The 72,089-nt window shown below is 36.6% G+C and overlaps 1 protein-coding gene, 1 long non-coding RNA gene and 1 pseudogene across 3 annotated transcripts; 1 reads left to right on the top strand and 2 right to left on the bottom strand.

The window, feature by feature from the left end:
- Positions 1–1,231, bottom strand: part of LOC113319502 — a 3,744-nt pseudogene extending 2,513 nt beyond the window's left edge.
- A 51,820-nt stretch (positions 1,232–53,051) lies between these two features.
- On the top strand, positions 53,052–59,175 carry LOC113319250 (anaphase-promoting complex subunit 2-like). 2 transcript variants are annotated; one of them, XM_026567517.1, is made up of 17 exons: positions 53,052–53,408; positions 53,511–53,600; positions 53,687–53,918; positions 54,183–54,424; positions 54,613–54,684; positions 54,919–55,163; positions 55,268–55,684; positions 55,784–55,985; positions 56,093–56,207; positions 56,334–56,416; positions 56,816–56,935; positions 57,048–57,139; positions 57,217–57,298; positions 57,694–57,870; positions 58,424–58,492; positions 58,580–58,757; positions 58,927–59,175. In XM_026567517.1, the coding sequence occupies exons 1-16, from the start codon at positions 53,175–53,177 to the stop codon at positions 58,700–58,702; spliced, it is 2,595 nt and encodes an 864-aa protein (XP_026423302.1). In that variant the 5' UTR covers positions 53,052–53,174; the 3' UTR covers positions 58,703–58,757; positions 58,927–59,175. The 2 variants fall into 2 exon arrangements, with proteins under 2 accessions (XP_026423302.1, XP_026423301.1); XM_026567516.1 differs by having other exon boundaries at positions 55,268–55,985.
- A 3,968-nt stretch (positions 59,176–63,143) lies between these two features.
- LOC113319360 lies at positions 63,144–64,559 on the bottom strand. The gene is made up of 2 exons (XR_003345403.1): positions 63,729–64,559; positions 63,144–63,498 (listed from the first exon to the last, which is right to left on the bottom strand). It is a non-coding gene; the product is annotated as an uncharacterized LOC113319360 (long non-coding RNA).
- Positions 64,560–72,089: the final 7,530 nt, after the last annotated feature.

The following is a 72,089-nucleotide window of genomic DNA, read 5'->3' as shown; positions in this document are numbered from 1 at the left end:
CAACACAAGCTGTCAAATACAGTAACTACCCAAACTACCTATATTCCTTGTAGGATGGACGTATCAAATACCAATGGTGTTTTCGATACTCAGGGTCGTGTATGGTTAAGCCAATGCGTATCACATATCAAGTAAAAGCCTTCCAAGTAGAACTACATTGTGTCTGGTATAAATCACCCTCCTGAAAACACATGTTTTCTAATGCAAGAAGATATTAGCAATGTTGTATGTACATGAATACTGTAATGAAAGGATTATCATGAATGACAAAGTGAATGTTGTTTCTCCCTGTTTCTATGAATTCTTCCCTCTCTTACTGTTCAAAAAATTCTTCTAATTTCACCACGGGTACTACTTGATAAGTTTGGGTTTATCAGTATTATACTTATTTGACACTCAATTAGAGGAAAGCGCAAAAGACATTGAAGGATTATAACCTAATCACAACTATTTATATCCTACTTGCTCATTATCTTTTCTCTTACACTGTTTATTTCGCCTCATGAATAATAACTGGTAGTTACTCAGTTTTTAATGATTATGCTTCATAGAAATCGAAAAGTGTGTTCGTTTCAACTTTGTGTCAATATCAATTGTTGGTCAATGTAAATTTCAGATTCTCAAGAACCTTGTCAAATTTTCAGTCTGTCAACATCCACTACATAGAACTATGGAGCTAAGCTAAAAATAGGATCAATTGAATTCCTGCAGAGAAGCTCAACCAGTGTGGAAATGGTAGCTATTAAATGATTCTAAACCTAATTTGATCCACCTAAATTGAACAAAAATTTCAACAATTTCACAAAAACTCAAGCAATCATTTCATAATATATCAAAAAAAAAACAGGCATTGAATTGAATTTTACCTGAGCAATGACACCAGAAATCCCACCAAGGAAAGCTTTTTCAGGTAATGAAAGAGGAGAAGAATCATTTCCTCCAAAAGAATTTCTGAGATGTTCATAACCAACAATCCGTATCGGAGTATAAAAAAGATGACGGAAAACAGAAGCAGATAACCCTCTGTACATACCCATTAAACCTTCATTTTTAACAATCTCTGATGCAACTTTGAATGCAGTTGAAGCCTTGTCTTTGTTATATCTAATGGAAATGTTGAGGTTTCTGCAATCACAGCAGATATTGAAGTTAACAACAGCTTCTTCTTATTCTTCTCTTCCTCATCTCCTTTCATGGCGGATTTGCAGAGATATGAAACACCACACTCACGTTTTTCTATAAAGTCATCCGTCTAGTTGTGGGCCCCTTCAATCGGAAATATGTTCCTAGCCGGATCTTACCCGGGCACTCTTTTAAGTGTGCACCGGTTGTGTCTCGAGGGAAACTTTTTATTGGGAGCATTTTTTATTGTATTACAAAATATCTTCAACATCACAACTAACCATTAAAAAATATGAATGTTGTTTGATCAACTTAATTAAGATAATTATGACAAATTTTTAGCTTTTGGAGTATTATCACATCCGATAAAATGGTTATTTATGATGTTGCTGAATTAAAAATATTCTCACAAATAATTTTCGAGATAAATAAGAAATTGAAATAAATTAGATTTTTTCAAACTTTACATTGGGTTTGAGACCCTTGAATTTGTCATCAACTGTATCCACGAGCTCTTCAGAGAAAATATCCTCATTGAGAAGTTCATAAACATGAGATTTCATGAGAACAAGGTCAGCTGAAACCTTTTTCAACTCAGTCTTCAACATGTCTAGACTTTTTAGTGTTTCAACAAGTTCTAGTTTCGTTTCCTCAAATTGTTTAAGAAAATCATAAACAACATCAGCAGAGATCATCTTTTCCCGTTAAATATCTTGATGATCATATCCAAAATAGCAATTCACATCAACACCTTCATCATCAACCAGAGTTCTCTTCTTTCCTCTTGTTTCAATATCATCGCGATTAAGAGCTTTCTCCATGCTTTCAATAATTCGCGACATAGGAGACATGCTTGGGTGCGAAACCTTGGATGAGAATTTCTCAATCACAAGTTATGGTATATAAAGGAGTTTGTAAAAGGTATTCTCTGGGATGCATGTCGGTTTGTGACCTGATATAGATATTATGGTTTTGTACGGTCAAGACGAAACGGTACGTGTACCTTTTGATGGTGCAGGACCCATTGTTCCTAACAGGTTTCGAACACAAAATTTTGAGGGTAGAAAACAGTTTTTTAGAGAGCACACAACAATTTTCAATATTGCAACTTTCAGTCCTTATCTATGACAAATATTCTTCTTTGAATATTACTGCATTCTTAGCTCAATAAACATGAGTTTAGAGCACAAGAGAATTATTATTCATGAAAAGACTTTAATCAGAAGAAAAAAAAATTACCTTTTTGAAGCTTAGCTCAACAAAAATTCCTAACATTCTGTTCTGATCGGAATTATCATAGACAGGTTGCATTATGAAAAAGGTTGTTGAAAATGCGGGGGCCTAACAACCACACCCAACAATTCGTTTGGCAATCTGAGAAGACTTACTCCAATACACTTTTTAGAGAATCAACTAGACAATCAGACTCAATCTAGAATAAAGTATATCAAAGAGTTTAATATCTCTAACTCTTAATTCAATCCGCAATCAGCAAATAGAAATCTGCGAGCCCGATTGAATATAAGAGGAGTTACTTGAACGGTACCAAAGACCAATGTTCAAGTGTCAATCAATGTAAATCAACAACCAAATGTTGGATATTCTAATTTATTGATCTTAACCCACAACCTGTGATATTTCAATCATATAACAAAGTATAATGCGGAAAAGAAATAACACAAACACCAGAATTTTGTTAACGAGGAAACCGCAAATGCAGAAAAAACCCGGGACCTAGTCCAGATTGAACACCACATTGTATTAAGCCGCTACATACACTAGACTACTACCAATTAACTTCAGACTGGACTGTAGTTGAACCCTAATCAACCTCACACTGATTCAAGGTACATTTGCGCTCCTTACGTCTCTGATCACAGCAGGACACTACGCACTTGATTCCCTTAGATGATCTCACCCACAACTAAGAGTTGCTACGACCCAAAGTCGAAAACTTGATAGACAAATCTGTCTCACACAGAAAACTCTATAAGATTGAATAAATCTGTCTCCCACAGAAATACCCAAGAGTTTTTTTTCCGTATTTTGATTAATCAAGGTGGACGGGAACCAATTGATAAACCAGACTTATATTCCCGAAGAACAGCCTAGTATTATCATTCACCTCACAATAAACTTAATCGAATAGCGAAACAAGTTATTGCGGAATCACAAATGATGAGAAGAAGTTTGTTTGTGATTACTTTTATATCTTGCCTATCGGAGATGTAAAATCTCAAGCCAATTATTTCAATTGCACTCAACACGATAGAAACAGTAAGATCAGATCACGCAACTACAAAGATAATAGTTGGGTCTGGCTTCACAATACCAATGAAGTATTCAAGTCGTTAACCTACAGGGTCTCGAGAAGAAACCTAAGGTTAAAGGAGAATCGACTCTAGTCATGCAACTAGTAACACACATGAGGTGTGGGGATTAGTCTTCCCAGTTGCTAGATAACTCCTTTATATAGTTTTCAAATCAGGGTTGCAATCTAAGCTACCTTGGTAACAAAGCATTCAATAATCACCGGTAGATGAAAAACGTCATTCAACCAAGCTAATATCTTTCAACCGTTAGATCGAACTTAGCTTGTCACACACAAATGAAATGTACCCTCATTTAGGTTTATGTAGCCGTACCTAAACGTGTACACCATGTTGGTTCCCAAATAGTTAGCCGAGGTTATCCATATGATTACTCTCATATTAACCTTATTCATCTTAACCATAACTAGTTCAAAATCAAATGAAACTAGTTAAAGAGTTGTTCAATTGTTTAGAAAACACAATTGAAACCAAATCGTTTTGATTCACTTGAATCAATCATGGACATTATAGGCACGGTTTGCAAAGATTGCATTCCTTATGATTTAAATTTTAAGTCCATGAACTGACTGATTTGACAAAGTAACCAGCTTAAGTATGTGTACGGGTATGCGTACTTAAGCAACCAGATTTGAGTTTGTTAAGTTTAACTCAGCAGAAATTTTCGGTGACTAGTTAAGAGTTTGCCAAAACCAAACTCAGCAGAAATTCTAGGTTCGAGAACTTCCGCTAGTATGCGTACGGGTACGCATACTTAACGTGTCTCCTTTACCAATTTCGTATACACACATATGCACACTCTTGGCGGTTTATGGATTTATACATTAATGTGCGAACACACTATATATGCTTATATCCAAAGATGGTTACATTATCAACTATTTATTTCAAGAGATGAACGTCGAGATATCTAAGCTCAACTACACTATCTATGTCCTAGTCCAAGACATCTATAAATAGGATAGAAATCAAGACTTGTAGTTTTAATCATTAACATTGACAAACATGCTTGAGATAGCAACGCATGCGAGTTCGACCGAGCAATGCTCTAACAATCTCTCCTTTTGTCAATTTTAGTGACAAAACTATCAATACATGTGGATACAAAATAAATAAAAATTGTAGCTTCACATCCACATGCTTGATCTCCTTGGCATCTTCAACGCGACCCGAAATCTTCGTCACTTCCAAGTACTCCATGATCTTAAAGGTTGTAAGTTCAGCATCACAGTTGTTGAAGATCCGTATCTATAACAATGATAAAACAAAATGTCCCCAATCATTGTTATACAATGTTATAGTATTATTACACAGCATCAAAGTTCAATTGTATCACAACTCCGGCAACAATACTATGGTGATATTTGTCACTCCCCTTTGTCAATACTTTATCTCAACATGAAAACCACTCCCCCTTACATAATGATTCGTAAACCATATGTATTTATAGTATCACACTACACATTAATTCTCCCCCCTTTTGTCAATATAAATGGGCAAAGGTACGAAAACCAGTGGGATCCTCATGAAATTTCCACGGAGATACTTCATGATTAAAAGAGAATACCATACCAACTTATTTAGATGACATCATAAAGCCGAAGCTAAATGCATTCATCAAGGAGTTAATAAAGATACAATATAACCCTTAATATTCCACATCCGCACTCCCCACAAAGATTTGGCAATTAAGCACAAGTTCAAAAGAACTCTCCCCCATAAAATGTTATCCCCGAAGGAACAACAAAGGCGACCTTACTTTCACAAGAAAAAAATGATTTTTTTGGACAACCAAACACATGAAAACATGAATTTGTATCCAAAATATTCAATTGAATTAACCACAAGAGAACCCATGATTAATCCAATCAAAAAAGTACAACTAAATTAATCATAAGAGAACCCATAATTAATTTAATCGGTTTGCACAACTAAACTAACCACAAGAAAGTGATCAACTCAATTGGTCATACTCGACATAAGATAACTTACGGAGCAACAACTAAATTGACCACACGAGTATGATCAATTCAATATATGCACAAAAATGTGGATCGGAGATCGACCAAATACTGCGGAATAGACAAGGATTCATCCTATTTTCCATCACTATTTGCACAATGACATATAATAGAATTAATCCTTGCAAACAGAAGTTTTATTCTTTCTTCCATCAAAACATGACATAAAAGGCTTTAACTTTTGTAATGTCAAAAGTTCATTCTATCTTTTATCTAAACATTCATATCGACATAATAGAGATAACTTTTGAACAAGTATGGGACAATCACAGGTTCATGGACGTAAACAACATATCCCATAAAAAATTGCAATATATCAAATCATAAATATTAAAATTTCAAACAATCATCTTCTAAAAAACTTTAGGATTTAAATAAATAACTAAAAACAATGAAGATGAAAATCGTTGGACATGGCTATGTGTACTCACAATAATGGCTATTCCAAACCCTAGTTATTCTTCTAAAAAACATAAAAATAAGATTTACTAGACAAAATGAAGAAACATTCCAAAACCAATTATCAAGGTAAGAGAATCTACTCATCATCTTCATCATCGGGGACCATGAAAGTGGAGTGAACCTTGTCCATCTCCTCCTTAAGATCCGGAAACTTGGTAGCAATCACCAATAATTGTTCTTGTACACAACTTACTTTGATATTCAACTTACAAACACCCTTGTAAATTTGGCGAAGAAGCTTCAAAGAAGAATCACTCGAGCCATCAGTTGTGCCACATCTTTGTCTTTTGCACGTGTTCTCTTTCATCCGATTTAAAGTGCATGGCCTAACCAGCTTGGGAATTCCAATTGGGTTTACAATACGCTCAATGGATAAATTACGAAAAATTCTCTCAATCAAGCAAGGGTATCCTAACTTCTTGTTGGAAGATGTCTGTAGATGGGGAAAAACGATTTGATGGTTTTTACGGAATTGAGGAGATGACCGTGCGGAGACTCCTTGAACCGAGAAATGCTCAACCACACAAAGATGCACTGCAAGAAGGGAGTGCTTTAAGTTCGAGAGATCAATCTGTAGGACTCCGGCCTAAACCAAGACAATGGTCGTTCCAGAGTCAATTCGGTCACAAGAGAGGATGATTTGATATGTAGGAGGGAAGCTGAAAAATGTGTGAGATCAATAATGATCGAGATTGTAAGTGTGTTATGTATTCTGCATAAGAAAGTTCTGAATGATTGAACTTTACTCAGTTGAGAGTGATTGCTCATACGATGAGTTCGTGTTGACGAAATATTATCTGTGTGAAATTGTTGAGAAATTCTTGTCTGTTTCAATCAGGATTCAGAGACTTTTTATATTGCTGAATTGAAAACACCATGATCCCATGAAGTGTGACAGTTGCTGGAGTCAAAGAGTGGGGAAATGGATAATCGTGTTGAAACCAGTTGCTCATCGTGCAGAGACTTGGTTAACTTTCCACCCACTACTTTGCTAACTCTTCCAACTGATTGCACGACTTTCTCACATTCTCATCGTGTGTATGAACACACGTGTCGTAGACCACCAGATCAAAACCCTAGTTAATATCCCCCCATGTGACGTGATTGACATCTCGTGATTGTGGAGTCTGCAAGAAAGACATGTATTTTGTTAGTCAGTTGCTGACTTTATGGGACGATGAGTCCTTCTATTGCTGAGTTGAACATAATTTGAAAATGTTCTGAAACTCATGAATTGAACGTGTCTTCTGAGACAAAAAATATCATTGTCGAATAAATGTTGATAACCTGAGCAAACTGTGCTTCTGAATCGTTGAGTATTCATTGTTGAGCAAATGTTGCTCTGATGATTTGAATATTGATAGTCGAACCAATATTCATGATTTGAACAAATATTGCTTGTATGAGCAAATGTTGCTTGTGTGACCAAATGCTGCTCGTATGAGCAAAATGTTGCTCGAATTATCGAATATTGACAGTTGAACCAATATTCTTAACGTGAACAGATATTGTTCATTTGAGCGAATGTTGCGCATTTGAGGAATCATTGTTGACAGGACCAAGATAATTATTAATTAAAATACTGGCAGTTGAGCCTAGTATAATTAATTAGGGTGTTGATAATGGGATCAACATAAAAATTATTGGCGTTTGAATTTACTCAGAATTACGTTTTGCAGAGCTCTGGATTCGAAACCCTAATTTTGATCAACTGCTGAATTGATGATAAATTGATGATTTGTTGAAAATCATTCATGAAATGGAGAAGGGACCGGCTATATGGGATGATGAACCGACCATATAGAGTCCAGATGCTCCAGTGAGCAAAATTCCAAAGTCTCCTGAAGACCAGTTGCTGAAAGGATTGATTAAATGCTGGTTTAATCATTTTTCAAATAGTTCTTGTGTGAGCGTCAGGTAGTAGAACCTGATTATGGAAAGATGAGGACCGACCAAGGGATCATGAGACCGACCCTTGGTGGTCATGGGACCAGCTGATGGTCGTTTAAACAGACTCCCAACTGTCTGAGAAGAGTTTGGACCCAGCATGAGCAATTGAGCAAATTAGGTCAAAATTATTAAAACACGTGGTGCCGGCTATTTTCAAGCCTCAGGTCCGGCCTTTGTCGGTCAAGGAGACATGCCCGTGGCACTATAATGTTCGAGTCTCAGTCCTGAGAGTTTCGATATTTTCCGGTGTGCGTTTGAGCAACATTTTGAGAAAATATGAAGAAATCAGGGATTTTGATGAAACCGTGAAACTTCATGAGATGGAGGAATAAAATTATAAAATAATGAAGAAATCATGGGGTATGAGACCGGCTAGGACAAGGCATGGCCGTCCGACCAAGGAGCCAGTCCCAAGGTACTTTTTCCTAATTTATAATATTTTCATGATTTTAGGGAAATATCATAAAATCAAGAAGTTTGTTGAAACCAAGGAATTTGTTGAAATCAAGGAGTTTCCACGAGATGGGAAACATAAAAAATAATAATGATAAAATAAGGGGCGTGTGGGACCGGCTAGGGCGTGACCGGCCGGCTATGGCACGGTCCCACGGATTTACCTAATTTTATATTATTTTTCATGAACTTGAGTGAAATTTCATGAATCCAAGGAGTTTGATGAAACTAGAGAATTTCTTTGAAGTGAAGGAGTTTCCATGGGATGAGAAAATAAATAATATTAAAATAATAAGATATGGGTGTGTGGGACCGGCCCCTGGTCCTGTGCGTTTTCTCCCTAATTTATAATATTTTATGAATTGAGGAAAATATCATGAAATCGGGGAATTTTCATGTGATGAGGGAAATAATAAAATAATAAAAAGTCATGAGGTGTGGGATCGGTCACGGCTAAGGCATAGCCGGTCGGCTAGTGGACCTGGTCCCGTGACACCTTTCCTAAATTTTATTATTTCTTTGATACGAGGAAACACCATGAGCTGGGGAGTTTCCTTGAGACGAAGGAGATTTGCTCAAATCAAGGGATTTTCATGAGATCAAGGAAAATAATAAAAATATGATAAAATATAAAATTGGACGTGGGACTGGCCACGGCACGACCGGCCGTCCGGTGGCCCAGTCCCCAGCGCCTTGATTAGTACTTTATTATTTATTATTTCTTCCTACTTTGTATATGTTTATTGTTCCTTCATGTTTTGGAATGCTCGTTTGCGCATTTAGGTGCTCGTTCGTGCATTATTTCTGAGTAAACTTACACCATTTTGGTCGGGGCTTACTCGATAGCTGCTCAGATGCCCATATGTTGAACATTTATCATTAACTCGTGGAATTCTGCTGGGAAGAACCACGAATTGAAGTGACGAAATATTACGAAGAATCGTAGAATATTGCTGAATATTCAGTTAACGATTAGAGATAATTAATTGATGGCTCTATACTAGCAGGCATGCTGTCTAGAAGCATTAATTATCTGAGAATTGAGAAATATGAGCTTATTGAAACGTCATATCTCTTTTATATAGTCAGGGAAAACCTTGTTGCATCCTGAAGACGTTATTGCTCTATACTAGCAGGCAAGATGTCTAGGAACCGTCCAATCATAATGATTATATACACACGTCTTTTATATTGTCAGGGAAAACCTTGTTACATCCTGAAGACGTTATCGCTCTATACTAGCAGGCAAGCTGCCTAGGAGCCGTCCAATCGTTCGATTCTATATAAAAGTGATTACTGAAATTGGTCAGTATTCATGAGATATGCCGTTGTCTCAGTTGAGAGACTGCACATCTGCATATGCTCTGAGAGACAGTATTCTCAGTCAGAGGTTCTTGCGGCATGAACTTTCATGCTTCAATGAGAGACATGAGCCTCAATACTCATCTGATTGCTGGATCAGGAGTACGTACAATTATGGTTTTATGATTTTATCCTCTATCGAAAATCCACCATCTACATTAAGTCCCCTTCTTAGTGAGGGACAGTCATGTTCCTCAGTCAGCACTGGATGGTGATTTTCTAGTTACGGACGAAATAAACAATTGAACTTAGTCGTAAGATAGAATGTTACCGGATTTTCGATTGCACGAGCGAACCATCGCTTGAACGAAGATCCAAGTATCATTATAGAGCATCAAGCGCAAATTGGTGTAGCACTGCTGATTTGGTGATCAAACCTTGGTTGATTTAGGATTCATGGGTCCGGGCCCAAGAAAAGAAATCCTTGTTTTAGGAACAGACGCTCGTTCGTTTATTAGTTCAAGGAAAAAACAAAATAGACCTCAGTCTGATGATATAAAATTTTGTCTATGAGCTTTCACGAAAACCAAAATTTTATTTTATTTTTAAATATGTGAGATTTCATGAAATGAATAAACTCTCGTTTCAAAGGTGGATGCTCGTACGAGAGAAAAGTTTTTTTTTTTGGGCGTGCGTCTGTAAGTAATAAAATTTTGTTTATGAGCTTTCATGAAATTTTTTATCTTCGAGATTTCAGAAATCTTCGAAAATAGATTCTCGCTTCGGAGCAGATACTCGTGCGAGGGAGCAAAAAATATATAGATATACTTTTCAAATTTACGTGAGTTTCACGTTAAATATTTATATATTTTGTAAAATCATGTTTTGATTTTGAATAACTGTTGAAAGTAGACCATTATACATGGTGAAACAATGTCTGTATGTGAGTTTTCACAATTGTAGAATGGATGTCTGTCTAGTTTTTAAAAAACCAGTGGATGTTAAAATTCACGTGGGTTGTTCACGGTTTTATGAAAATCAAGTCATGATTTTGAATAATGAATTTTGCTCGTCTTTGCAGGTTTGAGGGAACGAGCAAGTTTTCGAAATTCTGATGTTATAATCACTACAGCTAGTGAAATTGTAAATAGGTAAGAGTTGGATTGTTACCATTTTGTTACGCGTTTGTTATTGGTATATCCATGACTCCATGTCTTTCGCCTCAGATAGTGGTGACTTCTGGTTATAACCACTCTTCTGGCCCTTCAGGGGAAAGCTCCAGAAATATCAAGTCAAAGATGAAGACTTCTGCAGATGTTCATGCCGAGGTGAATCAACCTTTCAGAGACGCTGGAAAGATGATGCATTGTATGTCTCTCGATCATCTGGGAGTCTTCCGTGGTGGAATCAACGCTTTCTTAGCCTTAGCGGATGCAGAAGAGAAGGAGGGACGAGATGAGTTATTACTGAAAAGGAAAGCTGAAGATGAAAGGCTTGCAGCTTATCAGCAAAACGCCGCCGGCTTCAGCAAATGAGACTAGCGGCTGAAGGTAAAGTATGATCTCGCGCAGAAGGCGTAGCTTCTGATTCAGATGTATATGAATGAAGAATTTCGTCATAATTCGTCATCAGAAAATTCAGAAGTCAGGTCTTCATTGAAAATGTTGTAGAATCTTCGTCCGATGTCGGATTTTCGAGATCTACCCATGTTTCTTCATCCTCGGAAAATTTCTAAGCTTTAGCAAAGAAGAATTTCGGCTTTTGAGCACGTTTAAGGGTCGAAATTGACGAAACATTAAACTTCCAGGAGACTTCCAGAAATTTTTCAGCTGGTATGTAGTCCAACGTTTTGGCCACATCTTTTTGCTCGTTTCTCCAATTGCTATGAATTTTTGATATGTTTTGTGGAGGACATCCATACGAAGAGAATGGTATATGACCCATCCCTAGATTCTTCACCAATTTCTCCCAGCTCGCTGCTATGTGCGTGGCAGTGTAAAATCATCTCAGGCGAGCTTGTTGTAAAACACTCATGTTGTGTCTTTAGACCATTCGCTTGTGTCTTGAACGGTTGATGAAGGATTTTAATGTTATTGAGTCATTTGAGATCAGGAACCCTTGACTGATACATGAGCATGGTGCAAGTGCCGTCTTGCCTCTGTCATATGTAGAAACATTACTTCTGAAACCCTGGTCACGGGACCATAACCGAGGTTGCTCTCAAGAGGGGGTGATGTAATGACCGTGGTTGTATGTCCCGGTGGTAGCATTCCTTTTATGATGAATGATCATAACGTGAGAGTCTGGTGCCACGGGTCTTGGAGTGTGAAACTAATCGCCATGATCAATGGACCGTCAGTCCCCAGTATTTTGTTAAATCTCTCCTTTTCATTTTCTCTTCTTCTGGCAAAACTTGGACAGAGGACCCAGGTAGAAAAATTGATGTAAAGACCTAGGTGGTTGAAGTTGAAGGTACCTTGATGAAGGACTTAGTGTAAATACCTGGTGGACACCGATCAACCGTGGAAGTTATGAATCCCGTCCAAGAACTGCTGCTTGCATGTTATACGCTGTGGAAGCTGTAGGAAGCTCATACGTCGTCGTAATTCGGTGCTTGACCCCAACTTTTGAAGATAAGAGACTGAGTCATCATGTGAGAAAAGAATAACTCAATTTGGAGTTGCATAGGTCATCCAAAAAAACGTGCACATTTGTAATTTGTAATCCCGCACAAGACTTTCAGATTTCATAGGCTTGGCGTTAAAGGCCATACCTTTCAGTTCGTATGTCCGATTGATGCGCCCTTTTGGTATGTTGTAGAAGAGACATAGACGAACATCTTTCGTGGAGGAAGTATTGTCCCATTCCTCACTAATTGTTACGTTTTTGTAAACCCATGGGCTGAAGTATGTTGTATCTCATTTGTAGAGGTGATGAGAACATCTTGTAGAAGACTTGGGATTGTGCCCGCCTGTTGTGCAAGCTTCAGAAAGATTTTCATGTGAACATATTTCATGTCTACACACCTTCATATGAATCATTAGTGCTTGGAGAAGTCTGATCCATCGAGTAACACTTCAGAGAACGGATAGTTGATGAAGCTGGTCATGAGGATGTTACCCCTGAGACCGTCGTTGATACTAGATCACGATCGAAATTTCTCCTGAAATTCTTGTTGATGCTGAGACCATGAACGGAGCTCCTCCACATATCCTTGTTGATGCCGATACTATGTTTGGAGTTGTTCCAGAGACTGAAAAAGGATAGAACCATGATTATCGATATAGCCTTTGCTCCTTCACCCAGTGAGCCTTTTACGAACTAGTTGGTGAGTTGAGCATTCCTAAGATGAAGATGTTCTAGGACTTCAACCCAAATTCTCCTGAATATGACTTTACTGTGAAGTGGCTTCGTCAGGGAATCAATGTTGTTGTGGCAGATAACAGCGGCAGTCTTCATTCTGGATGTGATTGGTGAAGGTAGGAAATTCCCAAGTCGTGCAAATGCTTGTGATGTAGAGAGGTTCTGTTTGATGACGTTTCATGGAATCACATCAGGTTGCAATGACTTGTTAGGTGGATAATATTTATTGAAATATATTGAATTGATATTTCCAATAAGATCAAGTCCCCAGTACATCCCTCATTCACTTAGCAGGGTTGAAGTTTGTAGCATCCATTGATGAACGAATGATGTTACATCTGATCCAGAAGTCTTATCATGTGATAGTGAAAACTTATAGATTGATCGTGTTAGTGTTGAATCGGCATGTCATCATCGAGATATTTGTGTTGAAGCCATATGCGCCAATGAAAAGGGTGTACTGTTTGATTGGGAGTACAATTTGAAGAATTCTTAGATGCTTGAGCGTTGAAGCTCATATCCCTTGAGCATGTCTTAGGTTTGATCGTTTGGGTCCCAACTATCTTCTGTTGATTCAGTATTCCTTTAGTCGCGGTAGTGGGATTCAACACTTGTGCAAACATCATAGCTTTCTGGTTTTATGGCACACATGAACACTCCTGCAAGGCTATGGAGAAATGCCCAAATTTTTCTTTGTCTTGCTTGAACATCATCTCAGTAATGAATGTCTCAGTGAGATGCTCAATTCGGAGAAATGTCAGATTCAACCACTTGGTAAAATATTACTGAAGTGAGATTACCCACTTATAACGTCTTGCAATAGCAGAGATGCTAGCAGAATTGAGTCCCCATGCTAGAATAGCATGTGAGGAAATAAATGACATAGACATGGGAGGAATGAGACTTGCCTGAGTACAGGACCTTTTGATGAATATCTATGCATCTTTTGCAGGCTCTTGTTTCAACCTCGTCAAAGATTCCTCTAAGTGCTCTGATGATGGAACACCCGCCAAATCTTCTGGATCAGAACTTTCTTCGTTTGAGAGATGTGTAACTAAAGGAGCTTTGTAAGTACCCATCTTTTCAGCGTGGATCCACGCTCGTATGAAGGACAAGTCATATCCTGGATCTTCCTGATTATGTGAAACTTGGTTTCTATCCAGGTTGAACTTATGTTCATTTTGAGAGTGATGTAGCTATAAGTATTTCTGAGTGTTCCTTCAAGGTCTCTGATTGAGATAGGAGCATGGGTAGCTTATTTTCGAGTGATGCCTGTGGATCCGATGGTTTTCAGTGGAATTTTGTTGATGGTTGTGCCAACATCGATCAACGTTCTTCCAAATTTGTTTCTTCTGAGATTAACTGTGGTAAGTAGTCCCTAGTCGTACATCTCTTGGTCTGTGGCTGGAGGCTCAATAAGTATTTCCGGAATGGACTTCTTGACACGGTGTGGATCAGTGCTGTGAACATGTCTCTCCTTTGTGCCTTCGACAGATAGAGCAATTCACGTTTCGACCAAGGATTGAACTGGTTCCTTGATCGGTTTTTTAGAGAGCGTAAAGGTTCTGACTGGAGAGGATTCTTGTGTACTCCTGAGATTCTCCATTTCTTCTTCAGTTGGCTCTCTCCTGATGAACGACAATTTGATCGCACCATCTTGAACCCAGACTTCCAGTAACTCGATCACTCCTTCATGGGAAGAGAGAAGTTTGAGTCTGTCTGATCATTTCCCGTTCGTTGATGCCGGGTCGAGGTTTGTGCATTTTAGGATTGGTTATCTTTTCTTTTCACCTTAAGATGATCCTGGGATGTTGGAGAAGTGCTTCGATGATGTGTCTCATCTTTCCTTTCATTCCTTTCAGCAACAACGTTTGTTTAACGCTGGAGATTGTACTGATTGTTGACTAGGCGTCGGCTGCTTCGAGGTTCCTCGATCTTGAAGACTTTTCTCTTTATGTCGATCTCTTTGCCGCTTCATGAAGCTCTAAGAAGGTCTGGAAACAATGATTTTCCAATAAAGCTCTGTAGACCGGGGTCATGCCGTTGATACACAAGTCTACCAGTTGTTGCTCCGTGACATTTGGATCATGACAGTCCAGGGCCTGGACTCTGAATCTTTTCACGTAGTCATTGGGGTGTTCATTTCTCCTCTGAAACATTCTTCCATGATTAGAGAGAGTAATTTTCTCTGACACAAAGAAGTACTTTCTGTAGAAGGCGTTAATCATTTCTCCCCAATTATTGATAGTTCCTGGTGCGATGTTGTTGTACCAGGTGTATGCTCTACCTTTCAAGGATTTTGAAAATTCTTTGAGGTGAAAAACATGGTTATGTTCATGTTCACCTAAGGCTTCCAGGAACCGAGAAACATGTTTCCGAGCATTGCTTGTTCCGTCATACAAAGTGAAGGTTGGAGAGGTATAACCTTTTGGAAGAGGAATCCTTTGCGTAGAAGCAGGGTATGGAGGCTGGTGACGATAGATATGTGACGTCTTGTCTTTTCCATGGTTCTCCAAGAGGCGTTCCAAATCTTCTCGAGTAATAAAATTTGATGTTTCCTTCGTTGATGGATCGTCTGCAGCTTTGCGGACTTCGCTATCATCCACCGTATGAATTGGAACTACTTCAAGATCCGCATATGAGGATGTTTCCTTTTATTTTCCTTGAGTCTTCTCTGAAATTTTGTCAGTGAGAGTCTTGAGATAATTGAATAGCTCATTCTGTGTTTCAGCCATGTCAGTTTGATTCTTTGCAAGAGTCTCTTGCACCTTGATGAGATCAGCCATGGTATGTGGTGGATTTCCCCTGACTTCCTCAGGGTGTCGGCCGAACATGGGATGACCTTCCATGTTAGCGTGAGGAGGAATAACATCACCACCGTCAGTGTTAGAGGCCAGAATGGTTTCCAGGATATCCTCATTGTTATTGTTGCTAGTGCTAGCGTCGTTTGTGTTGGAACCTGTAACTAACCCAGACCTAAGACCAGCCATCTTTATGAATACTGAGATTGCAACCGAGAGAATGAGCTCCCACTGTGGTCGCCAATCTGTAGATGGGGAAAAACGATTTACTGGTTTTTACGGAATTGAGGAGATGACAGTGCGAAGACTCCTTGAACCGAGCAAATACTCAACCTCACACAGATGCACTGCAAGAAGGGAGTGCTTTAAGTTCAAGAGATCAATCTGTATGACTCCGGCCTAAACCAATACAATGGTCGTTCCAGAGTCAATTCAGTCACAAGAGAGGATGAGTTGATATGTAGGAGGGAAGCTGAGAAATGTGTGAGATCAATGGTGATCGAGATTGTAGGTGTGTTGTGTATTCTGCGTAAGAAAGTGCTGAATGATTGAATTTTACTCAGTTGAGAGTGATTGCTCAGACGATGAGTTCGTGTAGATGAAAGATTGTCTGTGTGAACTTGTTGAGAAATTCTTGTTTGTTTCAATCAGGATTCAGAGACTTTTTATATTGCTGAATTGAAAACACCGTGATCCCATGAAGTGTGACAGTTGCTTGAGTCAAAGAGTTGGGAAATGGAAAATCATGTTGAAACCAGTTGCTCATCGTGCATAGACTTGGTTAACTTTCCACCCACTACTTTGCTAACTCCTCCAACTGATTGCATGACTTTCTCACATTCTCATCGTGTCTATGAACACACGTGCCCTAAACCACCAGACCAAAACCCTAGTTAATATCTCCCCATGTGACATGATTGACATCTCGTGATTGTGGAGTCTGCAATACAGACATGTATTTAGTTAGTCAGTTGATGACTTTATGGGACGATGAGTCCTTGTATTGTTGAGTTGAAAATAATCTGCAAATTTTCTGAGACTCATGAATTGAACGTGTCTGCTGAGACAAAAAAAATATCATTGTTGAATGAATGTTGATAACCTAAGCGAACTGTCTTGCTGAATCGTTGAATATTAATTGTTGAAATAATATTCCTTAGTCTGAGCGAATATTGCTAGTTTGAGCAAATATTGCTCATCTGAGCAAATGTTGCTCTGATGAATTATTGAATATTGATAGTCGAACCAATATTCATGATTTGAACACATATTGCTCGTATGAGCAAATGTTGCTTGTATGATCAAATGTTGCTCGTATGAGCAAAATGTTGCTCGAATTATCGAATATTGACAGTTGAACCAATATTCTTAACGTGAACATATATTGTTCATTCGAGCGAATGTTGCTCATTTGAGGAATCATTGGTTATAGGACCAAGATAATTATTAATTAAAATACTAGCAGTTGAGCCTAGTATATTAATTAGGGTGTTGATCATGGGATCAACATAAAAATTATTGGCGTTTGAATTTACTCAGAATTACGTTTTGCAGAGCTCTGGATTCGAAACCCTAATTTTGATTAAATGCTGAATTGATGATAAATTGATGATTTGTTGAAAATCATTCATGAAATGGAGAAGGGACCGGCTACATGGGATGATGAACCGACCATGTAGAGCCCAGATGCTCCAGTGAGCAAAATTCCAAAGTCTCTTGAAGACCAGTTGCTGAAAGGATTGATTAAATGCTTTTTTAATCATTTTTCCAATAGTGCTTGTGTGAGCGTCAGGTAGTAGAATCTGATTATGGAAAGATGAGGGACCGACCAAGGGATCATGAGATCGACCCTTGGTGGTCATGGGACCAGCTGATGGTCGTTTGAACAAACTCCCAGCTGTCTGAGAAGAGTTTGGACCCAGCATGAGCAAATTAGGTCAAAATTATTAAAACATGTGGGACCGGCTATTTGCAAGCCTCAGATCCGGCCTTGGTCGGTCAAGGAGACATGCCCGCTTCACCATAATGTCCGTGTCTCAGTCCTGAGAGTTTCGATATTTTCCGGTGTGCGTTTGAGCAACATTTTGAGAAAATATGAAGAAATCAGGGATTTTGCTGAAACCGTGAAACTTTATGAGATGAAGGAATAAAATTATAAAATAATGAAGGAATCATGGGGTGTGGGACCGGCTAGGCCAGGGCATGGCCGACCGGCCAAGGAGCCAGTCCCAAGGTACTTTTTCCTAATTTATAATATTTTCATGATTTTAGGGAAATATCATAAAATCAAGAAGTTTGTTGAAACCAAGGAATTTGTTGAAATCAAGGAGTTTCCATGAGATGGGAAACATAAAAAATAATAATGATAAAATAAGGGACGTGTGGGACCGGCTAGGGCATGACCGGCCGGCTATGGCCCGGTCCCACGGATTTCCCTAATTTTATATTATTTTTCATGAACTTGAGTGAAATTTCATGAATCCAAGGAGTTTGCTGAAACTAGAGAATTTCCTTGAAGTGAAGGAGTTTCCATGGGATGAGGAAACAAATAATATTAAAATAATAAGACATGGGCGTGTGGGACCGGCCACGGCTAGGGCATGGCCGGCCAAGAGCGCGGGTCCCGTGCGTTTTCTCCCTAATCTATAATATTTCCTGAATTGAGGAAAATATCATGAAATCAGGGAATATTCATGTGATGAGGGAAATAATAAAATAATAAGGAGTCATGAGGTGTGGGACCGGCCACGGTTATGGCATGGTCGTCCATCTAGTGGACCTGGTCCCGCGACACCTTTCCTAAATTTTATTATTTCTTTGATACGAGGAAACACCATGAGACTGGGGAGTTTTCTTGAGACGAAGGAGATTTTCTCAAATGAAGGGATTTTCATGAGATCAAGGAAAATAATAAAAATATAATAAAATATAAAATTGGACGTGGGACTGGCCACGACACGACCGGCCGGTGGGCCCAATCCCCAGCGTCTCGGGAGGGCTTACAAGATATATACCCACAAAACCTTTATACTCCAGACCCTAGGTATCTACACAGAACCTTGGAAGGCACTAAAGAATCTCCTTGGTTGGCATACTTATTGACTACAGGAGGAAGTACCCTGATGCGAAATTCCAATTGTTGTACACGAGTTTGCACTCAAGCATACTAAAATTCATATATAAGTGACAGAGCTCTACTCAGATAGTCGCACTATGGATATCAATATCCGGAGTCAAACCTAATCACATGGATAGATCAAGAAGATGGATATAGATAAAAACATAGATGGTTTTGATGTTTACTAGGTGAACGGTGTTTCTCATATCTGTCTGAAGGCCTCCGCCAAAATGAACCTATCCTAATGGACTGAGATACTAGTCTGACTAATATCAACACACTGGCATATACAAGGGTACCAGTGGTCGATAATACTAACTCTAGGTCAACACAACTGGCATATATAAGGGTTCCAGTGGTCGACTTTATTGAATTTATTCCAGTTGGTCTGATGGTCTGGTCTCAATTTCTCTTTTTTCTTTTTTTTTTTTCTCTTTTTCTTTCTTCAATTTTTTCTCTTTTTTTTTGTATCTCAATCACTCTAATTCACCCTAGCATTAGTAACAACTTGAATCGTGAGCCCCACCTAATAACTTAGAGAAACATAGTTTAAAAACAAAACAAAATAAAAACAGAAGTGAAAAGGACTCAACGAGATATGGTGAAACTATCATGTTATTTCTAACACCTGAGCTCTGTGCTTTTATGAATAGACTCTTTAGATGTTTCCATCTAATCAGCTTGGTCCCTCAACTCCTACAACCAAAATGCTTCCATCCACTTAGATTGGTTAGTGCCATCGTTAATAGGCATAAATTTCTAGGATCTGGAGTTTAATTATGCAACTAAAAAGTTTCTCATATATCCCCAAACTTAAATCTAACATTGTCCTCAATGTTCCAAAGGTGAAATTAAAAGCATGAACAAGGAGAAACTGTTACCATTTGAAGCAAAAGAGATAAGGAAAGATATTATCGTGTTGCATGAGAATGGGTCACCTCCCAAGAAGTGCTAAGTTTAACGTCTTCAGCCAGACTAAGAAAGGATTAGTCACCTCATAGAATCATAAAGTAATAGCCGAAATATCTGTGGGTCATCAAAACCAAATAGAGCTATCACAAATAAAAGGAATATGCAACCTGTCAAGAAAATAAACAAATAAAGCACACCCTTGTCTAGTTTCCTGTGTAAGACAACTACATCTAGTTGTGGTTCAGGTTCAGGATTTATAACTGGGTCCAAATAAAATATTTTCATGGGTTTCATTTCCTCATAGGTTAGATCCAAATGTTCAGGTTCTAGAGTCTGGAAAAACTCAAATAAAAACTTAGAAGCACATAATAATAACCAGAATAATTGAGGATCCTCTAAGTCAATCAGATTTGACTTACACATCTGACCACAATGAGAGTGGTGATCTTCCTTAAACAAGTATGTCGACCCTAATCTCCTAAAGTAATTAGGTTTAGTCTCAAAACTTAATATTCGATACATTTGAAAATCAAACACTCCCACATTTGGAAGAAAAATATTTGGTGGGAAAACAAAGTCAATCTGGGTATCATAGCCTGGGTAAACCACATCAACCAGAAGATGGGTTTCTAATAACTGAAATTTCTTGTGGACATCACTAGGTTCATGAAAACGTTTATGAAGATAATCTTGTAAAATGGTTGAGGCACATATGTCAAGTCCCAAGTGAGGGACCTTTCTAAGAGTTAAATCAGATGGAGAATGATAATCACCCCCAAACTTCGAGTTTTCAGTGTCTCTAGAAAGACTAGTCACAACTTCCCTAATTTCAAGGTCATCTAATTCATGAAAATGGTCAATTGATTCTTCTAAGTCAGGTACATCCTCACTCATCTCGACGAGTTCATTTTCTTTTTCTAAGTCTATTGTTTCTAAATCGCTAGACTCAAAATATACTCATTCCTCTAAACCATTATTAGCTTCGTAATCAAAAGGAAATACTACATCGTCTAAAACGGGGGTATCTCTAGTCAAATCCTCTTCCTTTTGAATAGGTGAATAATTATTAAAATTATTTGGATTTGAACTAGAAATAACATTATTATTAAGCTCAATTGGAGTAGCAAATTCCTGATCACTATGCCTATTTATTTCAAATTCTTCATCAACACTATCCTCATCATAATCATTATAATAACATGAAAATGGTTGAACCTCATCTAAACAACAAGTAGTGTACCAATTATATCCTCGTCATCAATTTTTGGTGCCGCCGACAAGGATTTGTATTTAGATTTGTTTAGGTTTATTTTTATTTTTATTATTTTTTGTTCTTTTTTACGCTAAAAATTGATGTAGTTTTGTAGTGGTAAGTAAAGTGTTCGTTTCTCGGACTTGTTGAGACTGATTTCAGATTTAAAAATAGAAAACAATAAAAATGAAGAAAATATATACACAAGGTTTGTCACAATGTCGAGAGATTACTGAGACTCAGGATTCCACCAAACCTCATATCATGTGGTTCAAAAATCAATTCTTAGACAATTATAGCTCTTGTTTATTGACTCTAATTCTTTGCCAGGGTAGATTTTAAAAATATTAACTATAAATCACTAGCATGATGCATCAAAATCACTTAGACCAAGCATACATCATCATACGACTTCACAACTAATTAAGGAAAATCATAAAACGATTAAATTAATGCAAAAAGTCATAAGAAAAATTAAATATAATTACCACAGGCATGAAATATGGATTTCTCCGTCATCCCAGTGTTGGGGTTTAGCTCCTCATATTAATCACTTGCTCAAAATACATGTTTGTTTATCAAAAGTTGATTAAAAGAGTGAAAGGTGTAAAGCAGCTGATTTGCAACAGCGTAAAAGTGTTACAGATCTCTGGTACAAAGAGGAACAATGATTAACTGTTGTATATAAACGTTACTGATCTTCTGCTGTTTAACAACGATACTGTTCTGCGACTGTTTTTCGTGTGTCAATGTTCTTCGCGTTCTTGAGTCGTGCAACAGAAGCAGCAGCAGCAGAAACATAGTTTGATAAAACTCTGATTTCTTCTTCTCTGACCCTCCTCAGGTCCCCAAACTCTCGACTCCCCCTTGTTGAGTCCCAAAGGTCCTATTTATACACAACAGGTGAAACATATCACGAGAATATCTTCAATAATTTCTCTTTTCCTCCCTCGTAAGTTTCAGACTTCTTTTTTCTTGTTTACGCGTATGCATCCGTCGATACACTCCCAAACTGAATAGAATCGATTATACATCTTGTACAAACTCTTCTTTGATATCACGGGATCGAATCCTTAAAATACAGAGGAGATATTCTTTCCTAAACTTCCACGAATTTACCAGAAACAAACCAAAACTTACTCACCGTCCCTGGCTTGTCGAGATGTATCAAAATCTTCCTATATTTACTTCTTTTCTTTCTACACGTCTGCTGAGTTGTTAAAACTCTTACCAAACTCGTTCCTGACGGTAGGATAGGACCCTTGCCATCTATACACTCTTAATACTTCGCGTAACTCCTCCACGCCAATCAACAGAACCCGACTATAGATCCTCTTATTCTGTTTTCACGAGAACCAATTAAGCACTCCAATTTAATCGAATCTGAACCACACACCAGTCCTGGTTTATCTTTACACGTCGTTCCCAGTCCACTTCCGATTCAAACTCCAACAAAATCTCATCAATCTCCAATTCAGAAACAACGTTGTTGACTAACCATTTTTCCCGTCAAATATGGTTGCTTCATATGAACAATCCAGCCCAAGTTGGTCGACTATATCACGCATATCAAGCATGTTTTGGCCTAACATATCAATCCCAATCAAAATCAGCAGCTGAGTCTCATTAAAAACCATCCAAATCTCGAACCCTAAAATCTGTTCGGCTGCAAAGATATTTCCCGCCAAAACTTGGTTTTTGAAATGTTGAAGATGGTTGCCCCTTATCTTCGGGTATGCCATCTTAGGTGCCATTGCAGGAGTGAAGTCAAGGTGCCAAGGTCAGTGGCATTAAATGGTTGGATAGGGTAGGGGTGCCATTAGACGTGGAGTGGAAATAGAATGTCTGGGGTGCAAATAGCGGTGGAGTGCCCCTTATCATCTGGTTGCCCCTTATCCACAACGGGGGTCCTTATGGCATATGTCCTCCGGGGTGCCTTTAACAACTTTTCAAGCCGATTTCTCCAAGAATGTTTATTCCTCCAGAAACACCTACAAAGACATAAAAATCCATAATAAATACAAAATCGAGCACTAATAATACACATAATTGAGACCAAAATAGCCACATAAATGCGTTTATCAAATATTCGGTTAACGATTAGAGATAATTAATTGATGGCTCTATACTAGCAGGCATGCTGTCTAGGAGCATTAATTATCTGAGAATTGAGAAATATAGGCTTGTTGAAACGTCATATCTCTTTTATATATTCAGGAAAACCCTTGTTGCATCCTGAAGACGTTATTGCTCTATAGTAGCAGGCAAGCTGTCTAGGAGCCGTCCAATCATAATGATTATATACACATTTCTTTTATATAGTCAGGGAAAACCTTGTTACATCCTGAAGACGTTATCGCTCTATACTAGCAGGCAAGCTTTTTAGGAGCCGTCCAATTGTTCGATTCTATATAAAAGTGATTTCTGAAATTGCTCAGTATTCATGAGATATGTCGTTGTCTCAGTTGAGAGACTACACATTTGCATATGCTCTGAGAGACAGTATTCTCAGTCAGAGGTTCTTGCGGCATGAACTTTCATGCTTCAATGAGAGACATGAGCCTCAATACTCATCTGATTGCTGGATCAGGAGTATGTACAATTATGGTTTTAAGATTTTAGCCTTTGTCGAAATCCACCATCTACAATGTCATAGCTAACATTTGATAAATAATAAATCCAAAAATGTCAAGACGTTTGGTTTCCATCACAAGGAAATATACTAATTCTACGAACTCACGACTCCAACGGGAATTCTCAACCGTGGAGGGACAAAGGTTAGATATACCGAGTTTTCCAAAAGACATCAAGGAAAAGCTAAGGTGATTAGTAGGAAATTTTTCTTCGTTCCAATCAATGCTTCTCCCACAAAGACCTTTTGAGATGGTTTCATATGATGGTCGATCATTACTTGGCCTAAGGAGGCGAAAATTACACAAAGGAATTTTGGTAATCTTTGAAATTAATTCTCTATTAACAAGAATCTTTTTTCTATTGACCATGGTCTTGAATTCCATATCTTCAAGATCAACATCATAAATGTTGGCATAGAAGATTCCAGTTAGAGTATCAAATCCTTCACCAGGACCATCAAAGATGTTTCCAAGCATAAATTTTTCAAAACAAATCAAATCCTCCTTATATCCACTAGTAGAATCCAACTTCTTTTCTATAATAAACCCATTGGATTAAATCTTTTCAAAAATGTTTTCACAAGAATCATCAACAAAGCTAATTCTAATTGAATTTTGATGTATGAGTAAATTCATGCTAGAAGAAGATGAATAACCTAAGTTTTTTGAAATAACATTTGGAACTTTGAAATTCTTCATAGATCTAGAAATTAGAAGGAGAAACAGGAAGAAATCACTTACTTGGAATGAACCTTGAACACCCCTTTTTCTTATTTTCCTCCGAAGAAGATTTAATGGAGGAAATTCATGAACCCTAGACAGTTCACGTACACGGACAAGATGGGAGGAAGAAGAAGGTACACGTACCGCTCCTTTATATACCCAATGTGCTCTTGGACCCGTTTCTGAACCGCGATCCACAAGAGGAAAGTAGGATTTTTGGGTGTTAAAAACACCAAGGTTATCCAGCACCATGTACATGTACACAGACGTGAAGAAGGATTGTGCGGTAGGAAGCAAACTGTTAACTAAAGTACAGAAAAATCAAATCGTTTATTGCCCCATTTCAAGATATATACATATGGGGTGATGCCAAACATGTTACCAAGTGGCAAGATGTGCAGAGAGGCTCTCATGCACCATTTCCGGTTGAAATTTGTGAACAGTACTAGTGATATGAAAATCTGGGTTAACAGATCTCCCTAATTTCCTTTTCATAAGACTGGAAGGAAGATTTTTTATATATCCTGAACCTGTATCAAAAACATAAGCCCGTTTTGTTGGACCTACTTGTGTTCTCAACATGTTTACTTCGTACATCATGATCCCATGATTTGACATGTACAGAAATTTTATCGGAGTGATTCTCATTCTTAATCAAATTAAGTTTTTCTAAGAATCTGAAAACGTTTTCAAAAGATCTAAATAGATATTTGTCAATTGATCCATTACGATAGTATTCCTCAAAAAGATTAAGAGTTAATCTAGTGAGATTCCATATCTTTGAGCATAAAGACCGTTTTCTCAACCTTCCTTTCTTTTTAACTTTTCCTTTAGATTGTTTCTCACCATCTAGATTTTCCAAGGTCATAGATGAAGTGAGATTATCATGTAGCACCAGAGGTTCTGTCCACAATAATCTTCGAACAATCTTTAAGGAGTTATGGCGTGCGTTACAGATGCCAACAGCAAGTTTTCCAAAGAAATTTCCCATAGGGAAATTTTTTAAGGATCAATCAAACACAAACTTATTAGGTTTATAGTGTTTGCCTGCTCTGATACCAATTGAAAATGCGGGGGTCTAACAACCACACCCAACAATTCGTTTGGAAATATGATAGGACTTACTCCAATACACTTTCTAAAGAATCAGCTAGACAGTCAGACTCAATCTAGAATAAAGTATATCAAAGAGTTTAATATCTCCAACTCTTAATTCAATCCACAATCAGCAAATAGAAATCTGCGAGCCCGATTGAGTATAAAAGGAGTTATTTGAACGGTACCAAAGACCAATGTTCAAGTGTCAATCAATGTAAATCAATAACCAAAGGTTGGATATTCTAATTGATTGATCTTAATGCACAACCTGTGATATTTCAATAATATAACAAAATATAATGTTGTTTGGAGGGAAAATTGTTTCTGCCGGTTTTGGTAAATTTGGGTGCGTTGATGAGAAACGAATTTAGACCTAAAAAAATGTACTGCACATGAGTACTTTAAATTCTAGAGATCAATCTGTACAGTCCTAGACTAAACCAATAAATAGCCGTTTCAGTCTTGCTTCGGTCACAAAGTGAAGGAGAAGGGTCGGTCTTAGGGAGGGAAACGAAAAAGGTGTTGAGACTAAAAGGGTTAATTCTGAAGGTGTGGCTATTATATTACTTGTATCAGAATGTGGAACTGGCTTGCGGAGTGTAAGCTATCAGTTCTTTGGTGTTTTTCTGGATACTTGTGTTGTTGCTAACCAAAAACTGCCCTCTGGTTGAAATAGGTAGAAACCTATTTATACAAGTCATAATTGAACACACATTGATATCGTAGTAAGTGGGAGTAGTTGAGTGATGGAGAAGTGGGGTAATGTGTAAATGCTAGAAACCACGTCCCCATTATGAAGAAAACAAGTTAGTTTACACCCACCACTTCCTACTGCCACTAACTGCCCACTTTCCTGACACTTTCTTGTAATGGGTGTGTTGTACGCCGCACGTTGTAAACCGCCAGACCAATACCCTGATGAGTATCCCCCAGTTTGTGACATGTTTGATGTCTCGAGTATTTTCGTGGAAAATGTGTAGCAGATTTCCGAGTGGATCTCGTATGCAAGACCTAGCTATTCTGATTAATTGTATGCCATCTAAGTAGAAGATAACCATGTGTAGCAAGTCAAAGTCAGGAGACTTTCCGCAGGAGAATAACGTGTGATGCTATTGGGTTAGTCTCAATTGATCACCTAAGCCTTACCATGGGCTGGTCAATTCTGTAGCGAATTTGGACGACCGAGATTTGTAATTCATGAGAGAAGAGGGACGTTGATTATGTCCATGTTCTGTTGGCACCTGGTGATGGCATGGTGGAACGATTGGAACATGCCAGTGGCGTAATGTCGCGGTTGCTGCATGTCAGTGGCATAGTGGCGCGGATAGCACCTAGCGTAGCCGCGGTCGTTATACCTTGGCATATTGGTGTTGGACCCAAATATGGCTCGGCATTATTGAATCCAGTTTTCATATCAAACTTGATGCCCTAGGTAGCATTACTTGGCTGGGTTGGCATAGAAACCTTACCTAAATTAGGATTTGGCATTACCTAAACCCTAATTAGCGCATGTGTCATGTGGCCACGGCACGATGACGTTTTTGTGCAAACGATGCCATGGCCACGCCAAATGAATTATGGCAGGGCCATAACATGGGGAAGGCCACCGGAGCAAGGATAGCTATGAGTGGCCATAACATGGCACCATTTTTAGGGTTTCCTGGGCCCAGCATGGCTCGTGGCACGTTGTGGGGAGAAAGTGGCGTAATTTTGAGCCACGACCAGAAATTAGGGTTTCGACTAATGCCACTAAAGCAAAAGTAGTGTTTCGATCATAAAACCCTAATTGGAGTTTGTTATGGTTTTTGCCACGGACAAAAAGAGGGTTAGCACGTAGCTACGCTACTTGTGGCATGTTGACATGCCAATTAGCATGTCGGCGTGGCATGGCACGTTTGGCATGACCGATAAGGATGTTGGCGCAACATGGCTCGTTTTTCCTTCCAATGCATGAGGAGGGTTTAAAGTGACCTGATTGGTCAAAAGAGGCGGTCGACCAAACATCGGGCGTGGCCACATCTCTAGTGCTCGTGGCGGGTTTAGAGCGATCTGATTGGTCGATGGGAAAGAGGGCCGGCAAGTATGGGCCCGACCACAACTCATGTGCATGTGGAGGATTTAAGGCGACCTGATTGGTCGATGGGAAAGAGGAGGGCCGGTCAAGAAGCATGGGGGCGTGGCCATCTGCTAGTGGCGTCGGTTGGCCTATGGCACAGCCACACCTCCCTTGTTGTTGCTCCTACTTCCCGCGGCTCCTCTTTTATTTCTTGTGTTTTTGATTTTGGGTAGGATTTCACACCTACTAATCCATGGAGGATCAATTGCTTAGCTTTCCTAGGTTTATTTTCGACCAGCAGGATCTGATATACTGCACGAGGCGCGAAGCCATAATTTTGCAAATTAATTGGGTTGAGATTTGAATTTCGTGAATTATCAAAAAATTGATTGAATTCTGCACAAAGTTCTTTAAATTTATTGCCAGAGAGCAGTATGCTTTCCGATTGAGTACTTTTATGCAAAGCCTTAATCTTGATACTTCGGGAAATTCATGTTACTCTGCTGCGAGTGAACACCAATTGTCATGTCATACCAACATTAAGGGTTCAGCCGAGGAATATAGCACAGAAAGTATTCAGTGAACCTTATATTAGTGAATAATACAGGCAGGGTGCCGAAATTTACAGAATATCTGGGATTGTTTCTACATGCACCATTCTGGATAAATTTCATGTAAATATATTGATTTGCTCAATAAATGCACAAGTGAAAAGATTGTGAACTCATTACTTTTACATGGTTCCGTTTCTTTGCAGATTGACGCTACATTAAATGCAAGGTTTTACAATTATGGCCCTGAACTAAAAACCATCATCAACAAATGCGGAAAAGAAATAACACAAACACCAGAATTTTGTTAACGAGGAAACCGCAAATGCAAAAAAATCCCGGGACCTAGTCCAGATTGAACACCACACTGTATTAAGCCGCTACAGACACTAGACTTCTACCAATTAACTTCGGATTGGACAGTATTTGAACCCTAATCAATCTCACACTAATTCAAGGTACAATAGCGCTCCTTACGTCTCTGATCCCAGCATGATACTACACACTTGATTCCCTTAGCTGATCTCACCCACAACTAAGAGTTGCTACGACCCAAAGTCGAAGACTTGATAGACAAATATGTCTCACACATAAAAGTCTATAGGATTGAATAAATCTGTCTCCCACATAAATACCTAAGAGTTTTTGTTCCGTCTTTTGATAAATCAAGGTGAACATGAACCAATTGTTAAACCGGACTTATATTCCCGAAGAACAGACTAGTATTATCAATCACCTCACAATAAACTTAATCGACTAGCGAAACAATTTATTGCGGAATCACAAACGATGAGACGAAGTTTGTTTGTGATTACTTTTCTATCTTGCCTATTGGAGATATAAAATCTCGAGCAAATTATTTCAATTGCACTCAACACGATAGAAACAACAAGACCAAGTCACGCAAATACAAAGATATAGTTGGGCTTGGATTCCTAATACTAATGAAGTCTTCAAGTCGTTAACCTACAGGGTCTCGAGAAGAAACCTAAGGATAAAGGAGAATCGAATCTAGTTATGCAGCTAGTAGCACACAGGAGGTGTGGGGATTAGTCTTCCCAGTTTCTAGAATACTTCTTTATATAGTTTTCAAATCAGGGTTTGCAATCTAAATTACCTTGGTAACAAAGCATTCAATAATCACCGTTAGATGAAAAACCTGATTCAACCATGCTACTATCTTTCAACCGTTAGATCGAAGTTATCTTGTTACACACAAATGAAATGTACCCTCATTTAGGTTTATGTAGCCGTACCCAAACGTGTACACCATGTTGGTTCACAAATAGTTAACCGAGGTTAGCCATATGATTACTCTCATATCAACCTTATTCATCTTAACCATAACTAGATCAAATGACTCAAATGAAACTAGTTAAAGAGTTGTTCAATTGTTTAGAAAACACAATTGAAACCAAATCGGTTTGATTCACTTGAATCAATCATGGACATTATAGCTACGGTTTCCAAAGATTGCATTCCTTATGATTTAAATGTTTAAGTCCATGAACTGACCGATATGACAAAGTAACCATCTTAAGTATGCATACGGGTATGCGTACTTAAGCAACCGTATTTGAGTTTGTTAAGTTTCCAAACTCAGCAGAAATTTTCTGTTCAAAAACTTCCGCCAGTATACGTACGGGTACGCATACTTAAGGTGACTAGTTAAGAGTTTTACCAAAACCAAACTCAGCAGAAATTCTCGGTTCGACAACTTTCGCCAGTATGCGTACGGATACGCATACTTAACCTGTCTCCTTCACCAATTTCGTATACACACATATGCATACTCTTGGCTCCCGGTTTATGGATTTATACAATAATGTGCGAACATACTTATATGCTTATATCCAAAGATGATTCCATTATCAACTCTTTATTTCAATCATTGAAACATTCTTCTATAATGACAATAGCCGTTTTCACACACTATTGGCATCAAAGCAATTTTCAAGATATTGAAATAATCATTATCGAAACATTCCAAGATTACATCAAATGATTGTATCACAGAAACCATGTAAGATATTACTCGGCAATTTTTTCATGATATAAGATGAACTTGGTCGAAGCGAAAGCTTACCAACACATCTTTCGAAAAATATGTAAGCGAGATATACTCAGATCGAAATCTCAAATGTATATAGAGAAAACTATATCGTAACACGAATTATGTATTAATATATGAGATAGTAGAAATAGACTTTTCAAGTGATATATGAGTTCAAGTCTCCACATAATTTTTATCGAAGAAGTTCCACAAGCTCCCCTTAGTAGTTCTTCGTCTTCAAGAGATGAACTTCGAGAGATATAAGTTCAACTACACTATCTATGTCCTAGTCCGAGACATCTATAAATATGATAGAAATCAAGACTTATAGTTTTGATCACTAATATTGACAAACATGCTTGAGATAGAAACGCATGCGAGTTCGACCGAGCAATGCTCTAACCGTTTTGTGATAACCAGTAAACAATCAAAATTGCACAATATCCAGTATAAAATGATCGAACCAAGCATGTAGAAATTGATGGGAATTTCATCTATGACAAGATTGAAGTACCATATGTTCGTACTATACAACAATCGGCCGATATTTGGACCAAGGTCGTACCAAATAATATATTTAACGATTCACCAATCAAGTTGGGAACATGTGACATTTATGATCCACTTTGAGGAAGAGTATTGAACATTTATGCACCACTTAGGGTTCAGATAACCCACATGGGATCTCTCTCGCATGATCATGGACTTAATCTCCTCCTTTGTCAATTTTAGTGACAAAACTATCAATACATATAGATTACAAAATAAATAAACTTTGTAGCTTCTCATCCAAATGCTTGATCTCCTTGGTTCTTCAGCATTACTCGAAGTCTTCGCTACTTCCAAGTACTCAAATGATTCTAAATGTGTTCAACTTAGCATCATAGTTGTTGAAGATCTGTAGCTATAACAATGAGAAAACAGTTTCTCTCAAACATTGTTGTACAATGTCATAGTATTATTACACAACATCAAAGTTCAATTATATCACAACTTTGACAACAATACTATAGTGATATGTATCACTCCCCCTTAGTCAATATTTAATCTCACAATGAAAACCACTCCACCTTACATAATGATCCGTAAACCATATGTATTTGTAATGTTAACTACACATTAATTCTCCCCATTTTGTCAATATAAATTGGCAAAGGTACGAAAACTAGTGGGATCCTCATGAAATTTTCATAGAGATACTTGACCAAAAGAGAACAACATACCAACTTGTTTTGATGATTTCACATAGTCGAAAATTAGTGTATTCATAAAGGAGTTTATAAAGATATAAGAAAGCTCCTACAATATTCCACAACCGCGCTACCCACAAAGATTTGTCAATTAAGCACAAGTTTAATTAAGAACTCTCCCCCACAAAATGTCATTCCCGAAAGAACAACAAGAGCGACCTTACTTTTACAAGAAAATAAGGATTTCTTTGGATATTAACAAATCACATGAAACATGAATTTGTATCCAAAAATCTCAGTTGAATTAACCACAAGGAAAATGATCAATTCAATTGGCCAAGCTCAACATAAGAGAACTTACGGAGCTACACAGTATTTATATAAACATATGGATCAGGGAAGACCAATACTGCGGAATAATCAAAGATTCATTCTATTTTTCATCACTATTTGCACAATGACATATAATAGACTTAATCTTTGTAAACAAAAGTTCATCCTATCTTCCATCAATATTTGCATAATGACATAATAGGCTTAACTTTTGTAGTCAAAAGTTCATTATATATTTTATCAATATTTTCATACCAACATATAATAGAGTTAACTTTTGAACAAATATGGGACAGTCAAGGTTCACGGACGTAAACAACATATCCCATAACAATTTGCAATATATAAAACCATAAAGATTAATACTGCAAAAATCATCTTCCAAATAACTTAGAATTTAAATAAACAAATCTAAAAACATTGCAAGATGAAAACGTTGGCAACTGTTGTACGTACTCATAATAATGGCTATTCCAAACCCTAGTTACCCTTATTAAAAACACAAGAATAAATTCTCATAAGAAGTTTCCTAGACAATAATCAAACGAACAACAACTAACAACTTTAGACACGATCATCAACCAAAGAACGGACAAGAGCTAGTTCATCGGATGCTTTCTTTATCTTGTTTTTCAGAAACGCAAGGTTATTTAATGCAATTTCAAGTTGTTCACAAACGAGCTCAAAATCTTGAAGAAGATTTCCAACCAATTGAAGAAACAACTGAACTGGAAGATCTTTTTCATGATCAATTGCTTGAAAGCAAACCATGGAGATGAGTTCTTCGTGAAGTTCAAACACTTTTGACATCATCAAACTTGTCTTCCTCATTGCATCATTCCATTGTCACACCAAAAGTCCACGAGAATTCTTGACGTCACCGAGAAAGTACATATCAAAATAAATCCTTGATATATATTTAAGAGATTTTCTCAAGGAAACCCTCGTGGTTACTTGTAAATGTTTGTTAACGGGTAGGTGATGAGTGCCAAATATTGTATATATTTATCCCTTTTTGTTGGCATTTAACTCATCTTTTGCGCATTAATTCTACATTTTATCCCATATTCTGTGTTTTCGTTGTTTTCAAGAATAAATAATTTTCTTAATTAATTTTGCATTTTTAGGTACTAAATAAATCCTGGTTATCTCACGGAGCGAAAAGAGCAAAGGAACGGCAAAGACTCTCGATAGGAGGAAGCGAAGATTGATGTTTGCAAGAGCCGGATCAAAGAAGTGGGATTGAAGAGGAAGAATTGTTCTTAAAGAAGATATGGGCTTGGTATACCCAAGGCCCAAAACCCCTACCCAAACTCATTTCCAATATCCAAACCCGCTTCCCTCTCCAGCCGTCCGATCCGATCATCTCAACAATCCAATGGTCGCTGCATTTTAGGTCATCAAGATCCGAAGCTCCCGACACACATTACAACAACTAACTCCATCTGGATCCGTCTATTTAGTTGTACCAAAAAAATCCTACGGTCGCTTCCATCCCCTTCCTTAAAGCCGTTCGATTCCATCTGAACTTAATGATCCGATGGCCCAGCTCGTGAAACATCATCTCTTGATGAACCCGACTCACACCAGAACATCCCATACCCTAAAAAACCCATCGAGAACTACCCATTCCATTTCTCTTCTTCTCTTTCTTCTTCTTCCCATCTTCACCGACAGTTGCAGAGCTGCAACTGCAACTCCTGCCTCCACCGTACCAGCCTTCACTCCTACCTCCACAGTTCTGCCACCACCACCTTCCCAAAACCGACCGCCTCGACCATAACCTCAACTTCTCTCTTCCTCGGTTATAGCTTCTCCATCATACGCTAAAACCTAGAAAGACAGAACTAGGGTTCCATCAGAAGACAACATTGAGGCGTGTTTCAAGAGCGCATATGCAAGTGGAAGCATGGGTATGAGCTTAATCGCAGAGGGGACAACGAAATCAGAAGAGTATGGTAATTTTCTCCCAAGTCTGAAAACCCTAATTTTCTTTATAATTTAGGGTTTTTCTAGAAAACCCCAATTGATGTAATAGAACTGCTTAGGAGAGGATGAGAGTAGGGTTATGGGAAAAATTAGACCCAGAACACTAGAAAAAGGGGAAACCCTAATTGTACTGTCGATTGGAGATTTTTGGGGAAAATGGGTGTAAACCCTAATTTGATAATTTGGGTATAAAAGGGGAACTATTAGGTGAAGAGAGATTCATGCTGGACTAGCCAGTGTCCAGAACTTTGTTCTGTTAATGTTCACTTTTTTTGCTGTTCATATTATGTTCTGTTCTGTGTATGCTCTCTGTTAATGTGTATGTTCTCTGTTAATGTGTATGTTCTGTTATGTCTTGTAATGTTCTCATGTTGTTCATGTCATTCTTAGATGTGTGAAATGTTCTAGGATAGAATTGAATCAAGGTAAACCACATTTTACTCTCACAGTGCATATCATGTATGCTTTGTAGTTAGGATAAAACTATGTGATATTACCACAACTCATACCTTATTGACATTGTCAAATCCTCTGACTAATTGTGCTTTAGTCAGACATTTAGTGCTTAGGATTGACACTTTAGTTGTGATTCAACTATCCATTGGTGAAACACCTTAGGTAAAAGGCAGGCTTGAACCTTTACCTTTACCTGCTGTAAGGAAGAATTGGCATGATCAGTTGAGTTCATCCTCTTGTCTTCACTGTTTTGTTTTGCTCTTTTTCATGTTTAGACTCATTCCATTGTTTACTGTTTTCTTTCTTTCATTTGCTATTTTCTTCACATCACTGCCCTTGGCTTAGGCCTTGGTGTGCAACTGTCTCCTTGGCACTTTTCTTCAGTATCTTAATCCATTTTCCTGTTTTGGTTCACTGGTTTAAGCCCATTGCACACTGTTAGGGTTGAAACCAAAGGCTAAAAGCCCAAGCTCATTACTAAGCCAAGCCCAGATCACAGCTACTGCTAGGGAAAGGCAAAAGCCCACTTCAAAAGCCAAGCTCGGTTCACTGCTACATTTGAAGTTCAGTCCCTCAAAGGCCCAGTTCACATCAAAATACTACCAAGCCCATTGTTATCAAAACCCATTAGTACTCAAAGCCCATTGACCATTCAAAGCCCAACAGCAATTTAGAAACCCAAAATAGCTAGAAACTCCAAACACACCCAGTCTCTGTGGATCGACCCGTACTTGCACGGACTACAACCAACGACCGTGCACTTGCGGTATTACTGTAGGCCCGCGTTTCATTTCACTTCAATTTTATACACATTTCCGGGCCCACCAAGTTTTTGGCGCCGCTGCCGGGGATTGGTGCTGTGTTTTTCTTGTTGTTTTGTTAGCTATTTTTGCATTTCACTGCATAGCATTTGCATCTGCATCTGCTTCACTTCATTTGCTGTTGGACCTGCTGTTTTGAACCTGTTTTTACTCTGCTGGGACGCTACCAAGGAAAAGAACCAAAGCCCAACTGGGTTTTTGCAACAATATCAGAGCAGCTGGGCTGTGCTTAAAAGGTAACCCATTTAAGAGAACCCGAATTGTGGGCTTCCAATTTTTTTTTAATTGTGGGCTTGTAATATTAAAGCCAATTTTTGGGCTTCTCTTATTTTCTGTTGGGTTTGTAATAATTAATTTGTGGGCTTGTATTTAATTTTTGTGAGCTTGTTTAATTTGGACTTATATGTTGTATTCTGGGTTTTTAAACCCAGCTGAGCTTGTAACCGATCACGCTAGCTGAACTCGTTAGTGGGCCGAGTACCCAAATTCTAGGCCGAGATTTTGGACTCAATTCCACCAAAAGTTTTCAACCAAGCGGAGCCAAAGCAAACACAAAAGGCTTGCACAGTGGGCTTGCTCCCATTCAAAAAACCAAATTTTATTTTCTTTCTTAAAAAAAGAAAACAAAAAACAAAAAACAAAAAACAAAAAAAAAACAAAAAACAAAATTTTCTTTTGCTCCCAATTTTAAAACCAAATTTTACTTGCTCCCATTTTAAACCAAATATTTTCTTTTATATCCCATCAAAACCAAAATTTTCCCATAGAAAACCAAATTTTTGAAAACCCATTAAAACCAAATAGTGGGCTTTGTGTCTTTTCAAAATGGGCCAACCTCATGCTCTTCATGAATACATGTATCCGTCAATAAAAATTCCATTATCATGTATTGTATTACCTCAAACCAATAACCCTTTTAAAATAAATGCAAACATGATACAAATACTTCCTATATTTCGAGGGTTCGATTCTGAGAACCCCTATACTCATGTGAGGGAGTTTGAACAAATTTTTCGGACTATGCAACCTGATCATTTGTCCGAAGACTCTCTGAAATTGCGTTTGTTTACATTTTCTTTAAAGGAAAGGGCCAAAACATGGTTTTACGGTTTGAGACCACAATCAATCAACACTTGGGACCAACTCACAGATCTATTTTTCAAAAAATTCTTTCCACACCATAGGACCATCGCTATTCGTCAAAGTATCAATTGTTTTGTCCAATTGGATGAGGAAACTGTTTTTCACTATTTTGAACGTTTTAATGATTTGTTGAGTGAATGTCCGCACCATGGAATTGAGAAGTGGAGACTTGTCGTCATCCTCTATGAGGGACTAGACTTTAAATCTCGAACCATGGTTGAGTCTATGTGTAATGGTGAGTTTATTGATAAATCTGTGGATGATGCATGGAATTTTTTAGCCGAGATTGCAGAGAAAACCCATCAATGGGAATCCGTTAGGGAAACAGGAACAACACCACATGATATGAGTCACCCCCATGAATTAGAGTTTTATTCTTGTAATAACTCCGACCTTAGGATTGAAAAATATCCTAGATTGCAAAATTCCTATCATGATGATGATGATGATTATGATGTTATGTTAGAAGAACATGTCTATACTGAAAATGTTATGGAACCTTTGGGTTCAAATACATTAGGCTTCTCTGCCCCGACCTTAATGCATGATATTTCTTCTAGTATTCCATGTGTTGTTTCCCCTGATTTGCCGATGCATGAAAATCAATCTGTTGATGATGTTGATAATTCTGATTGTGATCTTGCCAATTTGATTGATGATTGTGAGCATGATGTGACATGTGTAGATGAGTTAGAAGATTTTGATTTGATTGATAATGATATGCCTATTCTTCTACCTAAGTCACAATCTGGTGGCCTTCCACCCAACCTAGATTTGGTTTGTACCAATATTGTAAAACCAATTTTTCTGAAAATTCCTAATCTAGGATTGGAACTGTGTGCTTCCCAAGTCCTCTTGGACTATTTTGCTTCAAAATATAACACTTTTAAAGAGCCACAGTTGGAAATTGCATGTTTGCCCATCCCGAAAACAGTCCATTATGAGTTAGACCTTTTGAATCCTGAACCCTTAAAATTAAAAAATTTTGTGCTTAAAAGTAAACCTGTTGAACAATTTAGGTTTAGGGGTGATTCATTCGGTTTTTCACTCTCACTCCCATTTAAGTCCAATTTTAGTGTTTTGGAACTTTCTTTGTCTCTACACTTTGTCTTTTGGGTTGATCCTCAACTCTTTAGATTGTTAGTGTATGGTGAATTTTTGTGTATATAATCCAGTAGATAAAATTTCTTAAAAACCCCTTTTGTTCGTTTTGTATATATTTTGCTAATCCAATATGATCTCGGCTGAAATATGTTGGATTTTTGCCTTGAATAACGGAGTTTTAATTCTGCTTTCGCCGAAATCGGGTATTCTCTCTCCTTTTACTCTACTCAGCATGTCCCTTTCCATATGTTGCATTTTAATTCTTTCCATATTTTGAAACATTGAGGACAATGTTTAGTTTAGGTTTGGGGGTATAGAGTAGATACCACGATAATTTGCCATAATTGAAAACGAACTCCTTCTTTTTGAAAAAATTAAAAAATTCCAAAAAAATTTGAAAAATCAAAATTCAAAAAAATTAAAAAATGAAAAATCATAAAAAAAAATGGAGCTCATTTACCTTGAAATGTTGACTCTTGTGCAAATATGTATTTTTATTAGGAGTCTTAGTCTAGATATTTAGGCACCCTGATTCTAGCACAATTCACATTGTGATAAGAAATTTGCACGCGCACGATCTACCAATACATGTATGGCCTCGATCTTCAAGGTGTTTGATAGGAAGTTACGATTGCCAATCACTTTAGAATACTGAACGAAACTTGACTAGCTTGTTCTTTGGTTGGTTGGGATAGAAGATGGAGGTTACATTAAGAAAAACAACCATCGAATTTAACTGGGTGCATCAAAAAGGGCTACCTCTTGCAAAGTGTCATGTAATCTTTTGTTTCCTTTTGTATATATATCAAAAGTGTTTCCTTATTCAAAAAAAAAAAAAAAAAAAAAAAAAAAAAAAAAAAAAAAAAAAAAAAAAAAAAAAAAAAAAAAAAAAAAAAAAAAAAAAAAAAAAAAAAAAAAAAAAAAAAAAAAAAAAAAAAAAAAAAAAAAAAAAATCAAGTATTTATCAATTCCATCATCTCTTGTTCCAAAAATAAAAAGAGAATAGTCAATGTAAATAAGAGTCATGTAAAGAGTCATTTTGTTGTTTCATTGTAATAAGCAAGGAGGGTGTATGTCATTGATGTACAACGCGAGTAATTGTGAAATACCTCCAACTCATTCACAATTCTCGTAAAGTCCGGACAGCTAGCTAGATTTCGACCTCGGTTCTTAGCCTGAGAAACTATCTCTTGGTGATTAGTAGTCATAACTTCAGATCTTTCTTTACACATGTGTAGATACACTTTACACTCTTATCACATGTCTTTTTTTTTGTTATCAGTGCTAGGATTGTGCCTTCGATAGCTAGATTGACATCTCCATTTTGCTGTGAGCTTAAACTGTTTTGCACATGTCACATTTGATGAAATCTGAGCTTATATTTTGACCTAGAACTTTGTAGGTACGTTCTAAGCAAACCTTCACGAGACTTCAACTCGTCCACTAGGGACACTTAGTGGTTTAAAAGGCTTAGTGCATACGCTAAATGCATTCGAGAGACCAGCGACAGTGGTATAGTTAGGATTTCCTTAGTTTGTTTTTACTTGAGGACAAGTAAAATTCAGGTTTGGGGGTATTTGATGAGTGCCAAATATTGTATATATTTATCCCTTTTTGTTGGCATTTAACTCATCTTTTGCGCATTAATTCTACATTTTATCCCATATTCTGTGTTTTCGTTGTTTTCAAGAATAAATAATTTTCTTAATTAATTTTGCATTTTTAGGTACTAAATAAATCCTGGTTATCTCACGGAGCGAAAAGAGCAAAGGAACGGCAAAGACTCTCGATAGGAGGAAGCGAAGATTGATGTTTGCAAGAGCCGGATCAATTAGAAGTGGGATTGAAGAGGAAGAATTGTTCTTAAAGAAGATATGGGCTTGGTATACCCAAGGCCCAAAACCCCTACCCAAACTCATTTCCAATATCCAAACCCGCTTCCCTCTCCAGCCGTCCGATCCGATCATCTCAACAATCCAATGGTCGCTGCATTTTAGGTCATCAAGATCCGAAGCTCCCGACACACATTACAACAACTAACTCCATCTGGATCCGTCTATTTAGTTGTACCAAAAAAATCCTACGGTCGCTTCCATCCCCTTCCTTAAAGCCGTTCGATTCCATCTGAACTTAATGATCCGATGGCCCAGCTCGTGAAACATCATCTCTTGATGAACCCGACTCACACCAGAACATCCCATACCCTAAAAAACCCATCGAGAACTACCCATTCCATTTCTCTTCTTCTCTTTCTTCTTCTTCCCATCTTCACCGACAGTTGCAGAGCTGCAACTGCAACTCCTGCCTCCACCGTACCAGCCTTCACTCCTACCTCCACAGTTCTGCCACCACCACCTTCCCAAAACCGACCGCCTCGACCATAACCTCAACTTCTCTCTTCCTCGGTTATAGCTTCTCCATCATACGCTAAAACCTAGAAAGACAGAACTAGGGTTCCATCAGAAGACAACATTGAGGCGTGTTTCAAGAGCGCATATGCAAGTGGAAGCATGTGTATGAGCTTAATCGCAGAGGGGACAACGAAATCAGAAGAGTATGGTAATTTTCTCCCAAGTCTGAAAACCCTAATTTTCTTTATAATTTAGGGTTTTTCTAGAAAACCCCAATTGATGTAATAGAACTGCTTAGGAGAGGATGAGAGTAGGGTTATGGGAAAAATTAGACCCAGAACACTAGAAAAAGGGGAAACCCTAATTGTACTGTCGATTGGAGATTTTTGGGGAAAATGGGTGTAAACCCTAATTTGATAATTTGGGTATAAAAGGGGAACTATTAGGTGAAGAGAGATTCATGCTGGACTAGCCAGTGTCCAGAACTTTGTTCTGTTAATGTTCACTTTTTTTGCTGTTCATATTATGTTCTGTTCTGTGTATGCTCTCTGTTAATGTATATGTTCTCTGTTAATGTGTATGTTCTGTTATGTCTTGTAATGTTCTCATGTTGTTCATGTCATTCTTAGATGTGTGAAATGTTCTAGGATAGAATTGAATCAAGGTAAACCACATTTTACTCTCACAGTGCATATCATGTATGCTTTGTAGTTAGGATAAAACTATGTGATATTACCACAACTCATACCTTATTGACATTGTCAAATTCTCTGACTAATTGTGCTTTAGTCAGACATTTAGTGCTTAGGATTGACACTTTAGTTGTGATTCAACTATCCATTGGTGAAACACCTTAGGTAAAAGGCAGGCTTGAACCTTTACCTTTACTTGCTGTAAGGAAGAATTGGCATGATCAGTTGAGTTTATCCTCTTGTCTTCACTGTTTTGTTTTGCTCTTTTTCATGTTTAGACTCATTCCATTGTTTACTGTTTTCTTTCTTTCATTTGATATTTTCTTCACATCACTGCCCTTGGCTTAGGCCTTGGTGTGCAACTGTCTCCTTGGCACTTTTCTTCAGTATCTTAATCCATTTTCCTGTTTTGGTTCACTGGTTTAAGCCCATTGCACACTGTTAGGGTTGAAACCAAAGGCAAAAGCCCACTTCAAAAGCCAAGCTCGGTTCACTGCTACATTTGAAGTTCAGTCCCTCAAAGGCCCAAAGGCCCAGTTCACATCAAAATACTACCAAGCCCATTGTTATCAAAACCCATTAGTACTCAAAGCCCATTGACCATTCAAAGCCCAACAGCAATTTAGAAACCCAAAATAGCTAGAAACTCCAAACACACCCAGTCTCTGTGGATCGACCCGTACTTGCACGGACTACAACCAACGACCGTGCACTTGCGGTATTACTGTAGGCCCGCGTTTCATTTCACTTCAATTTTATACACATTTCCGGGCCCACCAGTAGGGTGCACAAGATTCATGGTTATGACCCAGAAATAAAAAGACCAGGGAACCAGAGGAGCAAACGTTTAGGAAATTGTTTTTGACCAAAAAAACAAGTTCTGAACATATGACAAGAAACTCAGGTTCACAAGGAGTGTAACACAAAGTTGGAAATCAACTGTCATTGAGGAAGAACCATCTAAAGTTTTAAACAAGGCATCATACAGACCAAGTAAAACAACTGTCGGGAGCAAGGCTCAGAAAGGAGTATCAAGATCAAAACAAAAAGGTACAACAAAGACCATTTGTCAAGAAGGAAGCATCATCTTTAGAGTTATGTGTATCATCTCATGGTCTTACAGAGGATACACACAAGGAAATGGTCAAGTTGTAATATGATGAGCATGAAGCTCATCAGGGGTATTGACATTTTCCTTTTCACTTTCTTGACACAACACAGGAGCCTTATGTGAAACATCAAAAGAGGTAACAAGAGAAGGACTGGAGTTACCTGAATCAGTAACTTTTCTCGCCTTCTTGATCTTGCGCTTGAGACTGTTGATACTGGTCTTGAGTTCCGAAACACGATTATTGATGTGCATATAATCGGGAACCCTCATTTTAGGAGCAAGGTCATCTTTGAAGAAGTGAGAGGAGTTTGAAGTTTTCTTATTCCTTTGAAAACTTTTTTTCTTTACAGACCTTTCAGAGTTAATCAGTTATCCATATAACATTGTTCTTTTTACGGTTGTAAGAAGAAGTTGTGTTATATTCATAATTAGGAATTGGCCCATCATAACACTTTTCTTGATTATGAGATGACTTTCTAACATTACACTGAGAAGTGGGTTTGATTACTTCTTTAGACATCCAAACAAGAATTTTATGAGTAACACAATTAGATTCATTTGATCTAGAAGTGTTAGATGAATATGGTTAATACAAAAGTGTTCATATGGCTAACTTCGGTTAACTATTGTTGGGACAACTCAATATATACGTTTAGGTACGGTTACCCATATCTAAATGAAGGTATATTTCATTTGTGTGTAACAAGCTAAGACCATCTAACGATGGAGATATATTGCTTCGGTTTTGAGCAAACTTATCTTGAATCTTAAATCAGGTTACATCTAACAGTGAATATTGATTGCCTTGTTTCAAAGCTATCAAACACTGATTTTAAGACTATATAAGAGAGAACTCTAGCAACTGAACAACCTAATTCCCACACCTCATGTGTGATACTAGTTGCATACTAGAGTCGATTCTCCTTTAACCTAGGTTTTTCCTAAAACCATTATAGGTTAACGATTTAAAGACTTCATTGGGATTCTGAAGCCAGACCCAACTATTTTCTATGTAGTTGTGTGTTCTGATCTTACTTGTTCTATTGTATTGAGTACTATCTTCTCTAAGATTTGCTCGAGATTTATCTCCGATAGTTAAGATATAAAAGTAATCACAAATATCTTCGTCTCATTCTTTGTGATTCCACAATAACTTGTTCTAATACCATATAGTTAATGTGAATCCCCAACCTAATCACCAACTTAGCTAATAGATTACAACCTAATAAAAGCATCAAATCTAGATTACCCATTTTAAGAATCATAATTACATAACTAATCCCGATACAAAACCCAAACACTCTGATATTATATGAATGAGAAATCTCTCGTGTGATATAAATATAATAAAGTGTTGCTTAACAATTTAACAAAGAATACACATAATAAAAGTTACATGATATCACTAACATAACATTTAATAAAACTCTAAGCTTTGAGAACGTTTATCTTCGCGCGTACCTTTTCTTTTGAATACTCAAACTAAAGTGGGAACGTGTGAGCACATCATCCCAAATGGGTTCCCAATTTCAAGTAACTAGTAATATGCTTCACAGTTCTAAAGGATAATAATTAAACATGTTTTCATGCATAACATGCATAAGAGTGATTTCCGCAAATACCTCGATATAATATTGCCTCATCTGGGTCATTAAGGACATAAATTAGGTTATAAAATAAAAAGTAATATGGTTACGTCATCTGTGCTACATAGCTATATTGCACAAAACATGCTATATAATATTTACACTTCCTGTGCTGAATAAGACTTAGCAAGGAGCCGTGAGGAAACCACAGTCACTCCTCGTAGGGAATTCTCGTAAACACGCATCAAATGATTCACTCAGTAATCAACAAGCATCGTAATATATCATTCATGAAAGAATGTTATTCAAGATCCACTTCATCAGACATTTCCTCCATAGTGGCAATATCCGTGAAAGACCACCTCCGGATAAATCTACAAAAGTGAAGGAAGAGCAACTAAAATATGTAACTCAGACCTCGCCAAACTCATTGGAGAAATCAAAAGTAGAATACTCCAGACTTTAATAATAGCGCCATCCACACAGTGCCCATACAAACCATGATTCAATCTTCTACCATCATAAGTCCCAAAGGTTTTGCAATCAAGCATAATATGTAAACGAACGGATTCTCACAAGAAAATTTTGTAAAAGTAATATTGAGAGCCGAAGCCCTGTATAACGATATTGCCTCATCTGGGATAAAATAGACATAAAAATAGATATAACATTTGGAGAATCCAAACAATACATATTACACAACATACTCAATCAAATACAAATAAATGTGCTCATAAGAAGTAAAGACACATCATGCTCGCATTTGAAACGAAGTTAATGATTACAAGAAGGTTATAGAGTTCCCACCTGATTTTGAAGGCACACCACACCTACCTTGAAATCCACAATCCAATGGTTCATCCTCTGAATCGTTTGTTGTTAATAACGACTAACTGTTAATCACACAAGCACTCTAAGAAGTTAGCCAAAAGGCTCATACAAGGCTCATATCATAATCTCATATGATTCTCTAGTTATAAGCTAAGTGAACTATCTAATGGTTATAAGCCTATTCATGGTTCTACACTCCTTTCAATCTCTACCTTTATCATATCAAAGGTTTACTAATTCAATTGAGATGGCTCTATAGTCCATTAGATATGTTTTATAAGTATCTACAACTTTATAGAAGGAACCTAAAGGATAGTTCAGACCACAAGGGTCCTAATCATCAAGATATGAAAACTATGTCTAAGCCCAAGTCAACCTAGAAATCTTGATATTTCTAGGTTGTTCTTCAGGAATATAAAACCGGATTATCAATTGGTTTTTGTTCACCTTGATTTATCAAAAGATGGAACAAAACTTCATAGGTATTTCTATAGGAGATAGATTTATCTATAATAGACTTTTCTGTGGGAGACAGATTTGTTTATAAAGTCTCCGACTTTGGGTCGTAGCAACTCTTAGTTGTGGGTGAGATCAGCTAAGGGAATCAAGTGTGTAGAGTCCTACTGGGATTCATAGGCGTAAGGAACGCGACTGTACCTTAATCGGTGTGAGACTTGATTAGGGATCAACTACATTCCAGTCCGAAGTTAACTTATAGTAGGCTAGTGTGTGTAGCGGCTTAATAAAAATGTGGTGTTCAAATCTGGACTAGGTCCCAGGGTTTTTCTGCATTTGCAGTTTCCTCATTAACAAAACTTCTGGTGTCTATGTTATTTCATTTCTGCATTATATTTGTTTATATAATTGAAATATCACAGGTTGTGCGTAGTTCAATCAATTGGTAAATCCGACCTTTGGTTGTTGATTGAAATTGATTGACTCTTGATCATTGGTCTTTGGTACCGTTCAAGCTGTTTCTCATAATAATCAGGCTCACTGATTCTTATCTATTTGATTTGATGATTACATTGAGAAACAGAGATATAACTCTTGAATATATTTCCTTGATTGAGTCTGATTGTCTAGTTGAATATCTTGGAATTATATTGGAGTTAGTCCATACAGATTTCCTAACGAAATACTGGGTGTGGTTGTTAGACCCCCGCTTTTTCAATTTGTATTCCAAGTAATTACCAAATTCCAAAAATTGTCATAGATATGCAATAAATACATATTTTCGGCTTTGTTAAAATTACAACTAACATCCATAATATACCTTAAGTATCAAGCAATATATTTGAACAATAAATATATAAGATGTTCAAATACCTAATGTCGACATTCTCGAACTTTCCACATTAATCAAATATATTTTTAGATATATCTAAAAACCCTAGAGTAACAAAAAAACAGAAAAGTTATTTTAGGTTAAATTTTTGTTTTAAAAACACCAAACGGGGTCGGTTCTAGTAGAGGCTCCTGCGATCGTTTATACCATGTCACCTAACATAAGTTAATTTTCGGTCATACCAAGTTTCTTAAATGGGTAGGTATCAGCTCCACCATGTCTCTCAACATAAGTTAAAAATTGGTCATACCAAGTTCCAAATATAGTTAGGGATCGGTTTTACCTTAACTCTCAACATAGATTTAATAATCGGTTATACCAAGTTCCCAATATAGGTAAGGATAGGTTCTACCTTGACTCTCAACATAGATTAAGAATCGATTATACCATAATTCCTTACATAGGTACGAAATGGTCATCATAAGATCTTTATTAAAAGAACCGGACCAATCATACCAATTGATTTCTTTTCGATTACGAACAAGTTCGTATATGTACTTCCTTTAAACTAACCGATTATGAAATCACACTTGTATCCCATACACACATGTATCATACCAATTGATTTCTTTTCTAGTATGAAATCACACATGCATCCCATACACACAATCAAGTAACAAGTTACATAGGCTATGTTGATGTCGCATTTATGAAGTTTCAAAAGATAAATGTTATACTTCGTAATTCAAAATACTTCCTTGACACTTAGATCATAATGACATGACCAAGTCTAATATTAGAGTATTAAATATATAACTTCGCATGCTATGTTTTTAATCTTAAATGACTTGAAAGAAACAAGATAGAAATGGAACAAGTCAAGTATGTAGTTACTAACCTCAAGCAAAAGGATAATGTCTTTGTTGTTTTCAATCCATTTTCAGATCTTTGTGAGTAACTGGAGCTCAATATTTCTATCGTTTCTAGCCTAACCTAACGAAGTTGAATCTAGTTCACTTATTAAGCAATTCGAGTTTTGGAACTAAATATGACAACAAAACTTGACAGACCAACGCTTGATGGGTTTAACTGACCAATGCTCTAACACTAGAAATCAAGATGTAGTTTTGATCAACTAACATTGACAACAAGTTTGAAGTAGAAAAACTTGTGGAATCAACCGAGCATCGATCTAAGAATTACTAACATGTTTATAAGTAACATTTATGTAATAAGAGATTTAAGCCAATGTGGTTGTCTTGAAAATTGAAGAAACGCATAAAAATACTACTAAAATCGAAATATGGTCACTAGGGATTGAAGAGATATATATTATATATGTATATGTGATACGTATGGTATATTACATATAAAATAAAATAAAGATGACAATTATTAGAAAAATACCAAACCCGAAGTACCAGCTTGTATCAAAAAGAAAATTCTTTACAATAAACAAATTATTGTAACAAACGTTACTTTTACATAATTTTTTTTTATTTATATATTTTCATGTTCAACAACTGTGATATTTTTTCTACGAAATAATATGATTATTTTAAAACCCTGGTTTTTGGTGTTTCTTCTACCAAGTTTTCCAGAAGCTTATAAAAATTTGGTATCGTTTTGTATGTAGAATGAGATACTCGGTGAGTATGATGTAATTCAAAAGCCATTTTGTAAGAGTGTGTATGTAGTCAGAATGCTTAATGGAGAAAACTGGCTACCTGAAACCCATTTATACTTAAAGCAGTTATCAATACTGAGAATTCCAAAATCACATTGCAATATACCAAGAAGTAGGAAAAAGGTACCCTGATTGTTCGTTCATGTTGTGGAATGATTGAATTTTCAAATTGATTTTCCATCTCTAGCTATCCATATATTTGGTCAGTCAATGTCTTAATAAGAGGGTACATTAAGTAGTAAATTACATACTGATTATGTATTGACCAGATGTTAGACGCCTTACAAGCTAGAAGTTTTGTTCAATACTGGACTTCAACAAGTTGTTTCCTTGTTAAACACTCCAGTGAGAAAGATTTTATTTTCACGCTTATTCACTGTAAAATTGGACTCCTGTTGCTACTATGGATTTGAATATTTATGTTCTCAACGTTGACTTGAGTGCGGCTGAACGGTGAACAATTACACGAACATGAACCCCCATCATGATCATCTCCACCACCGCTACCACAACATTTGCGCATTAACACGACCAGAATAAACAAAACACCACCGCCGAGACCCCCCCCCCCCCCCCCAAGAAGTTTCTTGAGACAAGTTCCATTATCCAGATTTTCCTTTTCGTTGTGATCAACAATCATAACCAATTATATTATAATTGGCATGAAGTACAACATAGAATAACAAACTCTCCGAAAAATAGTAGTACTTTAAGGAAATTGCAAGATTGTTTACCACAAGATCACTGAACTGTCCATTGTGCCATAATGTCACAACTTTGGTAGTAGTTCTTGTACTTTGTCTCCTTTTTTAGTGCACCCACCAGTGTGAGATTTGTTGCCAATTGAGATTTTTCAGACGACGTTGCAGGTCTTGTTTATTGTGCCTTTTTCAGTTTGGGGTTTCATAAAGAAAGAAAAAAAATTAAAATCTAAAATACCAAATTTTCATAACAAAATACACCATTATTTTGCTAAAAAAAAACTATATAGGCTTTCTCAAATTTTATTCCACATGAAGTTTCGATGATTCATGATTCAAGACTGGATTTTTTTCTTATTCAAGACGATTTTGCACAAGTAGTTGGTCCTTTTATTCAGTATTTCTCTTAGACCATCGTGATAGTTATTTAGGCTTTACAAAGGAAAATAAAAATAACTAGACATGGTAGTCATTGATGTTAAGAATACAATATTCAAATTTTATTTATTTATTTTTTTCGATCAAGATAATTTTTGAAAGTTCAAAAGGGTTTCCCTTTCAAAAAATACATTTGAATTTTTACAAAGATATTGGTTAACATGAAAGCACAAAAGATAAAAGGAAAGCGATATGGCGTAATATAAACATCTACGTCACTTTTGCTAAATTTTTTTGTAAGATCAGTAAGTTTGTTAACAAAAACTCGAACCTCTAACCGTAGTTATTATAAGTTCCAACACTATCAGAGTGAAAACGGATATCCACCTCATCTTAAATGCTAAAATAATCTAATGTAGAAATATTTTACATACTTATATAGTTTCTAAAAAAAAGTTGGCGAAAACTAACCAAAGAATTATACATAGGCTTTGTTATTAATATAATAAGATGAAGCAAAATTTTTTTACATACTTTTATATTTTGCTAAGGAAATTTAGGCAAAAACTGACCAAATAGGGGTTATGGAAAGGATATCCCAATCATATTTTGATCTAACTAGCATGTAGAAACATGATGTTGAAGATCTTGGTTTATGGAAAGGATAATACTATTCAGCCTATCAGAGTTGCGTTTAGCATCACTAGTTTCGGCTTTTCACTGTATGTAGAGATATTTTTTGGAACAACACATGCTCCTTCTCCAACCACTGGAATATTGTACCCTCTTACAACATGAACCATGTCTTAAGTCACAAGCTTGTAAGAAATATTGCATATCTATTTTCCACCATAAGTTATTTGTGTCATCGAAGGTTGGTGTTACGCTAATCGAGATTGCACTCTTGTCCATAAGTTCAGATAGCTACAAACACAGACTTTTAGGTCTGAAAGTTTTTGCATGCTCTTTTACCAATTGATAAGAAGAGGGTACCAAGTATACCATCAATTTTTTCGTTCGGCAACCTGTATGGACAAAACCTAATATAATTGTAAGTATACCAACATAATGATCATTGACAATATGTATATTAACTTATCATCTCTGTCTCTTCTCAATCAGCATGTATATAGACAAGGAGTCCGTGAACCTGATTGTTAAGAAGAGTACTTGGACGATCTCAATAATCAATATCCAAGATCAATCTAGTCGTATTATCCAATCAGAATTCTTCCAAGTAATAAACTTGTCATCTATCTTTCAAGATACGAATTCTATAAGAAACGAGTCTCGTAATCGATCACAATTAGATGGATGTATTTACTAAGATTGAGTACGTACTACTTACATAAATCCAATTACAAATATAAAGTAATATACTGCGTAAAAGGAAAAACACAAGACACCAGAAGTTTTGTTAACGAGGAAACCACAACTGCAGAAAAACCCAAACTGTATTAAGCCGCTATATAGACACTAACCTACTATCAGACTTCAAACTGAAATGTATTTGAGACTGACTCCACCCTCCAAGCGATTTAGTTATAGTCACGCTCCTTCCGTTTCTTGAGCCTCGCAGTTGATTCCCTTAACTGACGTCATTTACAGTCTAAGAGTTTCTTCAACCTAAGGGAAGACTTTTGATACCAATCTTCCTCTAACATATAAGCCTATTTGATTTCTATTTAGATCAAAGATCAAGGATCGGAAATCTGTTTGAATAGACAAAAAAAAACAAACCTCATGATCCAGAACATTTATACTCACTTAGATGAGATTCCTTAATCTTTTACCACCTCTCAAGAACAATATTCGACTTATCATTTAAGACTAGTTTTCAAATATCTATCTTGAGGAATCATAAAGTCTGAGACGAAGAGAACTTTGCGATTTCTATCTATCTTGCCTGAAAGAGATTACGAGAATCTTGATAACAGGAAAGCAAGATCAGGATACACGAAATATCAAGGTAAAGATACTCGGACCTGGATTCATGAATCCCAAAAGAAAACTATTTCAGTCGTAAACCTAATTATGTTTCTCAGAGGAAACCTAGGTTCATAGAGGATGACTCTAGATATCAACTAGGACACAATGTGTCAGGGATAGATTTTCCCAATTGCAAGAGCATATCTATCTATAGTTTTTCAAAACTGAGGAATTGCTTTAAATTCAAGCTAAGATAATGATGGTTCAATTTGGCAAACACTTTTAGTCTTGAAAAAAAAGAAATATACACTGTGTCCGGTTACAGAACCATGTATAATGATGGTTCAATTTGGCAAATATGCCATATTAACCATAAGCAAATTGATGTTCATTTAAACACCTAAGAATTAATCATGATGCACGCACATAAGTGTTTAAGTGATTAATGAAGTCCTAGAATTGTTTAAAAGAGTCATAGAAAAGCTAAAACATTTTTTCTAAAGTTTTTGAGCATCTGCTAAACTCTATTGGGACCATTGGTGAAACGGATCGTCAACCGCAAGGAAAGTTCATGAGTCGGGGTGCTACAGTTCTTGAACCGGGTTTGATAACCCTACTCGGATGGAGAACTCAGATGACTACGCTCCGTGAACCTGGTTCACCAACTGCCATCCTTTTTATACCAACATAAAAACTCATATCACCACGTTTTGTGAACCAGGTTCGTTAATTGTTCCCTACTGAAGTTAGGGTTTGCGAACTGGTTCGCCAACCTTCCCTGTATTTCTGAAACTCATATATTGCAAACTGGTTTGCCAACCTACCCCTGAGCAGAAATAACAGAAGTTTTTAATTTCTATGTTATGATGTTTGAAATATTCCAAAATGATAAAATCACTTGCATGGGAAATTTTTAAATTATCCACAAATTAATTCTCAAACAATAAATTGTTTCGAACTAAAGGTGTGAGGGATCTTTGAACATCTATGCTTGAATCATATTTCGAGGATTTTAACAAGACAAGCTTGACTCCAAATTTCTTCTTTGTAAATATACTAAAAGTCCTACGACATAGTCTCAAATGATAGAATGGTAAGATAGTGAATAAAATAGAATGGTTCAGTCTTCACATAGCTGATAAAAAAGTTCTCCAAATGTCTTCGCCGATCTCTAGTCTTCGAGGGTAATGTCTGATACTCAACTACCAAATTCTAACCTAGTCCGAGACTTGAATTAGTTAACTAGAAATCAAGATATAGTTTTGATCAACTAATATTGACAACAAGCTTGAGATAACAAAACTTGCGGGTTCAACCGAGCCTTGCTCTAACAAAATATACTCCTAGCACCATGTCACACCCACCAAGAGTAAGCAATATAACATCAAACTTGAATGTATGTCTCTGCATTTTCCATGAGAATTGTGGACATCTAGCATCACTCACCAATTTATTACCATAAACAACTATTACTTGAAATGATGTTGCAGGTTCAATGAAATTTCCACTGCTTCTAGCAATCTCAGGTTCAAGAAAGCCATGCATGCTCCCACCATCCACTAAAATTATGAGATGACTTTTCCCTCTAGTGACTCCCTGAATCTTGATGGTGTTGTGAGACACATTACCAGCGAGAGCATGCAATGAGATCTCAACTTCTTCCTCAAGCTCTTGTATAATAGGTGAACTCAAGGGGGACTCTTCTTTTGAAGATAACAACTCATCATCATCTGCTACTAGCATAAATAATTATTAATTCACACACATGTGTCCCATCTTATACACTTCATCACAATTGTAACATATATTTTTTTTCTCCTTGCTCTCATTTCAGCATATGAGAGTTTTCTTATCGGTGGTTGTTTTGGGCTAGGGGAATTACTGTGCCTTGGAGAGGGTTAAATTGATTTGAAGGGTGTAACAAAGTTTCTCGAACTGTTGCTCGGAATGGAAAGAGGTGGTAATTTGGTGGTAGAGATCCTTTTGAGCAATGTTTTCCAGCAGTATTTCTTGCATTTTATCCAGATAAATAACTTGTTGCAGATAAGTATGAGAGAACATTTGAACAACTATCATGAGCTCCTTCTTTAACTCACCGATAAAACTAGAAGTGAAATGCTCCTTTGTTAGGTGCTTGTTCTTAGCAATCATTAATGCGTTAAACTCCTCAAATAGTTCTTGATACTCAACTACACTTCCAAATTAACCCAGCTTATTAAAATCTCCCACAACATCATCATGGACAAACTCCTGAAAGCGGGATGTAATATCCTTACTAAATTTCTCCCAAGATATCATTTCACGATCTTCTTGATACTCCTGATACCGAATATCTGCTTTTAAATGTAATGAAGCCACATTCATAACTCGTATTTCTTCATCCATAGGATGAATTTGAAAAAACTTTTCGCAGTTAGAATCCAATACCTTGGTTTACTTCTATCAAACTTAGGAAACTCAACTTTAGATTTATGAAAATTCGAAAATTGATTAGATATTTGATGAAAATTACCTCCAGAGATCCCGCCTTTTTTCAGATCTATTATCCTACCCGAATCCATATTTCACCACCACCAATTGTTGGTGGTCTCCTCAAACCATCTTCCAAAGCTTTAAACTCAGTAGTAAACAAAATAGATAGTGATTTGGTCACAGCTTCCACCATCTTGCTTTAACTAGCTTCCTTCGAGCTATCATATTCGTCCACTCTTTTCACCAGAGAGTTCAACTTTGTGTTGATTTCATCTATATCTTCTTGTTTAACCATTGTAACTTGTCATAATGTTTACAAAGTTGACGTTAAGATGCAAAATTCTAGATCTAAAATATGGGATGAGAAGAGAAAGAATAAGAAGATAAGTTCTATTTCATTAGCTGCCTGAAACAGATAACAAGTAAAGAATATAAACGAGACAGAACATATACTTCCACACGAGTTATGCACATACCTGGACCTACAATTATTAGAGCACACGTTCACTAGATAAAGGCACTAACCGATCTGCCCAAAAACATAAAAACACTACCACATTCATTACAATTTGAAAATAGCCTATATAAACCAAAAAGTTAGCTTTTAAAAGTGAAGCTATTTTTTTTTGTTTCTGACTCCCAGGATTGACTTTTACTTCTGGAATTTCTGGTATCCAAGCGCCCTCTTAAAAAAAAAACAAAAAAACAAAAACAAGTCCAAGCTCTTTTAGGCGTGCACCAGTCCCCTTCCTAGCTTAATCATCCAGGTGAGTGTACCTTGAAGAAAATAATAAGAGCGCTCATGAAAAGAAAAAGTTTAGTTGAGGGCGGCCCTTGTTATAGTGCGAGCTAGCTCGTGATTTCAGAACAAAAGTGGCGCCAAACAGAGTGTGAGGAACTAGGGTTTTAGAAATGGTTATGGAATCGAAATCTCCGAGTTGTAATTTAGGGGTTTTAGATTCTTTAACTCAGGAATCGATTTCTGAGATTTTAGTGAGTTGGGAAAGTTTTCGATTGAGTACTGAAACTCTACTTAAAGATACTGGACATCTATCAATTGGATCAGATTTTGTTTCCACTGTACATATTCTTTCTAAACATGGTTTACAATCTCTCCTTCAAGATCATTTTCTTCAAGCATTAGAGGTAAAATCAAAAAAATTAAATGATTTTAATTTTAATTTTAATTTTAATTTTACTCAATTGAGAGGAATGGTTCTTCTTTTATTTACTGTTTTTTGGTTGCAGGAAACATTTGAGAGAAATGGGGTTTTAAAGTTTTGGCAGCATTTTGATGCTTACAGTGATCTTGCGATTCCAGAGACGAACCCATTCGAAGTACGTATGCTGAATTTCACGGTGTAGCTTTTAGTATATTCATGGATAATGGGGTTTTAATTGTTCAAACTAATTTGGTTGGACAGATGAAGGAAGAGAGTGTTCAGAGAGTATTGTGTAAAGCTTTAGAAGAGATATGCTTAGAAAAGCAGTATCAAGAAAAATGTCTTTTAATGCTAGTTCACGCTTTACAGTCATATCAGGATGTTATATCCAAGGGAAGACATCCATCAGATGTTGATAGAGTTCGTCTGCTTTCTCGATACCAATTGATGGTGTCTTCGGTTCTTATGACTTCCCTTCCTCGCCATTTCCCTGGTGCGTTGTTATACTGGTCTAGTTAAGCTTTGCGTGTTCACTTTGATTGAGTTTTTGATGGATGTTTGAGTTTCTCTCTAGGTTTCATGTAATGCGTGGATTTGTAAAACAAATAGTATGGAATTTTCATCTTCATTCTAATTTAGTAAATAGTACGCGGGCATTTAACCTCGACTTATGTCAGAACCAATTTGTCTAGATTTTCGTGTTTTTAAATGAGAGTTAGATTGCTAATTCTGTTGTTCTTTACCAAACTTTTTCCAGAGATACTCCGCCTGTATTTCAAGGAAAGATTGGAAGAATTAAGCACAATGATGTCAGGAGAATATGAAGATGGTAATGCCAAAGATGATATGGATGTTGATGAAACTTTCCGTGAGAAGAAAATCTCTGAGAACAACAAATTAGTAAAAAACATTGGGAAAGTTGTCCGTGATCTTAGAGGTCTGGGATTTACGTCTATGACTGAAGATGCCTATGCATCTGCTATATTCTTGCTACTAAAGGTACACCCTTCTGGGTGTGAAAGAAATTTGTTCTATCCTATCATTCCTTTATTATGGCTGTTTAAATTCAAAAGCAATGGTCCATTTTAGTTGCAGTCGCTCTAATATATGACATTTAACTTTTTTTCTTAATGTGTATGCATTTTACTTACTATATTGCTGTTATTGTTGTTCCCGTTTGTTTGCAGAGTACAGTTCACAATTTGGCTGGTGATGACTATAGGAATTCTGTTTTGGAGTCAATTAAAGAGTGGATTCAGGTAACTGCTTATCTCTCTCTATAGGACTCTAGTAGCTGTTCACTGATTGTGTGATGAAGTTTGAATAATGATTGACTAGTATTTTAATCCTTAGATTGTACTTCCTTAGTATCAAAGTTGCTTTGCTTATTCGATCGCAACTCATAGCTTAGCAATTGGACATTTTTTCATTAGTCAGAAACCGCAGAATAATGAGCAGAACTGCTACTGATATTATTATGTACTCCTTTCTAGAATGTTCCTCTCCAATTCCTGCGCGCCCTCCTAGCTTATCTTGGAGATTCAGTTAGTTATGATAGCCCTACATCTGGTCTCAAATCACCATTGGCTTCACATCCGTCTTCTTGCTATCCTGGAATCAATACTCCCTCTGAAGGACTTGTCAGATGGCAATTGCGCCTTGAGTATTTTGCGTATGAGACACTGCAAGATTTAAGGATAGCCAAGCTCTTTGAGATTATCGTGGATTATCCCGACAGGTATTTCCCTTTCTGACATTTTTATATATGAAATCTGCTAAATATATTTGGGGTTCTGTTATCCAGTACACTGTTTACGATTATAATCATCATTGCTGTTGCAGTTCTCCTGCAATTGAAGACTTAAAGCAATGCCTAGAATATACTGGCCAACACTCAAAGCTTGTTGATTCATTTATATCTGCTCTAAGATACCGCTTGCTTACAGCTGGTGCCTCAACCAATGACATTTTGCACCAATATGTTTCAACCATCAAAGCACTCCGGATAATAGATCCCACAGGTGTTTTCCTTGAAGCAGTAGGTGAACCAATAAGGGACTATTTAAGAGGAAGGAAGGATACAATTAAATGTATTGTCACCATGCTTACTGATGGACCTGGTGGAAATCCAAACGGGCCGGGAAACCAAGGGGATAGTCTTCTTGAGGAGTTAAATAGAGATGAAGATAGTCAAGAAAATACTGGCTGTGATGATGATTTCAACTCTGATGACAAACAATCGTGGATCAACGCCGAGCGGTATGCACTCTCTCTATATATATATCTTCATTTATTAGTGTATATCTTTGTATCTGAACATTCTTTTTACATTGTTGGTGGTTGGCTCTCCTTTTGCAGCTGGGAGCCTGACCCAGTAGAAGCTGATCCATTAAAGGGTAGCAGGAATAGAAAGAAAATTGACATACTTGGGATGATTGTTGGCATAATTGGTTCTAAAGACCAGCTAGTTAATGAATATCGTGTTATGCTGGCTGAAAAACTTCTAAACAAATCTGATTATGAAATCGATTCAGAGATACGTACGTTAGAACTCCTCAAGGTGAGTACTCTGTCTATCAAAGATTAGCAGGTCTAACTATGTTCCAGTTTTGGACTTCTAATTTCACCAGTTTTGTTTAAATCAGTTATTTGTTGCTGAGTTTTCAGATACACTTTGGAGAGAGCAGCATGCAGAGGTGTGAAATTATGCTTAATGATCTCATTGATTCCAAGAGGACAAATACAAATATAAAACAAACTTTGGCTCAATCGTCCCAAAGAGGTATATCTGCTTTGCAAATTTTTTATCCGGGGCACCTAAGTTGTTATGTTACCAAAACTTAAGTTAGGTATGAAGATTAAAAAAAGCCATCGGCATGCATTCAGTGAGATTGTTCTGTATATGCAGATGGTGAGCAAGGAGAAACTGAAGTCTCTCTACATCATGTTAACGCAACAATCATATCTGCAAACTTTTGGCCTCCAATACAGGTACTTAAAGACAAATCTAGGATTAGTTGTGAAACAATCATGAAAAATAGGTTTTTGACCTTGAAGTTAGACTCTGAAATCAGAATATTGAAATGTCGTGCTTCGCCGATTGGTTGTGTAACATTTATGAAAAATAAGTGTTTGACCCTTGAAGTTAGACCCGGAAATCAGAATACTGAAATGTTGTGCTTAGCCTTTTAAGCTCTATCAATGGGTAAATGTACATGTACATTTAATACGTTCCTCCAACATTGATTATCTGGCGAGAAGTGTTATATTCTCTTGGAATATAATGTTTTTCACTTTTTTGTCTATTCCCTGTTCATCTAATTTCATACTGCCAACCTTTTGTGAATTCTCAAAACTGGTTCCTTTCACTGATATTAAAGAGAATGACAGGATGAAACCCTTAATGTACCAGAAGCTGTTGATCATCTACTTTCTGATTATGCAAAAAGGTTCAATGAAATCAAAACCCCTCGCAAGCTACTATGGAAGAAGAACCTTGGTACTGTGAAGGTTAGATACCTGGAACAACCTTATTGCATCACCAGATATCAGATTTTTGTGCAGTATCATTCAGTGCTTGTTTTCTCTACGATGCTCATTATTTTTGCATATTTTGCTACAGCTGGAATTGCAATTTGAAGATCGAGAGGTGCAGTTCACAGTACCTCCTCTGCATGCTGCAATCATTATGCAATTTCAAGACCAACAAACTAGGTAAACTCAATATTTCCACAAGTTCTGGTTTGTGTAGAATCTTCCAATGAATTGAATTGCACATCATGTTTTGTCAGTTGGACCTCGAAGAATCTTGCTGCAGCTGTTGGGGTACCCGTGGACACACTTAATCGGAGGATTAATTTCTGGATAAGTAAAGTAAGTTGGATAATTCATTTTATCAGAAGTTTCTTGTACTATCATTCAGAAAAAGTTTTCTAGTTGGAAAATACATCTGGTGTTTCATTCTTGTAGCAAACTTTACGTAGTTGTTTTTACTTCTAAGTGACTATGATCTGTGTATGTGGTATGTACATTGTTTAGAGCTTTAATTACTCAAATTAGCATTAGCATATTTTAGTTCTCCAGACATTGCTAGAGAAGCCCGTGTAGATTTCTCAGTCATAACAGTTAACTCGTCTCAAATCTTAAAATGACTAGTAGTTACTTTCAGGTGAAAATTCTGGAAAGATATAAACTGTATTTTGAACTTTTTGAGACAAATACATTAGTAACTTTTGTTTGCTTTTTTCTTTTTCTTTTATTTTATGCAGGGAATCCTTTCAGAATCACTTGGAAAGGAATCTGATAATCACGTATTTACACTTGTGGATGGAGCGGCCAGGAATGGTGTTAACAGTGCAAACTGTGAGGAGGCAGCTGATGAGGATGGAGAGAGATCCGTGGCCTCGGTTGAGGAGCAACTACTGAAAGAGATGACTGTATATGAGGTTTGTGCCGTTCTATCTGCTTTTGTTTAGCTTCTTGTCATATTTTCACCCACATTAGTGTATGCCCACTTGTTTTTGTTTTTTGTTAATGTTCAGTTTGTGTGTTAATTGTGTGGTACGCCTTCATACTCCATCTGTGAAATACCTATTAATGAATATCATGAATCAGAACCATAACCCAATGAGTGCGGTTAACATTTGTTTAGGATAGCATTTAGAGGCTAGGACTCTATTTAGCACCCGGGATCAAGAACCTAAAGGGTAGGACTTTGGCCCTTGGAATCTGCTATTATTTTATAGAATTTTACTAGCATCTTTGGTGGCACTACCTTTTACTTTACTTTTTTTCCTTTTTGATTTTGGTAACTTCGACTTGGATTTCCTTTCTGGCCTGCCCCAACTTGTTCAGAACTAAAGGCTTGGTTGTTGTTGTTGTAAATATTCATGAATCATATGTTTTTACCAAAAGTTCTGCTTGGTTGGAAAATTCTGTATATTCTAACAGGAGAAAATTCTAACTTTCAGAATACTGATTACTGGTTTTTGTTTGCAGAAATTCATCTTGGGTATGCTTACTAATTTCGGATGCATGTCATTGGATCGGATTCATAATACTCTAAAGGTAAACCATCCTTTTAAAGTGGATTTTTTTTGCTGAGTAAAAAATAATAGATGATTGTTATTGATAGAACAACACTTTCATGAACAGATGTTCTGTGTGGCGGATCCTCCGTATGACAAATCACTCCAACAGCTGCAAGGCTTTCTTTCTGGTCTTGTAGCAGAAGAAAAGTTGGAATTAAGAGAGGGAATGTACGTTCTGAAAAGATAGTGATGTTGATAGGTTGAGTGCAGCCTTGTCTTTTAAAGACACACTTAATTTCCTGGTGAGTTATCCTTCCTATACCGTCTGGTTGGTAAATTTATTTTGCTAACAACCTGGTAACTACGCAAATAAAATCTGATATATTCAATTTTCAAATTGATTTTGCTCGAGGAGTCTGTCATGTACTATTTTCTATTATGTTGCCTTATTCAGTTATTCTTCTTCCCCAGTGCTTTCGGAAATGTTCGAAAGAATCAGAATGAACCCATGATTTCCAGCACAACTTCATGCACCCCAATACTGGGTTTCATACAACACATTTCAGGTTGGTCACACCTTTCTACGCCATTCATAAAAGATTAGTTTTCACTGTAATCTGATTATTGCTCATATAAGTTTGTAAATATTCTTCATTTTACTGTATTATTTAACCGCTATAAACTGCTAAGCAAATAATTTTGGTTTAACCTACTTCATATGATTAATTTTATCCAAAGTTTACGTAACCATCTTTATTAGCTTCAAGTCTGCAACGTCATAATATCATGTCGGGTTGAAAGGTAATGGTAACCCGATTCTTTCATTGGTATGTAGGGGACCAGCAATTAAGACGGTCATTATCTGATAACTTCCTAGTATATACTCTTCATATCCATGGGAATTGAGGCAAAAAATGTGGAAATGTGGAATATAATTCCTTTTGACCCGATAAGATAAGATGTGGTTATGGAGTACCATATATATATTTAGGCTACACACATGTAGGTACGCTTTGACTCATTCATTTGTTATTAGCTTATTACCAGTTCCCTTCCTATACCAGTTACAGGCACTGTAAGTTTCCAAGAAAAAAGAGGAAAAAGAAATAGTCCACCACCTCTCTGTATCTCTTACAAAACCTAATCTCTTTGCCTGATTTATCAAGTTTAGGATGCCGTCCATCACGTATTTTGCACAGTTGTTATCGCTGCTCTGGAGAGTTGTATTTTGCTTGTCAGAAGCTGTGGCTGATCTCTTCACCAGAAGGCTTTAGTCTTCTCTCTTTTCCTGGTTTTAGATTTAGATTTTTGTGATTGGTTTCATACCTAATTCAGGAATATGGTCTCTTAATTATGAGGTATAATTGAATGGAAATCAGAATTTTGATGGTCTGTTAACCATGAGGTAATTGAAATATTTCTTGAAGTACTGTAGATTTTTGTATCTAGTCAGCTGTATGTTGTATCAATTATAGAAACTATAGCAACCAAAATCATCATCCCTTTTAATTGAAATACAGGAATCATCTATCAGAAGATTTCTTGTCTGGAAAAAAGATTTTGTGAAAAATTTCTGGTCTGTGTTATCTGAAGATTATTTATTTTTTTTGAGAGAGATCAGAAGATTGTTTATAATTGGGAGATTTCACCCGGAACAAAGATTCTGTGAAAAATTTCTGGTCTGTGTTATCTGAAGATTAATTTGAGAACAGAAGATATATCTTTAGGAGAGATCAGAAGATATAAAAGTAGTAGAGCAGATTCAATGATTTTCATAATGATGAGGGATAGAGTTTTGTTTTCCTGGACAAGAATTCATGTAGGAGTTTCTTTTTTATGTGAGACACAAAATTTATTTTATTCTCTTATTTCTGTTCTTGAATGTGAATGAGACAAAGAAGTAGTTAACTCTCAGGTCTGAAGGAATTCCGGGAGGGTCGACCGGAATAAGAATTCCGGGAAGGTCGACCGGAATGGAAGTCATCTAGAGTAGATTAGAGGCTTCGGGGATCTTACGGTGGTTTTCCCTGGAAACTAAAAATTCGAACCCCGGTTTTATCAATTTGTAAACTTTTACTCGTGCATTGTGAAAAAAAGAATAAAAACTAGGTCAAATTGCTTGAATCAAGGTCAGATTGCTTTATTAAAAGGGAAAAACCAACCGCGACATGAATTTACTAGTTCGCCGGTACTCAAAATAAAAAGAGAAAAATAAACACTTGAAAAAAAAAAACGAACAATAATATACCTATGAACATCTAGTCTAGGTTCTAGGCTGGATCACTCAACCAGCTTACTCCATCTTTGATAACTTTCTAGTTCTGGTTACCGCTTGACCCGAGGACGTCTTTCTCATCATCTTCCTTACCCTTTGGCTTCTTATCCTTCTTGATCTTCTTGAGGAGATTACAGTAGCTTGTGCATGTGAATGCTTTGATAGCATTGAAGTTCTGAACAAAGCAACTCGCAGCAATTCCAGCCACTACAGTACCCACAAGAGATTGGACTACAACTTTGTTTTTTAATAGTTCTGCCACCATTGCCATGTTAGGAGCCATCGATCTGTCTTGTGTTTGGAAGAGAATGAAAAGAAAAGCTGCTGCGTGGTTTTAGGGTTCCCTTCTAAGAAGATATGGGTGGTGTTGGTGAAGTGAGAAGAAGGTGATGGGTCCTTTATATATAGATTTGCTAGATAGGGATTCTTAAGGGAGGGGTTACTTGGAAGCTAGAAAAACTTCTTAGCCAAGACTAGTTGGCTTCCATATTGAGAACCGGACTCTCTAGAGTATTATTACTTGGATGGTAAGTCCGAGTGAAGATTACCCTTTGTTCCCTTAATGTTCACCGGGTTCGGTGGTTTTGGGGGAGAGCTAATCCGCACCGTTTAGACCGTGAGTGTTGCAGACATTTAATGTCCCGCCTGCGTGGTCAGACTTCCTCAGCACCTTTGTTGCCAAGGGGAACACTCTTCGCTCAACCAACTATACAGACATTTCGGTTTTCCATCTCGCTTCAAATCTCCGCACTAATCCGCTTCCCAATGCATCCCCACCACGTATATCCTGCCCGACCGATGCTGTCCGATCCAGAACAGCTCCCCAGGCTAAATCCATCGAGTCGCTGTTCTAACCCGGCCACCATCAGTATTTGACCAGTCGTTTTCTTTTTTGGGGACTAACTGACCTGCCAACAAGGGATTTACCTCCCTTGCTTGCATAGATCTGTCGCTGATGAATTGAATTGAATTTTCTTTTCTTTGGGGGCTACCTGACCTGCCAACAAGGGATTTGACGCCCTTGCTTGCGATGGTTTATCCCTTTATTTTTTTGGGGACCAACTGACCTGCCAACAAGGATTTTTAGGGACCAACTCACCCTTTCTTGCAATGATCTATCCCCGATGGATTGAAATTGAAATTTCTTTTTTTTTTTTGGGATTAACCGACCTGCCAATAAGGGAATTACCGCCATTGCTTGCGATGGTCTATTCCTTTTCTTTTTAGGGGGTTACCTGACCTGCCAACAAGGGATTTACCGTCCTTGCTTGCGATGGTTTATCCCTTTATTTTTTGGGGGACCAACTGACCTGCCAACAAGGGATTTTCAGGGATCAAGTGACTCTTGCTTGCGGTGATCTATCCCTATCCGGATGGTTTATCCGGACAGTGGATATTTCCGCCCTCAATTGTTGCTGTCTACGAGCTACGATATGTTCGTCCCGAGTCTCCGAGATCATTAACAGTAGGGACGGATTCAAGTGTTGCTCCGGGCTAAGGGTAATTGACAAGCCCACAAATGTTTTTTCTTTTTTAAGAAAAAAGTGAAACACCCATTTAGTGGATCGAACGGCTAGTCCACCTAAAACCAAGAGGAAAAATTAGACGCAGGCCCAAAAAAATATTTTTATTGTCATGCCCACAATTAATTTTAGGTACCGTGACACCCATAATTATATGAAATTATTAAAAATATATGCGTGACGGATTATGCATCCGCATGACGGGTTATGCATCAGGAGTATAATTGGCAACGCAACTTGGATATAACATATCTAAAAAAACGCGCCTTAGAATTTTACAAATTTTATATCGTTGGAAATCTTTTTAAGAGAGCTACGCAACGAGTACAAACAAGAATATCAAATTTTTGTTTTCCACGAAAAAATCGGAGGTGATCATCATTTGAGTCAAATTTTTTGAAAACTTGATACATAACCATTATGCAGCCACAAAAAAAGATGTATAATACATTCTGCAGACGCATAACGAATTATGCAAATTTCTCCACTGCATAACAAATTATGTATTTGGATAACAAAGTTATGCATCTATAACAAGTTATGTAACCATTGTTTTGGTTGATTTTAGTGCGTACATAAAAAATTGATGCATAATGCAGTATGCATCCATATTTACGGATGCATATCAGGTTATGCATCTATTTTCTCGATGCATAATGCATTATGCAGTCATATTTTCGGATGCATAACAGGTTATGCATCCATTTTCACGACTGCATAACATGTTATGCAGATATAATTGTAGGTGCATGACAAGTTATGCAGTCTTTGTTTTTGTTAATTTCAATAGTAACAAAAAAGTTATCGCATAACTTGTTATGCAACCGTTTTCTGAACTGCATAACAAATTATGCAACAAATTTTGTAGATGCATACAGGTTATGCAACCATTTTCATAACTACATCACAGATTATTCAACCATTAACGTCAACACCAATGTGACCAAATACATACCTAGCTTCCCAACCAATAACACCAACACCAACGAAAAACGACAACTAAAATTACAAAGTACTTTGATTCTCCTAGTCCCACTATCTACAAGTCTAGAACCACTAATTTATTCCCAGTTCAAACCATGTAATCATGTAGGACATGATCCCAAGAATGTCAATTACAGTGCTCATTTTGTAGAACTAAATATTAATCCAATTAACGATACTCGCGGTTCCAGCGTGCATGACCTTGTAACAATCTCAATTAGCAGGATGGATAATGGATTTGCAACATCCTACTCTGAGACACTGTAAAAGTTTATGTAAAAAGTCAAAAAAATGCATAAATCCGTCTGAAAAATGACATGGTACTTCCATTGAATCAGGATATAACAGTTTCAAAATAATGACACTGAAAGAATATTGAACAGAGAAAGCACCAAATTAAGTACATCTGATAAAATCAACAACCAGTTCAACTAAAAGCTCAAGTTAGAGAAAAGAGCAACCAAATAGGGGAAACAATGAGAAGTTTATACCTGTTGCACTGTTGCCAAAATCTTTGTTCTTGACCATTAATCAAAACGATTAGAGTCTTAGAATGAGCCTCACAAACCTTATGCCTTCGATGATATTCTCTGCATAAACTAAGATCTGCAGTACACCCATCAACCAGAAAAGATGGAATTTGTACATTTTGTGCAATTGAACAGAAACAATTAAGCCAACACCTATTTCAGCAATCGAGAGCATTAATCATCTCCAAATCGAGTACAAGAACCTAACAATACTTTAATATAAACCCATGTGAAAAAACTCATCAATCAAGTCTTATTTCTCTCAAGAACAAATCCCCTTGAGATACAAACACTATCAGTCACTTATTTCTCTTCACTGTTGTAGATCAAATCCGAGATACACCCACCAGTCCTTGACTTAAGTTCTAATTCACATCCAACCCTTTCTTAATCCTTCAAAACCAACCACCGGTTTGATTCATTTCAATCCCGAACCACGGATAATGCAAGACGCCACCAGCTTGAACCATTGTTTGATTTGATGAGACTCTCTCCTGCTTCAATAAGAACCATATCAGCAAGTTCTCAATCATAATTTCCAGATCTAAAATGAGTTTTATTAAATTTAAGGGAAAAAAAGAAAGATTGAATTGAATTTTAGGTTATGCCTTCTAGGATTTTGATTGAATTAGACAGAAAGATATCTAAGGAAAGATGTTGTTAATGGTGTTCTCGTTCTTATTTCTCTTGTTTATAGAAAGAGATCTGAAAAAAAAAAGAAAAAAAGAAAACGTAAAACATTAATAATGGGCCTGTGCATAATTTTGTCGCCGAGAATGGGTGCGACCATGAGATTTTTTTGCAGTGGGTCTCATAGTAGTTTTCACAAACGAAGATTAACCCTCTCATAGACCCATCCCTGATTAGAAGGGGTAAACATGTAAACAAACCAAGTTAAAAATTACTTCTTTTCATGTGTAGACAAGGGTTGCTTTTTCCTCACATATTAAAAAATTTCACCTAAATAAATGTTAATAAGTGTTTATTTTAACATAATTTGGCTTGAAGGCTTGAATAAGTGTTCTAGAATTCAGAAGTAAGCGGTGTCTTTTTATGTGATCAATCCATGAGACAATGTATCGAGGAAATTGGGAAATTTAGTACGTGGGAATTGTCAAGAAGCTTAAGGTTCATCAACAATAATGTTGGATAAGTTTATTCATCTCCAATGGAAGTATTCATGGTGTTTACAAAACAAAATAAAGTCTTTACAAACCGTGTTTTTAAAAAAGAAAGAAAAACGAAAGTCAATTTTTCAAACCACTAATAAAGATAACTACTTTGCTATTCACAACTAACTGTTCAATACTTTTCCTCAAGCCGGTGCATATATGTCACATATGCCCAACTTGACTGGTGAATCATTCAATATATTATTTGGTACGGCCTTGGTCAGAATATCAGCCAATTGTTGTGTAGTACGAACATATGGTACTTCAATAATGTTTCCTTCAAGTTTCTCATAGATGAAGTTCCTATCAATTTCTACATGCTTGTTTCGATCATTTTGTACTGGATATTCATCAATTTTGATTGCTGACTGGTTATCACAAAACAACTTCATATGTTTTTTTAGTAGAGAAACCGAGCTCCCCCGTAAATCTTTTCAGCCATAAAAATTCACCAATACCTTTCACTATTGCCACATATTCTGCTTCAACACTGAACAAGGAAACAACTCGTTGTTTCTTAGATTTTCAAGTTTCTAAATTATCTCCGATGAAGGTAATGTACCCAGATGTTGATCTTCTCATATACCATTGCCTTCCCAGTTTGAGACGGCAGTGTATAACCCGATACATCGAGCTCCCCTGTAAGTCTTTTTAGCCATAACAATTTACAAATAGCTTTCACTATTGCCATATATTCTGGTTCAACACTGAACAAGGAAATAATCTGTTGTTTCTCAGATTTTCAAGTTACTAAATTACCTCTGATGAAGGTACAATACCCAGATGTTGTTCTTCTCGTATCACCTTTGCCTTCCCAGTCTGAGTCAGTGTAACCCAATACATCGAGATATCCATGTTTTGAAAACATCTCACCTCTACCTGATGCTGACTTCAAATATCTCAATATCCTTATGACCGCATCCATGTGTTGTTGGCCCGTATTATGCATAAATATGCTTACAACAATTACAACATAGAGCCTTGTATTAGAAATACAAATCAACCTCCCAACTAACCTCTAGTATTGTACCTTGCCAGTTGGCATTTGATCAGAACTTCAAGACCATGATTATGTTCCATAAGAGATCTGATAGGTTCACAACCAATCATACAATCTTTTTTCAAAAAGTCAATCAAATACTTCCGCTGAGATAAGAAAATTCCTTTTTTCAGATCGTATAACTTCAATACCCAAGAAGTATTTAAGTCAACCCAAATACTTCATATCAAACTCAGAATACAAACAACTTTTCAGATTACTCATCTCTCCAGAATCATTTCCCGTTACCATCATCTACATAGATAATAAGCATGGTTACTTTGTCATCTTCTCTTTTAAGAAACAAAATATGATCATCATTACTCTGTGTATACTCTAAATTCTTCATGGCCCGAGAAATCTACCAAACCAAGCCCGGGAAGATCACTTTAACTCATATAAGGCCTTTTTTAGTATACAAACAACGTTTGCATCACTCAGAGCATTATAACCTGGAGGTAGTGATATGCATACTTCTTCTTCTAAATCACAATGTAAAAAGCGCTTTTTATATCATATTGTTGTAGAGACCATCCTATATTTACTGCCAAACACAACAATACTCGAATAATATTGATTTTTGCAACAAGAGAAAACATCTCTTGATAATCAATACCATAAGTCTATGTACTTTAGCTGCAAGTCTTGATTTGTACCTGTCAATAAAGCCACCTGGATTATGCTTGATAGCGTATACCCACCTGAAACCAACTATTTCTTCCCTTATGGTAATGGAACTATATCCCATATGTTAGAGCCATGCTCGGTTGATCCCACAAGTTTTTCTATATGTCAATGGGACTGCAAACAATATTGCTCATGCTCTTGCCAAAAGAGCAAGAATGAAGTTTATTTCTTTTTTATATTTTTCTAATTTTCCAAATGATATTTAAATATGAATAAAACTAAATATATCTTTTGTAACTGCTTAATTTTGTCGATAAATTTACTTTGAATAATTTTTTATTATATTAGCTATCACACCGATTTCAACACTTTAACTGCGTTAATTTATTTATTTTTAATTTATCAGAAATATAAAGGGCTTATCTTATGTAACTGACTTTCTAATTTACCCAGAACAGAAATATCATAAATCCATGAAGTCTCTCTTAGGATGTTTAAAACATTCTCAAATGACAAAATCAATTGTATGGGTTATTTTCAACTGATCCACAAATCGATTCTCAAATAATAAATTGTTTTGAACTAATATTGTTAAGGACCTTTGAACATATATGCTGGAATCATATTTCGAGATTTTTAAAAGGACAAGCTTGACTCAAAATTTCTTCTTTGTAAATCTAATAGAAGTCATACGACATAGTATCAATAGATAAATGATAAGATAGTGAGTAAAATAGAATGGTTTAATCTTCACATACCTTATACAAACGTTCTTCAAATGTCTTCGTCGATCTTCAGTCTTCTAGGGTGATATCTCAACTACCAAATTCTAACCTAGCCGAGATTTGACTTAGTAGATTAGAAATCAAGAAATAGTTTTGATCATTTAATATTGAGTCCTTGATTGGCCCAATGGACCAAAGGGTCATGCTCATTTATCGACTTAACTACCACCTCACTATCAGAATAAAAAATGACTATATTAATTCCTCTTATGGTTCTACAACTGAACGCCTCCACCATAACCAGACGCTCCATTTGTTCCGCATCATAATTCGGATTCAACGCTCCATCAACCGTCCTTCGTTTATATCCATGCCAGTTAGCTCTAGAGTCACAAATAATTAGACCAATACTTGTACTTCTTGTTTCAATAGCATAAGAAGTATCAACATTGATTTTCATAAAACTAGGATCAAGAGGACGCTAACCCTCATCTCTCAACATAGATATATTGATATTATCTGCACTAGAATTGCCACCATTTTCCGTAAATTGATATGCAAGTTGACAGATATATTGAGGTTTTTAGATCATGAAAAACCTATGTGCATCTGTATTTCCAAATAAACCATGATGCAATCAAAAATATTATCTTATCTTATCTTATACTATAATAAAGAAAAGTCCCTTTTTTGGTGAAGCCTTCTTTTTGGTTGGTCATAAAAAGACAAAATAGCTTGGCGTCACCCTGATATTACTGATATAACCTTAAATATCAACCACTACTGTATATATGTATTCAACTGTAAAAATGTACATTGAATCAATGTTTGTATATTCACAGGAATGCCATTGTTCTAAAAATAGATCAAATCTTTTAAAACTTAGATATCTTTCAAAATACACATCAGATTTTTACAAAATTAGCATATTTGAAAAGCCCTTTGAATTATCTACGCAATGAGTACAAATAAGAATATTAAAATTTTAACGTAAGTATTTTTTTTCATTATTATCAAATTTGGTGTTGTTAAAAGAATCAATTTCAAGCATGAGCATCGCACACGTGGTTTCACTAGTTTATATAAAAAAGACTCATCAAATGAAGGATAGTTATTTTGATTAGTTATATTCATATTGAACCAACTAAGAAACCACATTATGAAACTAATTAACATGATTCCTTATAATATGATTACAGTATTGAATGACTTTAGTACTAACATTCATGTTAGGTCTAGAAATAATCCAAAAACAAATGATCTACAGTTTTAAGTCTACAAATACTACTACAATAAACTTATATATCCGTTAGAGCACTGCTCGGTTGAACCCACCAAGCGATGTGAAGGTTGGTTGTCATATTTTAATATCAAAACTCATAAGTCGCCTGATTAGATTACTAGAGTCAACTTCATTAGGTTAGATTAAAAAGTCTAGAATTGTTGAGACATACAAGTATTACTCTGAAGACTTGAAGATTCCGAAGACGTATCAACAACGACGATAACATCACAGTTCCCCTTGAGGTTAGTAATAAATGATTTGACTTGTTTCCATTTCTATATCGTTTGCTTTTAAGTCGTTTCTGATTGAAAACATGCGAAGTTATATATGTGAAACTCTAGTATAATAGAGTTGATCATCATATTGTGATCAAAGTGTCAAGGAACAATATATCAATAAGTAATAAGCACTTTATATTGCTATATAGATTTAAGAAGTATAATGCTTATCTTTTGGGACTTTGACATCAATATAATCTTTGTAACTCGTTACTAGATTGTGTAGTGTTGGACCAACTCCTCTTTCTTATTTTCCATGTCTATATTGTGACCATGACGACTTCATTTTAAATTTGTAATGGTCGGTTTGGGTCGTCACTGACTAAGAATAAAAGTAGAATGACTCTAATAGTTACTTTCAAATAGAGATTTTGGTTCTACATTTATCATGGTATAAACATATTTCAAAGATGACTCTTATTGAGCCGTATTAAGAAAGACTTGTCATGGTAATATGTTACACCACGACGATTTTTCACAACCTGGAAAAGTTGCAGGTTTGAGTCGCATTGGTTGATGACAAGTCAATGTCAACTTTACAGAATCGTCATAGTAGGAACCTAGTAACCTGACGACCATCATACTGTGATGTTACATTGTGCCTATAATTCGACCACTTCGAGTAACAAATGGGATAATTTGCAGACTATAAGTAGTTTATCTGAGTATTTTGAGAATCGGAATCTTCATTTTGAGCAATGGATCTTTATTTTGACCCCCATTTTCGGCCTCTTATATTTAGATTTCATGATCATATACCCAATCCATTTGAGATTCTAAGTGAAGATTACCGTCAACATAATTATCTTTGTTATTTGAAGCTTCTCCAACATCCATTTTATCACTAGAACCACTCGTTCCTATAAACCCTAGATTTCCCTCCAAAACCTACTCTTCTTTTTCTCTACGCACAAAACCCATTTTTTTCCCTAATTTTAATCCTAAAATCTATGCATTTAACTAACATAATCTAATCAAACTAATAAACTTAACTAATTATATATTAACATTAATCATACAATAAAAATTTAGCCATTTATAAATAAAATTGTCCACAAGTTGTTGGAAATTAGGTTTGGATGACCCGTTTTTGTTTTATCCTCCATCCCATAATTAATGCATGCATCCCCCAATTAAATGAGGAAAAATTGGTCCCTCAAACCAAATTTTTTTCCCTGCGCATAAAAGTATTGCTTAACGTTTGGCTGGCCAACCTTTCACGATTTGTATTTTATTTATTTTTTAATATGACGTTGTTCTTTGTTTTCTCTTAAAAACTATTTTCATAGACATCTCACACTATTATCTGTTAGAAATTAATATATTATGTGGAAAACCGATGAAGAATGAATGATATTTATCACCAAGAGATTGTACTCGAAGAATTAAGAATCATTAAAAAAAATGCTGTAATGGGAGAAGATTCCAGTTAAAAGACAACTCATATGTACATTGAACTAATTCAGATGTTGTTGCATCAATTCGATACAAATTTGAAAATGCGGGGGGTCTAACAACCATACCCAACAATTCATTTGGGAATCTGAGATGACTTACTCCAATACACTTTCTAGAGAATCAACTAGATATTCAGACTCAATCTAGAGTAAAGTATATCAAAGAGTATGATATCTCTAACTTTTAATTCAATCCACAATCAGCAAATAGAAATCTGCGAGACCGATTGAATAAGAGGAGTAACTTGAACGGTACCAAAGACTAATGTTCAAGTGTCAATCAATGTAAATCAACAACCCAAGGTTGGATATTCTAATTGATTGATCTTAACGCATAACCTGTAATATTTCAATTATATAACAAAATATAATGCGTAAAAGAAATAACACAGACACCAGAATTTTGTTAACGAGGAAACCGCAAATGCAGAAAAATCCCGGGACCTAGTCCAGTTTGAACACCACATTGTATTAAGCCGCTACAGACACTAGCCTACTACCAATTAACTTCGGACTGGACTGTAGTTGAACCATAATCAATCTCACACTGATTCAAGGTACAGTTGCGCTCCTTACGTCTCTGATCCCAGCAAGATACCACGCACTTGATTACCTTAGCTGATCTCACCCACAACCAAGAGTTGCTACGAGCCAAAGTCGAAGACTTGATAAACAAATATGTCTCACACAGAAAAGTCTATAGGAATGAATAAATACGTCTCCCACAGAAATACCCAAGAGTTTTTGTTCCGTCTTTTGATAAATCAAGGTGAACATGAACCAATTGATAAACCTGACTTATATTCCCGAAGAACATCCTAGTGTTATCAATCACCTCATAATAATATAAATCGTATGATGGTGAAACTAGATATTGTGGAATCACAAACGATGAGACGAAGTTTTTTTGTGCCTACTTTTCTATCCTTCCTATCGGAGAGAAAAATCTCAAGCCAATTTTACAATTGTACTCGTACGATAGAAACAACAAGATCAGATCACACAACTACAAGAGAAGTAGTATCGGTATGGCTTCACAATCCTTATTATGAAGTCCTCAAGTCGTTAACCTACGGGGTCTCGAGAAGAAACCTAAGGTTAAAGGAGAATCGACTCTAGCTATACAACTAGTATCATACAGGAGGTGTGGGGATTAGGTTTCCCAGTTGTTAGAGTTCTACTTTATATAGTTTTCAAATCAGGGTTTGCAATCCAAGTTACCTTGGTAACAAAGCATTCAATAATCATCGTTAGATGAAAAACTTGATTCAACCAAGATAATATCTTTCAACCGTTAGATCGAACTTAGCTTGTTACACACAAATGAAATGTACCCTCATTTAGGTTTATGAACCGTACTCAAACATGTACACTCATGTTGGCTCATCAAATAGTTAACCGAGGTTAGCCACATGGTTACTCTCATATTAACCTTATTCATCTTATCCATAACTAGTTCAAATGACTCAAATGAAACTATTTAAAGAGTTGTTCAATTTCATAGAAGATACAATCAAAATCAAATCGGTTTGATTCACTTGAATCAATCATGAACATTATAGACACGGTTTGCAAAGATTGCATTCCTTAAGATTTAAATATTTAAGTTCATGAAATGACCGATTTAACAAAATAACCAGCTTAAGTATGCATACGGGTATGCGTACTAAATCAACCGGATTTGAGTTTGTCAAATTTCCTAACTCAGCAGAAATTTTCGGTTGGAAAACTTCCGTCAA

Source organism: Papaver somniferum, chromosome 10 (assembly GCF_003573695.1).
Source record: "Papaver somniferum cultivar HN1 chromosome 10, ASM357369v1, whole genome shotgun sequence".
Lineage (NCBI taxonomy): Eukaryota > Viridiplantae > Streptophyta > Magnoliopsida > Ranunculales > Papaveraceae > Papaver > Papaver somniferum.
Note: the sequence above shows the minus strand (reverse complement) of the source record. Positions and strands in the feature narration are given on the sequence as shown.

Excerpts from the sequence above, each read along its gene's own strand:
- LOC113319250 (XM_026567516.1), top strand. The coding sequence starts at position 53,175 with ATGGTTATGGAATCGAAATCTCCGAGTTGTAATTTAGGGGTTTTAGAT. Across the intron at positions 53,601-53,686 it reads CAGAGACGAACCCATTCGAA|ATGAAGGAAGAGAGTGTTCA; the intron begins GTACGTATGCTG and ends TTGGTTGGACAG. Across the intron at positions 54,685-54,918 it reads CAATTAAAGAGTGGATTCAG|AATGTTCCTCTCCAATTCCT; the intron begins GTAACTGCTTAT and ends ACTCCTTTCTAG.